Here is a 72,089-nt window from a genome sequence, read left to right on the forward strand (position 1 = left end):
GGGTATTATCGGGATGATGCCCCAACCGAGTTACCCAGCCAGGGCCTGTACCTTGTTAATGTTATAATAACTTGAGAATGTTCACACTCTAGTGACTTCAATGACAATCTCCTGTAAAGGTGACCAGGAGACCCATCTCTGAGACAAGCACAGGAGCCAGGCAGGACCAAAGAGAATGGGAGGGGAAGCTACCCCGGGCCATCACCAGCAGATTATCCCTGGGAACTCTCCTCCTGCTTCTGTTCCCCAAGACACGCCTCTCCAGAAATGCTGGAGGCTTGGACACCAGAGGAGGGGAGACAGGTACAGAACAAGCCAGCACAGCCTTGAAATGTGTAGCTTATGAGAAAAGCCTTGGCCAGATCCTTGTCCCAGGATTCTGCCACCATTTCTTGGCTGGCTGACCTTAGACATGACTTTTAATCTTGGTAGGTTTCCTCATCTGCAAAATGAAGACCCAGCAGGTTCAAGGATCCCAAATGGAAACAGAGACAATGGCATCCTACAGTCAAATTCCACAAGCATGGTGAACAGGGGCTGGAGACGTCTGAAGGGCCACTTCTTCCCCTAAATGAGCAGACGCTTCTAAAGGAACAGAGCCCCAGGGAAGCCGAGGCACGGGATCTATGGACCTTCCACAGCTTCCAGCAGGCGGTGGCTTTTGGGGGGTAAACAATGTCAGTCCATTGTCATATTCGTCCCAGGGGTCCAGAGCACTCTCTCCAGCTGGAAGCCTGCAATGGCTAGACAAACCCATTCTTAAGGGCCCCTGGCCTCCCGAGGAGGGAGGGGGCCGAGGGGACTACGAAGAGGGGGAGGCCCCCACAGATGACACCAAACATGACACAGCAACTGCTGCCCATTAGAACATTTATTTCTCAGAGAGAAAATAATTTCAGACAGTCATATTATAGTAGGTAAAATTAACTTTTGTATTCTTTACAAGCATAGATTTTTCTCTGTTTATTACCTCTCTTATACCATCTGTTATAAACAATTCTAGAAAGCAAATAAAGTCACTTTCTACAATAAATAGAGCATCATGTGCTTCACAGCAGACGCGACTGAGGCACGTAGGCCCCACGCCACAGCAGGATCTGAGCCATTTCCTGTTCTAAAAGAGCAGTTTTAAAAATGAGACTCAGAGAGAGACAGAGAGACAGAGATTCAGAGAGAGAGAGAGAGAAAAACTGAGAGAGAAAGTGTCAGTGAAGAGACAGACACAGAAAGAAGGGAAACAGAGAGCGCCCCGAGATCGTACAACACAGGTTGAGACAAAGGTCACAGAGTCCACAGCCCACTGACTACCTGGGGAGAGGGGTGCGTTGGCTCCTTTAAACAAACCACACTGTGTGCACTTAAAATACTCAGCCACACAATGGAGGACTCCTGTAATGGAAACTATAGGCCTGAATAATTTAGAACAATATTTTACAATTATATACACCATGTCCTTCCCTAGCCATATGCTGTATTGTTTTCAGTACTGTACAAAATCCAAAACCCCATCCTTTGTGTGACAGAGAGTTTCGCTGGTTCCCTGTAAAACTCTGGCTCGTGTCCCAAACATGTAAGAAGTTGTGGTGGTTGGTTGGTTGTATCTTTAAAAACTTGTGTGTGTAAAAATGGCAGTGATCTCCCCAGTGACTTCATTTTGTCCAAAACTCCTCTATGAAAAATTTAAAACAATTAAGAAGAACGTCTGGCTAAAAATCAACATGGCAATCAGTGGCCTGCAACCTGGCCCTGCGACTTTGGTGCTTAAGAGGTGAAAAGAAACATCCAGAGAACAGACACCGAAGCCTCTGAAAGTCGTGGTTTGTCGGTCAGCAGTCCCCGTTTCACAGTTTTTTTCCTTCCATTTTTGAGAAGGTGATGGTGTGGAGGGGGTTGAGGAAAGAGAGGGCAGGGGACAGAGGGTCAGAAGTAAAAGTGTGGGCTTCCCTGGAGTTGGGAAGCAGAGCAGCAGAGGCTGCGTGGGACAGAGCGCGGGGCAGGGAGAGGCTGGACTGCCGTCCACGGTGGTGGGCAGGAGACCACAGGCCGCAGCTGCAGGGAAGGAAGAGCCCACGAGGGGCGGAGAAGAAGAATGAAGGGGCAGACCCAGCTCCACCCCAACAACCCTCAACATCCAAGTGGGCAGACACACTCATCCAGCCTGGTCTGCCTCTTGGCAAGACAGGGAGAGGACAGGAGGGCAGCTGCCTCAATCCAAGGGGGCAAGCTCTCCCAGGCTGGCTTCCGCTGGGCATCTGTGGTTGTGAAGGTCAGAAAGAGAAGGAACAGCAAGGGGACAGGGGTGTGCTGGTGGCAGGGTCACCCAAGTGGTAGGCTGGCCTCTGTTCTGGGCCCTGAGGAGCCAGGGGGAGGCACCCACCTAGCATAGCAGCTGGCCTCGAGGGGAATGAAACATAAAAACAAAAAGACTGATTTGGTGATGGTTTCTGTCAGTTTGGCACAAGAAAAAGCAGGGAAAGGAACATGGGAAAGACTGGGCAGGGCTGCAGAAGACGGGACGGGGAGGAGGTGTGAGAACGGGTGACGGAGGGAGAGAACAGGTAAACCCAGTGAGATTCCCCGTGGGACCCTAGTGTATCCACAGCACCTCTGGGGTCAACGTCAGCGCCTCGCTCACCCTGAGGTGTAGTTAACCAGGAGGAGGTGGAGGGGGCCAGGCACACCCTTGAGAAAGAGCCAGGACCATCTCCTTGCTGGGCCTCACAGCTACTTCTACTTCTCATTGGTTCTTCAGTGGACCGGCCCCTGAGGGAGCTCAGATGGGAGTTTTTGGCACACAGCAGCCCGCCAGGGGAGCCATCCAGTTCATCCAAACTGGGGCCTTGCCCTCATAAAGGACTCAGCCCAGTCAGTCCCTGGCCCGCTATAAAAGGAAGGGAAAGCTGCTGCACAGAGAAGCTCTCTGTGCCCTGGGGATGGAGGCAGGACGGGCAGACACAGGCCAGCCCCACCTTACAGGTAGCTGGAGGTGACAAAGGAATGGGGCCCCTGGACACGGCTCAGGTGGATCATTGCTCGGTCATAGGCCACCTGCACTGACTTGCGGATGCTAGTCTTGCGACCTTCCAGCATCTTGAGCTTGTCCACGGTGTCTTCCACGCCCAGGGGCAGGACTTTGTCTCTTGGAAGCCACTGCCTAAAACACAAGCGCAGTTAAAGGCCTGGGCAGCGGTGCGCTGGTCCCAGGAGGGTGTTCCTCGGGGCCTGCTTGCTGAGGACATACAGTGGGAGGCAGACTGGGACACACCAGGTAGAGGGGCACCAAGGGACCTGTTTCTGTGGTCGGGCCCTTCTCTAGGCCTCAGGGTGTTCACTCTGCTTAGGAGGTTGTCAAGGCCCAGGAGTCAAGACAGGTCCCTGTGCGGCCCTCTGGGGGAGCTGAGGTCATCGCTATGCAGCCAGAACCTCTGCATAGCCACGGTATCCGGGAAGGCCCCGGAGAATTTAAAGTGAATTATTGAGACAGGCTGAGATCATCGGGGGGCTCTGAGCCTGCCCCTGCTTTACAGAATGAAGCAGCTATGGCTAGAAGTGGGGCTGATGCCGGGCATCAGTGAACTGGTCCCTGGGGGGGCCTGAGCCTGGTGCTTTCCTTTTTTTTTTTCTTTCTTTTCTTTAAAAAGATTTTATTTATTTATCTTTAGAGAGGAAGGGAAGGAGAGAAGGAGAGAAATATCAATGTATGGTTGCCTCTTGTGAGTCCCCTGCTAGGAACTGGCCTGCAACCCAGGCATGTGCCCTGACTGGGAATCAAACAGCGATCGTGTGGTTCGCAGGCCCGCGTTCAATCCACTGAGCTACACCAGCCAGGGCTGGTGTTTTTCTTAAAATAGACTCAGGCAAATCTACATGTCAGTCTAAGTCAGGTCTTAGTTCGTATGCCAGTTCTGACTATGGGGTCTTGGCTTGCTGAGTCTCAGCTTCCTCATCTGAATAATGAATTAGGGTAGGGGAGATCAATGAATATTTAAATGAGACAATATAATGTAAAGTAATTTACATTAAAGGCAGAGTGAACACTTAAAAATGGTAGCTATTATCATTATTATCATCATTTTTACTGGCTAGTCCTACCTCCTTATTCTATAGAAACAAAGGTACAAGAATTCTCCTGCTGGTGCTGAGAGAAGCCTCACGGTGCTCACAATGAGCCAGCAAGCCCCTTGCAGTGACCCCTGCCCTGCCCATAACCTGGCCCCAGAACTGAGACATGCATCCCTACAGCCACTGGATATACTGGCAGCTGACAGGCTCTCGGCCGAGTTCTCTCCAAGAATCACCCTCCGCCATGGGAGCTGCTTAGCTCAAGGTCAGCCCGCATCCCAGGGGCAGGCAGCACTCAGTGACTAATTGACATGGGGGTACAAAGGCAGAGCCCCAACTTCTGACAAGGCTAACAAGCCACCCAGCTCCAGAGCGCCCGACAAGATCAGCTGAGGCCTCTGTCGCTAGAGCAATGCAGTTCAACATTTTCTTCTCCCAGTGCTGCCTCCCTCGCCTCCACAGCTCTCCCTAGTAAGCCTCCTGAATCAAAGTTCCATGTCAGGGTGTTTCCCAGGGAATCTGATCTCAGTTACCATTAATGTGGCAACGCAGGCCAGCTGCTGTGCAGTAACACCTCACTTTCACTGGGTGGGGGCAGGGTGACTGAGTCTACAGTCCCTCTGTGCATCTCCCCAGCGTGTCAGAGTTTGCATGGCTTCCTGGTCAGGGCCCTCAGCCTGCAACCTGGCACACCCTCCCCAGCAGCAGCGCCCACTCACCAGGTGCGTTTGTTGTCAAAAAAGAGGACAAGGAAGAGCTTCTCTCCAGCCTCGGCCTGTTTCTGCTCTCCCAGCTTCAGCACATCCAGTGGGGGGACAGGGATGGGGACGCCATTGTGCAGGAGGCCCTCCCGGGGCATCTTGGGATCGATGATCTGGAGGTAGGAAAGGAGATAACACTCTGCTGGGGGCGAATGGAACGATCAGGGCAGTGCGCCCCAGGATCAACCACTAAACCACCACACACCAAAGCCACGCAGGGTCTTGGCTGGGCCCACAACTAAGTGATGGAGAGGTGAACTTCTTCCACGACCCTTGGTAGCCTAAAGTGGGAATTTTAGCCATTTCCCCAGCTCATTGTTCTAATCCTCTGGCTCTGCCCAACCAGTCCTTCAGATGAGAGAAAAGCTTGCTTCGCCAACTGTCAGGGCCCAGAGCTGGAAGAGAAGCAATGGGAAACCAGCATGGGGGAGCCAGCTGAGTGGGGTGCCTCTGATGCCCAGGTCAGACAGGCAAACTCCCTTCTCCCAATGTCCCTTAGGGGAGAGCAGTGGAGGCCATGTTTTTTCCTTCAGAACTCTTGCAATTCACTTCAAATGCCCAGGGGCCTCCCCGGACACCATGGCTATGCAGAGGTTCTGCATCAGCAAGAGGGCCCATCCCTTCGGTTCTAACCTAACAGAGCCTCTGGTTACCCACCACCTTCTTGTCTGACTATAACTCTCCTGGTGCATGGGCCAGATACATTTGTGACACCTCCATGGTAAGATAAGAGAGAAGGTAGAAGACTGAGCTTGGAGGGCTGCAGGAGAGGGAGAAAGATGTGGCTGAAACAGGGGCCACTGGAGGAATGAACCCTCAAGGTTGCATGTTCCACTAGGGCAAGGGCTCAGCAAAATGCCCAACGGCATAAGCTGCAATTCCCCAGCTCTGTGGAGTACTGACAAAGCTACCGAGCCTCCTAATTATTCACACGTCATCTTATTTCATGCTCTTGCTGATGTTGAGAAGTCTCTGACAGGTTATTAGCTGACAGAGGAAAACACCAAACACAGAAAGAGGCTGCAGCTGCCTGAGGCCACGGCTGGGACTAAAACCAAGCACCTGAACCCGTATGGGACTCTGCTGCCCACTGCCTTCTCCACAGCCCCTCTTCCAGAGCAGCTGGCTGATAATCGCCACGTGCTAAGGCCAGAGAGCTGAGGAAACCTCCTGAGGAAGCAGCTTCTCTAGAGATGGAGCAATTTTAATTTCCAGACCCTGTCCCAGGGGGCCTCTTCTTACAATAAACCACTCTTAGTTACCTTTGGGTGTCTGCCAGCCTCTCTACATCCCTCTCAAGACAAGCAGTTGAAAGCAAGTGCTCTGGTTAAGAGTTTACTCCCAGGAAGAACCACATCTACTCTGCCCCCAGCTGTGTGATTCATCGAAACTCTACCTCCTAGCCTGTCTGTCCCTCCTGGGTCTGAAGCGAAAGGTCCTAATGAAAACCAAAATACAAGCCCTGCTGAGCTTCCTTCATTTCCAAGCCAGACTTTGGACTACTCTGATATGTTTCCTCTTGACTAAGCCATGATGGCTTATGGAAGGTGGTTGGATAGTGAAAACTGTCCCTCAGGGCAGAAGCAAGGTCCTGCCACTTAAGGAGAGCTCTCCTCCCTTAGTAAGGAAGACAGAGACCTGGCTGGTGTGGCTCAGTGGACTGAGCGCTGACTGAGAACCAAAGGACCATATGTGTGATTCCCAATCAGGGCATGTGCCTGGGTTGCAGGCAGGTCCCCAGTGAGGGGTGTGTGAGAGGTAACCACACATTGATGCTTCTCTCTTTCTCCCTTCCTTCCTTCCTCTCTCTAAAAATAAATAAAATCTAAAAAAAAAGAAGACAGAGACAAATGTGTCCCAAAATAGTAATGGTCCATTCACTCAAATGTTACGTAGATGTAAAACAACATGGAAATAAAGGTTGTGATAAACTTTAACATCTACTGTGTATATACACTATTACAGCTGTAATGTGTAGACAAAAAACAGAGGAAACAATACAAAATGCTTACGGTTAGCATGTTAGAATATGGGGATTTATGTTGCTTTTCTCTATTTTTCCAAAACTACTACAGCTACATTACTTTTATAGAAAAACAAAAACCATTAAAAAAAAAAGACAAACCAAGAACCACCCCCCTCAAATTTAAAAACTGTATATTCACTGTGGATGTGAGTACAGTTGACCCTTGACCATGGCGGTTGGGGAGCTGACCTTGCGTGCAGTTGAAAAATTCGTAAAAAAGTTTGACTCTCCAAAAACTTAACTAGAGTCATCCCTTGGTATCCACGGCGGGGTTGGTTCCAGAACTCCTGTAGTTACCAGGATCTGTGGATACTCAAATTCCTAATGCAATTGACCCTCCCCATCTGCAGACAGAAATCCTGGGGGACATGGAAGGCCAACTGCGGATTACTGAACAAATCTGAGAGCAAGTGGACCCATGCAGCTCCAACCCATGTTATTCAAGGGTCTACTATACATATTTAAGTAAGCACAGGAAGAACATAAACCAAAATAAAAACACAGGTTGTATTCAAGTAATTGGGTTTTCAGGTGGTGGTTGAATTTCTTTAATCATGAAGGAAAATGTATCATTAAGAAGATGATCAGAAAGAAAAAAAGACAACACTAGTTTTAGAGGTTTTTCTTGCAATGAGTTAAAAAAACAACAAGGACCAAAACCTGCAGAGCCTTAGTCATTTCTTCGAGACTCAGTGGGGAGTCTCAGGGACAGCAGGGCTCAGAACACTGGGAAGACAGCCGGGGCCCAGCCTCCTCAGCAACTGGATGACAGTGTGGATTCTGCCACCTGCCACCACTAAGGAAGAAGTGAGGCAGGCAACCTGGGTTCCAAAATGGCTCCAGCACCTTGTATACCCTTTGGAGCTGTGGTTTCCTCACCTGTCCAAAAAGGATCAGAGTTCTTGCCCTCCTTTACCTTAGAGGCTGCTTGAAAGGGCCACAGACACAAATGAGCTGGGAGCAGCCCAGAGCTCTGTGTGCGTGCACAAAGTTGGTGGGGCGTTCTCAAACCTGGCCACAGATCAGCTTTTAATAAAGTATCCACATGTTAGTCTGGCCTCAGAGAGTCCAATATGTTAGTTCTAAGATGGAGCCTCGGTATCTGCATTGTTTAAAAAATTCCCCTGGGTGATTCGGACATGCCCCAAAGGTTAGAATCAGCACCTACCAGGGTCGGATGGACATTACCTCCCCAATACAGAAAGTGCTCTAAGAGATAACAATCAACATGGTAAAAATGGAACTTTTAGCTACTGCTAGTGGGATGATAAACCAGAACTTTCTAAAAGGCAACCTGGCAATTTGTATCAGAATTTTGTATAGACTTTGCCTCAAAAACACACTCCTCAGAATTCTCTGTAAAGCTAAAATCAGGGGTATGCACAAAGGCAAAGCTACAATGATGTTTATTGCTGGCTATTTATCATAGAGAAAAGTTCAGAACAATTTAAGTGAGCAAGTAGGGAATGATTAAAATAAGATAGGTACAACCAAAGATAATACAGTCACTAAAGTTATGTTGATGAAGAATGTTTAATGGCGTAAGACATGCATGTATATGGTATGCTGTTAAGTGAAAGGGAAGTTAAACAGAGTATGGTCTCATGCATAAGCATACCTACGCATTAAACAAAGAAGAGGCTGAGTGAATATATACTGAGGTCATTTCTGAATAGATGGGATGTGGATGATTTTGAACTCAGTGGTGCAGAAGACAGGCATCACATATTTTAAGCCCTGGCTGAAATTTTAACCCTGCTACTTAACAGCTAGATGACACAGGTAACAAATGGATCATCAGTTTTTTCCCCTACAAAATGAAAATAATTACACCTTCTTGAGTATTTCAAAACCTTAGCATGACAAATGTTTAATAAAATATCTAAGCATGATTAGCAGCTTTTAAAGTTCTATAATGAGCACGTATCACTTTTCTGCATTGGTAAAGAAACCCCTAAAAGCCCTAGTCTCTGCCTCCCCAAGCTGGGGGCCTTGCAGGGTGGACCCACCCAAGGTCGGGCTAAAACCTCCCTCCCTTCTGCAGCTGAAGGCACCCTGACGTCCATCACACTCTGATGGCTGGATTCAATCCAATAAGCCCCTGGGGCAAGGCAAGGGCCAGAACCGCCCAGGGGAGGGAGGAGGGTGGCATCCGAGGCAGACTCACCAAGGCAGGGTAGGAGGGATAGCCTCGGCACTTGGCCCACACCAGCTCCAGGGGCTCCAGGTCTCCACGATCTTCAAAGGGCATCAGGAGGCTTCTGCCTGGGGGTGGGGGAGGGGAGCAGACAGTGCCCAAAGGGGGCTTGGAATGGTGCCCAGGAGTCCTCTGCCTGTGGCCTCCATCTCACTGGGACAGCCTAAGAACAAGTCAGGAACATGCCCTCCACCCTTCCTCCTCCCTGCGCCTTCCTTAGAAGTTCTCAGACTAGACTAGAGGTTGGCAAACTTGCTCTGCAGAGGGCCAGAGAGTAAACAGTTCAGGTCTGTGGACCACATGGGCACTGTTGCAGCCACTCAGCTCCCCTTCACAGCCACAGGTGATCTTTAAATGAATGAGTATGGCTGTGTCCCAGTAAAACTTTATTTTTGAACAATGAAATTTGAATTTCTTGTGGTTTTCACAAAATATGATTCTTTTTAAACATTTTTTTCAATCACCTGAAAATGTAAAAACTGTTCTTAGCTCATGGGCCCTGCATAAACAGGCAGGCAACAGCCTATACTTTGCTGACCTCTGGGTAGCGTTCCTTGAAACTGTCACTGCTTCCTTACCAGGGCCCTTGGTAGAAGCAGCGTTGTCCAGCTTTGGCAGAGCCACAGACTGCCCTCCTCTACTGGGAGTCCTCATGATGGAGGCATCATGGGACAAGGTGCCTGGACAGACATCCCAGTAAAACCACTTGCTAAATGAGTTCTTTTCTGACATCCATACCTGGCCACCCAGGTCACCTGGATGCACAGCACTCAGCAGAACCAGGCAGGTGTGCAGGACCTTCCCCTGCCAACCTGAGTCAAGCCTCACACCCGGTATCTTGCCTGGGGCAGGCATGTCTCTTCAGTTTCCTTCGTTCCGCACCCAGTGCACTAGCACACATGGACAGGTGCTTCACAAAAGCTCCTGACCACACAGCGGAACCTCTGTTCCCCTCCCCGCATCCATAAACTGGGTACTGGGAGGTGACCACACTCAACCAAGGAAAAAGGCCCAAATCTCACAGGACGGAAATTATGTTTCTAAGGAAACATTACCACCCCCGTTTATAATTTTTTCTAAAATGTACTATTAATTGTGAGGTATTGTTTCTACCTGCTGAGTCAACAGCAGTCACAACAAAACATTACCACCCCCGTTTATAATTTTTTCTAAAATGTACTATTAATTGTGAGGTATTGTTTCTACCTGCTGAGTCAACAGCAGTCACAACAAGAAGGTAAACTCCGAAGCCAGAGAGGCAGGCCGCAGGGAGCCTGCGGTCGTGCACGGCTGAGGCAACGGCAGATCAGGCCAACCCTCCCAGAATGTAATTTGGTGTAAATCTCAAGAGCCATAAAAAAATGTATGAACCATCTGCTCCAGTAAATTCCTTCCCTGGGAACTTAGCTGAAGAAAATAACTTTAAAAACAAATAAAAAGATTTTGGTCAAAAATATGGATTCACTACAGATAATGTTAAAGTCAGAAATAAGTGTCTAATGATAGAAAGGTTAATTGCACTGTTCTAATGATAGAGATATACAAAGATTATATCAATAAGTATGAGATAATATTGAAAAAAATACAAAAGAACATGTGCTTTAGATTAGCATTTTCTTAAAAGCGTGTCTGAAATCAACAGAAGGCAACACAGAAATGAAGACAACTGTGTTAAGTCGATGGAACAGTGGGAGGTCAATGTCCTTCAGCATCATTTTAATAAGCATGTAGTTTTAAAAATAAGAATAAAATGTCAAAATGTCACCAACTGAAGCACAAAACACATGCCAATCCACTCCCAATTTTGTATGTAGACATGAGCCTTGCCTCCTGGACGCTGACAGACAATAGTGAAACACGCAGGCTTGCATTCAACACACATACAAGAAAAAAAGTGGCTCTAAGGGAAGATAACACAGTTGGTAAAGGAAAGAGAAGAAAAGCCCCGAAGCCTGTGTGTCAGACGAAAATGTCAAAGATGGGCACCCAGCGCACACCTGCCACAGTGGGCTGCACAGCTGCTCAGAGAATAGCCCGCTCTGCACCTGCTGGTCCTGAGCACCACCCAGGCCTCTCCTTCAGTCCTGCCCTGCCCTTTCCCCGCCTGGTCCAAGGAGAAAAGACCCATGTATTTCACTGCTTAGACCAGTTGGAGTATGTGTCACGGTGAGAGGGCTGAAAGCCCCAGATCACATGAAATGGCAGGGTCATGGGTAAGATTCAGTGATATGGGCTATCGCTAATGACCCCAGTGAGGCAAAACCAGCCATATCTACAGAGATTACAAATGCACACTTCCTTCGGTCCTGCAAATCCACTTCTGTAGATACAACCCCCGCGGATACAAAATGGTCTATGTACAAGGTTGCTTACTGCAACACTGATTATAACCAACCGGTGAAAACAACTGAAATGTCTATCTGTAGAGGGCTGGCTGAGTAAATGATGGCACTCCTACATTAGGCAGATGATAAAAAGCACAGAAGAATCTCTAAGATATATTATTAATGGGAAAGAAACAGAGATTGGAGGAACATGTGTATATTAGGCTTCCCTAGTCACTCTCCTCCATGTACACATGAGGCTTGTCTATGTAAGGGTTACATCTGGAAAGACACAAAAAAACTGCCAACAGTGGCTGTCCTAGGGAGAGGAGGACTGGCTTTGCATCATGCAACTTTTTTGTACCCTTCTAATTTTTGTTACCATGTGTGTATATTACCAATTTAAATTTAAGACAAATTAGTGATTAAAAAAAAAGTATGAATGACCTGGGAAGGAAGACCATCTCCCTTCCCAGTGCCCAAGCATTTGGAGGAGGTCCAGGTCTAGCCAGACCACAGAACTGGTTCTGTAGAGGGCCCGCCGCCCTGCCCTCCCTCCCCGCAAATCCACCTGTATATCACTCCTCACCTGAGCCACTGTAGTCAGAGTCTCCGTTCACCCCTTCCAGGAAGGGCACTCGAGACAGGGCTGGCTTCCCACGGCTGCGTTTGGGGGGCATCAGACCACTACATATAGAGTAAGGAGTGAGAGGGGGGCAAAATGAGCAATTTCAGTGACTAATGACCCTCCTCCTGCTCCCCCATGACTGATAGGAGTAGAGCTGCATAAACCCTTCAAGGCGAATCGTTTCTCACCTTCCCCTGAAAACTAACACTAAGCTATGATATACTTCAGAAAGCTCCCAGGAGGCTATGAGGAACCATTTCACCCATGTGGAAGGACTGAAAACTGGGAAGAGATGCCAGTTGGGATTGACTTCATTTGTCAATCCTTTCAGAGTTTAAACAGGGGGGCCATGAGGAGGACCCATCTCACACCTGCTCAGAATGCTTTGCTCTGTGGCTCACACTGCTTGTTCTTTGGAAACCAATTTGTTTTTTAGAAGTACAGAAATCTGACCCTTTCCAAATTTTGTATAAAAGACATGTCTTTAAAAAAATCCACTTCTCACTTGCACTTTCTATGTGTGAGTTTTTCTTAGAGATGGGTTTCTTTTTAACACAGCTACTGTGAGGAAGTAAAACAATATATTAGACAAGACTAAAAGGGAATAAGGAAAAATAAGAACAGTAATACCAGAGTAGTGGTATCATCTGAACCCACCCAGGCATCAGTATATTTAAATAGCTCCCAAAGCAATTCTAATGCACAAACATAGTTGGGAGTCTCTGGGCAACAGTGACGTGGCTAAGGCTTTCTTTTCATTCAAACTTTCCACTATATAATTTTTCAACTAGAAAATGATTAAATCACAGGCAATAATTTTCAGAACAGAAATGCTTAAGAAACCTCTGGTGGTATAACAGGAGGCCTAGGGTTAGGACTGGTTGGAGAGCAGGGTGCTCCAGTTTCACGAATCATAACTGACTTCATCATGGTCTTACACAGAAAACCGGCACAACCAGAACTCAATGGATCACAATCCTTTAATAACTAGTAGGTTGAGAGTTTTTTTCCTGCTAGTCAAAATTAGGGCCTGCTTAGAAAAACGCAAAGAACACTCAGATCACATTTAGGTTCGGTTCCCACCGACCCTACAAAAATCTGTCACTTAGAGGACACTCTGGGCCTCATCAAAATATAAGGTGCTAACAGTTTTGTTAGGAAAGCCTCTATGAGCTCACGTCACGGATATGGGAAGACATCTTCAACTACAACAAAAGAGGGTCCAGTGAAGAGGTTGAGAGATTAAAATGTGGAGCCACACCACCTGGGTTCAGAGCCTGGCTCTTTATTCAGTAGTTCTGTGACTGTGAGTAAGTTAGATCAGTCTCTTTGAGGCTGTGTCCCCCAGGTGTTGCTGTGAGGATCTGATGGATTAGTACACAGGAAGCACTCAGTATTATTGCACATACCAAACACTCAATAAATGTCAGTTCTATAATAAATATTATATGAAGGGCAGTAAATTTTAATGTCTCACTGTAAATTAATAAACTACTAATGTTGTACTATCAATGACGAGCTCTGAGAAGGACAAGCTCAATAAAACGGGATGCAACACCGAAACCAGGTCTGTGTTTTCCAGTTTCACAGAAAAAAGAGACTTGGTCACAGCCTGCATCTCAGCCTCTCTCCAAGCTGTCCAGGCCTATGCAGACGAGCCGACCTGTCATTATTCTCTCTACTGGTCTAACATTCAGCGCCCTCTAGAAGATAAACTCCATGAGAAGAGACACCTTCTCAGTGCTTAGAACAGTGCCTGACTAACAGATGCTCAGTTAATAATTGAAGGAATGACCCAAAGAAAGACGGTGTAACCCAACCTGCTCAGAAAATCATCAGAACAGATAAACCAAGGGGCATGTATGTGGAGAAGGGGGTGGGATTAGTGACCAGAAGTTCCTTCAAGGTTCTTTCTAATTCTGGGATTATATGATTCCAATCCAATTAATAAGATGGTCCTTTATGTATTTATCACTGCAGAATAGAAATCAGAAAAGAAAGAGAAAGAAAAAAAATCCTGGCATTCGGAGCCCCTGAATCTCCTGTTTTAAACCTTGAAATTCCACTGAGAACCACTGAGTTAAAGAGGAAATGCCTTCCAAGGGCCCTGTTTCCGTACTGAGTGAGGGCCCCCAAATCAGCGGCACTGGACTGGAGTGCTGCATAAAGACAAAAACACAGTCTGAAAGGGCAGGCTAACTAGAGCTGGCCTCGCTTGTTGCTTGCGGCTCAGAGCTGGGAAGAACACCCTTCACAGAGGGGGGAGCCCAACACACCTCTGACCTTTAGTCAAGGTGCAGGAGGGGACAGTTTGGTACTTACTCCTACCCTACCCTCAATGAACTGGGTTTCTAGGCACCATTATCTTTGAAGGGAGTCAGGAACTCCAACCCAGGAGCAGGCTAGAAGCATCGTGTAAGGTTCTGAAAGCTTTGCCTCTTCTCTATGCCTGGTAACTGTTTTATCACCTAATTCCTCTATATCCTCAGAGGGTACCACATAGGAGAGAGTAAGAAAGATGGGGCAATTCTGAGGCCTACTCGGGAGGGAAATCTCAAAGGAACCACTGAGAGCCAGGACCTGCCACAGCAGGGACCAGTCTAGACCCAAGGGGTAGCTGGTCGCCTCCCAGGACCCTACCGGGAGCCCAGCAGCCAGGATAGAAGAAGCACTTAACAGAATACACACCCACTCTGCTCTGGAGATGGTTCAAACACAGACAACAGAGCCTTTGGCTGTTCATTGCCCTGGGACTATTTCCCCTACTCTAACCCAAAATCCACTCGGCAGTCACGTGGAGGGACCATGAGGTCGGTCTTCAGGAAAACTCTTTTTCTTCTTTGTGGCACCAAATGTCTCTCATTTCTAAGAGTGCCATACTCTCTGGTTCTTGCAGAGCTCACAAACCAGAAATTCAATAAACCCCTGGACTTGGAAGACAATTTAAGGTTCTGGTATCAGAAATCCTCCCTTCAGGTAAAAGAATGGGGAAAGAAACCCATCCCTTCCGAGCTCAGTGACTGTAGAAGAGCTGGGGCCCTTGTCTAATACAAAGGAATCCCAGATTTCCTGTCAGCTTATTTCTTATTCTCACGCCTCTGAAGGAGCCACAGCTATGATGCCTCCAAAGGCAAAGGGTGAAATGATGTCTGCACCAAGCTGAGTTACCTGAGTGGGTCTAGGGGTGGGTAGGGCATTGGTTCAACTGTTAACCTCTCTGGGCAATAGAGCCCTCTAGAGCCAAGTTCAGCTTCACAAACCCTGTAAAGTATCAGCATCACTCCTCCCCTCCTGGTCAGAACAGGCCTGAGTCAAGGGTCATGCTTTTTCCTAAGAGCTACTGGAGTCACAGACCAGAGGCCTCAGGAAATAGCAGGGCTGGGGGAAGAAAAAAAATCTGAGATAAGCTGAAGGAGGTTCAATCTGTAGTTGAGTGGAGAATAAAGGGAGAGGTGGTAAAGCTGCCAACAAAGCCGTGGGGACAAGTGTTCTTACCTGCAAGCTTCGAATGCCAGTCCGCCACTGAGACCCAAACTACATTCTGAGTCAGACCCGCTTTCGGTGTGTTTTCCAAAGCCGTTGGTTACGCCTGCCAAGGACACACAGAGTGAGCCTGAGTACAGGAACCCCCCTTCCCCTGACCCACACTGCGGTGTGTGAGCCGCCTTGGGAGGGCACAGCGAGGACGGGCGGAGAGAATGGCTGTGCCTTCCCCACAGAAAATGGATCTTGGGTGGTAGAATCTGATAAAGGTTTGGGGGAAATGTTGGCTGAGGCACTGAACAGACACTGCATTTTCCTTCCCTTCCTCTGGGTTTACCGTAAGAAAAACACAGCACACAGATCACTTCAGTTATTGTCATCTGGCTACAAAGGGAAATACCAAGACTTCCCCACTCTGGCTGGCTCACAAGTCCCTGGATCTGCTTCTCATTTCAAGCCTCAATTATCAGGGAGTCTCCTCTGCCTCTTGGGGAGCCCACCCGCCAGGCCTCTTCAGATAAACACTCACACACCCTCTCCACCACACAGCTGGCAACAGCAAGCTTCATTCTTTTGGGATGGTGTCAGGGGAGGTTGAAGCAGGATAAGGGCTATGCCAACCACACCCTGAGATATGGAGCAGGGCTCATCAGACTTGAGAAGGGGGCACTTTTCAGTAGAAAAGCAGACAAGACCTTCCTGGGACAGGGAGTGAGAATTCCCTGGGTTCTAGACTGAAATCTAAAATACAGGTCCCTTCTCCTCTTTAAGTTTTGACCTCTCCTTTTCTGAAATGAAGATAACACGTTCTTACTCATAGAGGATGCTATTACAGTAAGTGTGAAGGAGAGGAGGTCTGTTTACAGAAGGGAGCCCTTTGGAGGGAAATGAAGACTCTGCTCATCTCAGGGATGTGATGTTCATGGGCTATGAAGGCTTCAACTCTTCTGTCTACCCAGTTCTTAACCACAACCCACAGTCCTGCAAGTCTGAGGGCTGAGTCAAGAGCTCTAACTCACCTTGGCCAGAAAACTGTGAGGCAAGTCACACCTGCAAGAGCAGGTGTCTGAGCCAGGATATCCAGACTTTGACCTGGCTCTGCCTCTAACATTGTGATCTCAGTTTAAATCACCAAGCCAGCTGTGCCTTAGGTGCCTCACCTGTAGAGAACCAATACCTGTTTATGTGAGATTTAACAAAGGCTGTGCTGAAGTATTCCTGAGCGCCAGGTAGCTAGACTAGAGGACTAGATTCTAGCTGCATCCCCAAGCAGTGGGCCCTCTCAGGCTAGATGAGCCTGATGTCCAGTTTCCCAGTAGTAGGGCCTTTTACTTTCAGTGCAGTCTTCTCAGTGTTGTTTGGCTGTGCCTGATATGGCTGAGAGAATGGCAATAACTCTTACCATCTACTGCTACATGCCAAATACCTTATACAGATTATTTTCAATCCTTAGAGCCCTGCAAAATAGGTATCACTAGCCCCATATTAGAAATCAGGAAACAGGGTTCAAGAGTCTGTTTAATTTGCACCAGCTAATTAATTTGCTACATAGCTGGTAAGAAGATGGAATCTGAACTGAGGTCTGCCTAACTGCAGGCCTCAAGCTCTTGACTGTATAGCAACATAATGCCCTAATACAGGGGAGCTGGGCCAGACAGGAAGGGAAGATATCGCTGGACAAATGTTAAGAAAGAAAAGCAGAAAAAGCATGTGCTGACCACATGGCCCACAGCCACCACATAAAAGGACATGATAGGTACGTAAGGAGCAACAGCCCAGAGTAGGCCCTCTCCACTAAGTAAGCTAGCCTTCCGTATCCCACCAACACTCAAACTACTTTGTCTGGCAGTGAAGGCCCTGCCTATTCAGGCCCATCTCACCACCCAGACTTGGCTTCTGATGCTCCAAAAACTCTTTTCCAAAGTGTCCCTTACAGGGACTCTGTCCTTGTGTCCATGCACCTGGCACTGATCCTGTTATACTGTCCACTCCTTTTTATTCTGCCTTCACTCCTTGGGACCAGCTTAGGTATCACCTCTTCATGAAGCCTTCCCAACTCCTCCAGCCCACATCCCCTGACCATCTCCAGCAGTGCTACCTGGCATACAGCCACATACTGTCCAGCACTGCGACACCTCTGCGCCTCAGGAGACCACCAGCCTGTGAACCCTTCTGGAGCTGGAACTGATCCTGACTTATTAACACCCCTCACCAGTGATTGGCTGGTGCTAAACACGTAGTAAGAATTCTTTAGTGATCGAGACCCTATTACCTACTCTGAGACCTCATCTCCTATGACCCCCTGGCTCATACTCCTGAAGCCACCATGGTTCCCTTGCTGCTCCTCAGATAGGCAGACATGTGCCCACCGCAAGGGCCTGTGCATCTGCTAGTCTGTCTCCGTCCATCTCTTTGGAACATTCCTCTCCCAGACACCCAGATAGCTCACACCTCCAACCCCTTCAGATCTTTAGTCAAATGTCACCTCCTCAGAAGGCCTCCCCTGGCCACCCTCTCTAATCCACCCCAGCATCCCCTATCCTTCCCTACTAGACTTTTCTCCATAACTTCTAATATAAGATACAATTCACTCACTTGCTTTTAGTCTATCTCCCCTCCAAGGGAGGAGATTTTTGCCTAGTACCTACGATAATGTCAGATATACATATCTGATGAATAAATGAACCAAAATGAATATAGGACCCATTATACAGTATACAGCTTTGCATCCTCCTCAGGGAAAGAGAGCTGCAGACACAAATTAGCATTCTCAAAATACTTGCTCACAGCCTATCTTCCCAGGCCACTACTCATCATGTGCCAGACCCAACTGCGAGCTACGGAGCACTCAATGCTACTCTCGGCATCCACAGAGACCATTAGGGAGGTGGCCAGTGGGGGAAGGTTCTGGCTGGTAAGGCAAAGCAGAGAAGCAGATGAGATGTAGCGAGAGAAGTCACAGGCGGGGTCACCTGTTTCTTCCTCCTGCTGGGGGGACCTCTCCCCTTCACTCTCACTACAGCTCCTGCTCCTTGGCCGCTTCCGGGAGTGCTGCTCATCCTCGATGCTGGCAGGAGAGGCGGGAGAGCCCACTGCACCATGGTCCTCACCATTCTCCAGAGCCCCATCTGGGCTCCTCTGCAGCTTAACCCCATTCTTGGCCTTCTTGAAGAGGACTGAGGTGCGGCGGCCCACACTACTGAGTGGGGCGCCGGCTGGGGTATCGGAGGCCATGAGGGACAATCTGCTGATGTCACTGTCACTGAACAGGTGTTGCAAGGGCTCGTTCCCTAGCTGCAGAGGTGATTTTTCCAAAAGCTCATCTTCTTCCACCTTTCTGGGTTTTAGGAATCGGCTTGGAGTTTTGCTATCATTGATTGGTTTTAGAGTGGGGGGATCTGGAGGGGATTCTTGCTCAGACAAGGAAGGTGCAGGCCCAGTGGGCTCCAGGGTTGGTGGGGGAGGCAGTTTGGAGTCATCTGTTAGAGAAAAAGAGAACCTGCTTGAACATTTTAGAAAAAGTCTGTCCCTTCATGCCAGATACTGACACTTACAGAAAAGAACCAAAAAGACTGGCTATTACAAGGTTTGAGAAGCATCCCAGGTTGGTCTGAGGTAAAGAGAATGTAGGTCTCAGTTTTACTGACTCTAGTAGTCCTCAATCCTGAATGTGAATTAAGATCACCTAGTAAGTTTCTTAAAAATTTCAATGCCAAGGTCCCATTCCAGACCAAGTGAAACCAAACCTCTAAAGATGGGGTATTTTCTTTAAATTGACTAGGTGGGCATGATGAAGCAAGGGCTACAGACCATTACTCCCCACCTGAGAGTTGAAAGCCCCCTGTTTAATCAATAATTAGGTAAGTCTCAGCTACACAGAGGGGTCTACAATCCTCATTAGGCTCCAGTGTTTTTCCATCTTTCAATGTATTTTGTTTTATGTCACCCAAGTGAAGCAAATGGGACAAGCAGAAAGAATGAGTTTACAGATATGGAAAAATGAGGCCAAGTTAAATTGGTGGTTCCCAAACATGTCTATTTATTTACCTACCACCTTGAAACTTTTAAAACTGAGACTTCTAAACCACAGCCGAGACGCCCCTAATCTCGATCCTGAGAACTTCGTATGAAACCCTCCAGAAGCTCTGCAGCTGGGCCACTGGGCATGACTGTGCTGCCACATCCTGGGAGAGGGGATACGGGGGGCACGCTGACTCCCACATGGGGAGTCAGGGAGAATCACAATGAACACAAAGCCCTCTAGAGCCAAATATGACCTCTCACCCATGTCCCCATTCTCTTCCAACCTAAAATAAAATGGGCCATTTGCTGCACTTTGGCCCCCTTCCCTCTGGTCCCAACCTTTTGAATGTATGGATGACAGGCCTTCCCCAGCCATAGGCTAAGATCCAAGGACAGGTAGAAGGGTCAATTCTGTCCCCAGTGAAGTGGAAAGAATGGGAAACAGCTCAGATTTCAAGCCCGAGTCTCTGAGAATTACTTCACCAGGTGTCTTTTTTTAATTTGGACTTTCTGCTTGGGATGAGCCTATAGACTTGGCCAGCTAAGGTCAAAGCCATGAAGTAGTTTGAGAGCCCAGACTATCTCCGGAGTCTCTCTTTTCTGTCCCTCCGCACCACAACCAGAGCTGCTCTAAAAGCCTCTCTACATAATGGTACAAGGTGAGTTGATTTTTAACTGGTACGTGCAATATGACCATATCAGGTGCGAAACACAGAAATACTTCTTTACTGTTTAAAAACAGCTGCTGGGCCCCAGCATCTGAAACTCCCTGACCTGCCTGCCCACAACCCAGCAACTAAATATCCACATCAGTGGCCACCAGGAGTACACTCCAATACAACAGTCAACATCTACTCTGACTGATAAACTGGTCTCTACTGATTGCTAAATATTTTGAATTTCATCCCTGGGTATATATGGAAGTGTGTGTGACCCCTCTGAGGGCTTCTGCTTGCCCACAAAGGTCAGACCTAAACTCAAAGAAAGATGCTTCTATTACGGGATTTCAGCTTAATTCTTGCTCCCTTACCCCGCCCTCTAGCACCCTGCCTGTCCATGCCTGTCTCTCACCTCTGTCCCCATCATCTTCTGGCTCCTCCTGCAGGGCCTGCTCCAGCACAGCCGCATCTCCCTGAAGCCCTGCTGGCAGCTCTCCATTGGACACAGTCTTGTTCACTGAGGGTGGCTGTGGTAGCAGCGGCTGTGCCAGCTTCTGCCGAAGAGCATTGATCTCCCGGCGCAGCATGCGGACGCGGCGGGTCCGGGCCCCACTGGACCTCATGGCGCTCACCAGGTCCAGTTTCTCCAGCAGCTCCTTCAGCTGCACCTCTGGAGACAAATGGGCCCGGTTCTCTGGGATGAGGATGTTGTCCACTGCCAGGAAGAAGGAAGGACAGAAGGGACTGAAGGACCTGCTCAGCCCAGGACAAGGGAGGAGGCTGAACCCTTGAGATGCAAAATATTCTGGAATGCCTGAGCCAGTGGCTTCCACCAACACCACTCTGGGGCCTTGGCCCTGGCACCACCGCTGCCCGTAGGGCAGCCACAGGGACAAAATCAGAGTCTGGAAAACACCTGCAGGAAGTACTCCATCGTCACAATTATGGGCTCCATGGAAAATGCACGAGGCAGTTTGGCAATCCCCTGGCCTCGGTGACTATTTGGCTGCTACCAAGGAGAGCGCAAGGGCAGGCAGAGAGTGGGGCTCAGAGGCAATTCCATTTTCTAGTCCTCTACCTGCACTCTTCCAGATGACTAAGACACACAGCAGCATTGCACTTCCCTCCCCCATGGCTCCAATGCCATACAGAAGGGTCCAGGGGAGGAAGACCCCAGTTGAGGCTTCAGCTTTTCAAGCAGACAGCTAGCACCTGATCTCCCCTTTCTACCATTCAAGAGTGCTCACTGAATTAGTTAAACTTTAATCCCCGGAACTGTCCCAGCCACAAGCAGGTGTATTCCAGTCTGTGCCTACCCCAAGTTTTGCTCCTAGAGTCTACCCTATGGCCCCAAGACCCACCCTGATTCCTGGCTCTCTGGGCTCTGTCCTTGTGCCTCTTCTTAGCCCCGCTCCTCTCCACCCATCCAGGCTTCTCACCATCTTCCCAGGAGAAGCGGTAAAAGTCCTCCAATTTGGGTGACTCGGGCAGGTGGGTGCCCCTCTCGGGGTCATAGCCGATGTTCTCTGCCTGCCGCCGGGCGTGCCGCAGGATGGCCCCTCCCAGGTCCCGCAGGCGGACAGCTGCTCGGTGGAAAATTGTGTCTTTAGCATTATACTTCATGCAGTTGGTAACTATAAGGTTAAAGTCCTCCTCAAACTCCTCCAAGGTGCAGTACAGATGGGACTCCAGCTTCCGCCTCATAGTAGAAAAATCCATTGGCTTGGATATGAATTCCAGGTAATCTGGAACCTAAACATATAAAACCTGTACATTTACAACAACCATTTACTAGCCAAACAGATGCACCCTTCACAGGCACTTTTGTCTCCCCATTTTGTGGTTTGGCCATTGTGGGCTAACTCAGTGCCCCAGAGCCCTGATCCACCCTGGCCTTCTGACCCCTGCCATGGGCAAGTATACTAGCCTTACCAGACACCCCCAGGTTCTGTATACTCTGTCCCCCAACGCCCCCCTGGCCTCCTCAGACCCTGTTGCCAGTTCACGAGTGGCTCACCACTCAGGAAGCAGGGTAGGGGGAACTTGCCTCACTCAGGTTGACAGGTTCAGCAAAGATGTGTGCAGGGTCCTTCTCCTGTAGCAAGTCCAGTGTTGTCCTCAGCAGAACATTGAATGGCATCAGCTCCAGCTCCATGGCAGCCTGCTGGACCTTGATCTGTGGGGAGGCGGGGAGAAATGAGACACAACCCCCTCCCCGCATCCTGCCACAAAGACGCACTGAACTTTTTCTTGACAACTTGACTTTCTGTGTAACCAATTTTATTAAAAATTTTTATAATAAACTTTCACATGCTATTTTTAAGCTGGCCAGTATATAAGGAGCTAGCACTTAACTTACAGCCTAGAAATAAAGAAACTAACAGCTACCACTATGTGGATGCTTCCTATTTATCAAGCACCACACCAAAACTTGGAGTAACAATAACTATACAGTTGACAGTTGAATAGCACAGGTTTGAACTGAGCAAGTCCATCCATACATTGATTTTGTTCAATAAATACTGTAAATGTCTTTTATCTTCCTTATGATTTTAACATTTCCTTTTCTCCAACTTACTTTATCATAAGAATACAGCACATAATACATATAATATACAAAATATGTCAATCAGCTATTTATATTAGCAGTAAGCTTCTGGTCAACAGTAAGAAATTAGTAGTTAAATCTTTCAGGAATCAAAAGTTATATGTGGATTTTAAATTAAGTAGGGGCCAGAGCCACTAATGCCCACAATTTTCAAGAGTCAACTATAAGAATAATTAATACTTTTATAGTCCTTTCTAAGTGCCAAGTTTTACATAACATAAGTGAGTATATGAGTTAGGTACAGATGAGATATTTTACAAAAAGGAAACTGAGGCACAGAGAAACTGACTGGCCCAAGGTCACAAAGCTAATAAGGAACAGAGCTGGGACTCGTCCCAGGCAGCCTGGTTCCACAGCGTGTGCTTTTGATGGTTATGCCACACTGCCCCTCTATTTATGTTCGTTATCACAATAACCCTGAAGGAGAAACTTATTATCCCCATTTTATAAATCTGAAACCGGACGTTTGGGATGAATATGATGAGTCCTCACTAATCCAAGGTCACCTGGCTAGAAAAGAACAGAGACAAGATTTGAATCCACATCTGCAGGAGTTTGAACTCACCCAAGGAGCACAGTGATGACATAATGTGCCTCGGGCCCACACTCCCACCTGCCACACTGAGATGTTGATCCCACTGGCCTTCGTCGGAAGGTCTGGGTTGGCCTAGAGTGACCGGGGCCTCCAAGCTTACCCCTCAAGCAGCAAGCAGCCTCACGTATTTATAGTAGTATGCTGGGAAATGTTATTTTCTATGTGTGCCTATCGTGCAAAGGTTGGGAAGCCATAGATCAGACTATGAAAAGTCCTGCCTCCTGGCTATATCAAAACAGCCTGCTTGCTTCCTTTTCCCTTTCATTTCTGTGAACCAGAGGCAGGAGGAAAAGCCCAGCTGCAGAACCCGGCCTGGAATGGCAGACAGTTTGAATGCCTGCCTCAGGAGAAGGTCTTGAGATGTCCTCTGTGGCCATCCACCCTGGGTATGGGAAGAGCTGCCCAGTCTCAGAGGTGGAAACTCAGGCCTTGTGCTGGGGCTGAACAGTGAAGTGGGAGTTTGGAGAAAGAGAGAAAGAACATCGTTAACCCAGGCCTATGAAGCATGCAAGTAATAGCTACTAGTCCTGGACCAGAGAAAAGAGCTTGGGCTTATCAATTCATTCAGTAGTATTCACTCTGCCATACGCAGAGCACTGCAGGAGACACTTCTGGGAGGCAAAGAGTATCAATAATGATGATGGTGGCAGCTGACACTACGGCCCCTATATGCTAGGCACTTTTCTATGCTCTTTAAATATGTAAGTCATCTAATCCTCACAACAACCTTATGAGGTAGGTTCTATCATTACTTTCATTTCACAATTGAGGAAACTGAGGTGTAAGGAGATTTAGTAACTTACTCAATGTCACCCACATAGTAAGTGGCAGAGTCAGGATTTAAACCCAGGCAGTCTGGTGCCATAGATCATATTCTTAACTACCTACCTCAACATTTCCCACACATAGAGGCTTAGAATATCCTTGAATAGAGGTTGGAAAATTTAAATGATCAAGACCATAAGTGTTTAAGGGTTTAGTGAGCACCCTCAGAAGCTCCCAGGTCAGAGATGATGTCTGCCAGAATGGACTCAGAAGCTTTTCAAAATACTTAAGGCCAGGCTCCCCTTGAGAGCCCAGGTAAGAAACTCTAGGGATTGGCCCAGGTATATATTAAGCTTGTGCTTAAGGTCATCAGAAGCTGAACCCCCAATGAGAAGCTATCAGCAGCACAACAGAGCAGGCAGGCCTCGGAGCAAGAAGAACAGAAAGTTTACACCAGGCAGGGGCCCCAGGTGTCCTGGTAACACATTGCCAGCAGGAGAAAAAGTTACTGAACAAGAGTCATGGGGCTCAGAGCTCTTCCTCACCTGCTCCCGCTTGAGCTTCTCTCTCTTCCGAATCAGCTCAATCAGCAGCCGGGCCCGCTCCAAGTCATGCCGGAGCTTCTGCCAGTATTTCAGCTCTTCCTTCACTGCACTCGTTTTCTCATCCTGCTCTCGCTGCAGGAGGGAAGAGAAAGGAAGGAGGAGCTAGAGGCCTTCTTCCTACTCAAAGTCCTCTCCCAATTCAAACCTCATGGGGCCTTTGCAAGTAAGAGCCCTAACCCCTTCCTTGAACCATGGTCCCCAAAGCCCCCCCACCCCGTCTCCACCCCATGCCTTCCTCCTGTGTCCTTCCCTGACCTTATAACAATGTTTCTTCACTGAAGCACAATAATTATTGGGGTGAGATCTGGGACTGTTTCACCTACTTTTGGGGACACCAGAGAGCAGCTGTGCCCCTCAGGCTAGAAAGAATCTCAGGGTGGAAAGAATTTCACCCTAGACTCTAGGGCCTAGAGCGTTGACTTTGGGCTAGAAAACAAAGTGTTCTCACTATAAACTTGTACTAACTGACTTCAGAACCCTACCACCACTACCAAGTACATGATTCCAGACCTAGAAGAAGTTATAGTGTAACAGGGGAAAGGAAGAGGCTCCGGATTTATACACAGAGGCACAGTAACAAAAAGACAAAAACCGATCAGATGGACTAAATATAAAATGCTGAGAGAATATAAAATAGAGAGGGTCTGAGTGGGTTGAGGCTAGGTCAGGGAAGGCTTCCCAGGGGAGGCGATCTTTCTAGGTTTTCACGTAGTGATGGACATAGATGAGCAAAGCAGTAAGGAAGACCTCTTTTGGAACTGAAGGAAACACAGGGCAAAAGTATGGAGGCAGAATCAGTGATTCTCTGCTTGGTGAGAAAAATGGGCTGGCCAGGGCAGAAGAACTGGCAAAAGGACAAAAGCCAAGGAAGACCCAGGATTCAGCTGACAAGAAGCCTCAAATGCCAGGAAAGATAGCCTGAAGCCTGGACATGGCCTGCCTGGAGAGAGAAAATACATTCTGGAAAAGGAAGTGACAGGATGGAAAATGATGTGTAAGTCACCACCAGTTGTAGAGCAAAGAAAGAATTAGAGACTGGTGACCACCTAGAAAGCTATTGCTGAAACTGATACACAAGGTACATGGATGAGCAGTGTAGCAGGAGAATGGAAACAAAGGGCCATATACTGATAAATCTCCCAAAGAGTTGAGGGGATGATTACATGTGGCTCGTTTTAGAGGGAAAGGTCAGGAGTAACTATAAGGTAGGGAACTCTGAGGTCAGGAGGATGGTTTCATGACAACAATGAGGAAATACATTTACTAAGAGGAAGATAATGAAATCAGTTTCCAATACCTGAGTTACAGGAATAACATCTACATGGACATCTATAGTTCCTGTGCCCTAGAGGGACTGAGGGCAGAAAACAAGGGTGAGGACAAGATGAGAAACCTGGAGCGACTGCCACAGTTATTTACAACGATGTGCACAGACAAGTTCTCCAAGCAGACAGACAGGCAGCTGAGAACCTGGAAATGTTACCATTAAGGAGTAAGAAGTGGGATGGGCACAGAGGTGGGAAATGGTGTCAGAGAGAACAACTAAGGCAAGTGTCAAACGTGGCCTAACAGTCACTAAAGTGAGAATCTGAGAAAAGACTAGCAGGGCTAGGAGAAGGTCACTGATGTTCCAGGGGAGTATGTGGATCATTTTGAGGAGGGATTAGATATAAACGTGCACCTCAGGACTCTAGTTACAAAAGGCAAAAGTGAAATCAGACAGAATGCAGAGGGCACCACAGTCATGTGAAGGAGTGCTTCATCTCTTGAGTAGCAGTATGGGAATATATAAAGGCAGAAGTAATGGAGCAAGTGAAGAGGGAGAGAGAATAAGGGTTAAAAAAGTTTCTCAGGAGGCCTCTATACTTGCAGAAAACACTAAATATATAATAAGTCCAGTTGCTAGTGGCTAAAAGGCCATGACAATTGGGCAGGCTATGCACTACAGTTTAGATGGTAAATTTGTGTATTTTCTATGAAACATTTTTTGGCAGATGGCAGTATAGTGTCTTGAGGAAAGTGCACCTTTTCCTAATTCATGCCATGTGACTGCCTGGCTCTCGTTTATCCTAATTCTTCCTTTCTGCCACATCTAAAGGGTTTTCTCCACATATGCAGAAAGTTAGGCTTGCTCTCCACTATCCCCTAGAATCTGCTCCAAAGTCAAACCTCTCCCATCCAGAAGGAGGTGCTGTCTGGTCTGAAGAGCTCTATAGTGCTGGAGTTTGTTTCTGGGAGAGACCACCTAGAGGGGTGATCACATAAAGGCAAAGGATACACAGAGGGCTGGGGGTATGGGGAGCCCCAGCCATCATTACTTCTCCTCCACTCTCCACCTCCTTTACCCCTCTACCTCCAAATCACCATGCCACCTACCTGTTCAGCGTTTCTTTGGGACTGCAGGTGGGAGTGCAAGCGCCGGATGAGGGGGACACCATTCCGTGCCTGCCGCTTCAACAGCCAATAGTTGTGAAGCCGCTGCATAAACTGGGTTTTCCTCTGAAAGGAGAGACCACTACAGATCTTGTTCAACCTTGAGTAGAGGCACAGGGAAGTGAAATTCAGGATCAGTGGGTAGCGCAGATTATAGCCTCCTCTCCAGACCCTACTTCAGTTCTGAAGCTTATAAAGAAAGACAGAATAAAGTGGCCAAATGCCTCACCTCAGAGACAGGCTTGAAAAGGACAGCCAAGTTAAGCAGCTCAGATTCACTTGACTTTCCACCTCCTGCACTGCAGTCCTAAACCTCCAAAAGCACCCTTTCCCAGAAACCCTGTTTCCTGCAGTCCTGAACTCCTGAGAAACAGGCCTGTAGCCCAATAACCCTAGCCCTCTCTTGATAAAGGTAGCAAAAGAGAACAGGATTTGAGTAAGCTATGGGCAATGTGGTCACTACTTCCTGTGGCTGTGGGTCCCGCCAGATGAGGGAATTTGTCCATGACCAAGCTAGAAGGAAAACTAGTAGGAGTTTTCCTAGGAGAAGGAGAAGGAAAACTAGAAGGAGAAGCAGGCTACTCCTTCCTGAGCCCAAATGCAACCCCTTGGAGTTGTCTGACCTGTTTTTTGATTAAAAACCTCAGCAGCCTAAAAATGTCTAATTTTTAACCAAATTGTATATTTATAGGGAGCTAAAGGTATAAGAGGATGGAAAATCTGAAAACTTAAACTACCCTAAAAGAGAAGTCTTAAGTTCAGAGTTTAAGCCAGTAACAAGTGGAGGGAAGGGAAAGGAGCAGAAAGAGAATTCACGAAAGCCTACAATCTCTATTCTAATGCCCATACCGAAAGATGGGTAACATTATTCCCATGTTACAAAAGATGGAAAGGCAGCTTAGGAACAGAGGCTGAATAAATGTCAAAGTTTCTAATGCAGTTAATAAGATGGTGGAGCTAGGGTGGGATCTGAATCCACAATCTCTTTGCTATACCATGCTGTGTTCCATAATTGGTTATCCACCAGGTAAGCAAGGTCTCAGAGCTCCTGTGGTGTTTCCACTGCTTTGTCTTCATCCCACTCCACTGAAAGGAAGATAAGCATGGCTGAACAAGAAGGTAAGACCTAAGAAGGATGGGCATATCGGACTTGATATGATTCACCTAGGCCTCACACCTTTCCAGGGTCAGACATTCCTGCCCCAAAGCCAAGCTTACGAATTCAGGGCCTAGGTTTTTCCCCAAAGAACAGATCCCCCACCAACACCCATGCCAAGCACACCTGCCCAGATTCAGGCAGCCCCCTCCCTCTACAACCTCTTGGCTCTGGAGGGTCCCAACAGCATTTATGCAGATAGGAGAAAGAATAACGATAATAAAATAGCAGCAGGAGCAGCCACCATTTATTGAGTGCTTACTATTTGCCAGGTACTATGCTAAGTGCTTTACTTGTATTATTTATTTCTCACAACAACTCTGTGAAGTAGGTTCATTTACAAATAAATATCCTAGGGCTTAAAGAAGTAACTTGCCAAAGGTCACACAGGTAGGTAGTAATAGAAACAGCATTCAAATGTAGGTCTGTCTGGTTCTTAGCCAGCCTGCAAGAAATATCTATGAGAGCAGACACAACAAAGTCTAGTCCCAGGACATAACCACCCTATGGAAGGGGACTAAGCATTCACCCACTCATGTGAAGGAAGAGGGTAGCCTGGAACAGTTCTGTGACTAGATGTATTTCTAGTCGATGGAATTATAACTCAAGCCATAGCTTGCAACAAGAGCCTCTTTCCCCTAACCTTCCGCACTCTTGTGTCTTCTTCCAAACTGACAAGTTTGGTTGCCTATTTTCCTCACAGAACTCATTCTCACTACCCTCTAGTACTCCTTTCTCCCAATTCTTCTCATCAAGACAGACAGCAGGTACAGAACCTATGGCATCACAAGCTCCATTCCAACTTATGGTCTAGAGTCTGCCACTGTCCACCTAGTTCCAGCCCTTAGAACAGGACTTGGCATATAGTAAGTGCTCAATAAATATCTCATTGAATAAATAAAGGAGTGAACAACTTTACCTCCTGTGGCCCACGGTTTCTTCATCTGGGGGTGTGGGAGAAGGTGCAAGGACCACATTAGATAAATTATCTCCAAGGTTCCTTCCTGCTCTAACACTATACTTTTTCATGAATATCACCCTTGAGATGAGCCTCTGCTAGAAAATCTCCCACCCCTCCAACAGCTCCTGCTACCTCTGTTAGTTTAACAAGGACATTGGTCTCTCCACACTCAGTGGGCTTAGTTACACAGCTGAACTGAGTGATCCTAAATCCAAAAGCTTCTCAAGAGGAGCTCCCCATAGTACCCCCGCCCCTCCCAGAAAATCCCCATCATTCCCAGGACCAAGCTTTCTGGAGAGCAGAAATCCATACTGACCCAGTCAACTGGAAGTAGTTGTATCACTTCCAGTTGTGGAAACATGTGGGGAGGGTTTTAAGTGTCACAAAAACCAGGCAATGAAGGAGGGGATTCAACTGGCATTTACAAAGACCACAGATGCTAAGCATCTAGAAACACCTGGGACAGTCCTAATAATGAAGAATTATCCTGTCTGAAGTGCCACCTGTGCCCCTCCTTGTTGAAAAATACTGCCTTAGACATCCCGTCACTTGAGATTCTAAGCAACATGTTTGTCTCACCCTGAACCAAAAGATATACACTGTTTTGAGGACATAATTAAAACTACAAACCAGACTAGGCAATCCCAGGGTCCAAAGGAGAAATTTGAGGGCACAGAAGAGAACAGACGTTCACCAACAGTGCTTGGGAAAGGAGGCTTGGCTCAGGGCCAACACCAGCCCAAGAAGAAACCATGAGTCTCTAGGGCGCCCTCCTGGGCAGGCTCACCTGTAAGAGGGTATCTGTGGGACGGTGACCAATGGGACAGTGGAGGGCGTGTCTCGACCCACTTCTTCTGGCTCTTTCTTGATCTTTTGCTTCAAAGTCATCTTGTTCTTCTTGGGCATTCCCTTAACAGGGCCACCTATTCCCCCCTGGCCTTCATCTTCCTCCTCTTCTTCCACCTCTTCCTTCTCTTCCCCCTCCCCACAGCCTTCCTTCAGCCCTTCCTCATCCCCAGCGTCACTGAGGCTTTCAGAGGAGTCACCCTTCCTTCTAGCAGTGGCAGCACCCGGAGGTGAGTGGGCCTCACAGTAGGCAGTCTTGCGCACTGTGAAGATGGTGCCATTGAGGCTAGTCTCGCGCATGGGCTCAATCTTCATGAAAAGCCCAGCCCGCTGTGCACATGTCACATGGAAGGCTGTGTAGCAGTTCATCTTATGGCACTGGATGGCTGCACCCAGCCCCTTCTGCTTGCAGATATAACAGGTCAGTTTCCAGCGGGCAGGTGGAATGTTGTCAATACCCTCAATGGGCTCTAGGAACACGGTATTAGCAAAACAGACTTCAGGGATCCAGATGGCACACACCACATGAGCCCAGTGCCCATCGCTGGTCTGTTTGAAGGCGCCACCTTTATTGGGGCAGAGGACGCAATCCACAGGCCGGGAGGGAGACTGCAAGCAGCAACGGCATAGCCACTGACCCTCAGGGATGTAGGGGACGCCATAGCACTCCTGGTGTACAGCCAGGTTGCAGATGTCACAGAAAAGAATGACATTGCTATTGTGGCATTCATCATCCAGGCACACACAACAGAAGGCATCTTCGTCGATGAGTGACTGTTGGGCCCCACTGCTACGACTCTCTAAGTATGACTCCTTCTCAAGCCGGTCTACCAGCAGCTCAAAGGTATCTGCTGACACCAAACTGTGCCCATCTACTCGTCGCTTCTCATTCACCATGTCCAACCAGGCAAAGTCCTCCTCATCCATGTCATACTCTACCTCTGCATCCAGGTCTTCAGGTGGTTTCTCAATGTAGCGGTAGTAGGCAGCAGGCAATGGGGGTGCTTCTGGCTGACTGCCTGAGTCCACCAAGCGGAAGCTGGGCTGTGGGAGGTGGAAGGAAGTGCCAGGTGCATGCTTGGAACAGGACTCCTTCTTCTTGCCCTTGGATGAGGGTTTTTTGGACTTGCCAGGGAACTGAGGCTGCTCACTATTTTCCTTGTTACTATTACATTCAGTGATATCCTGGGCAGTCAGTTCATCCTCAGTGATGATCTTGAGTGGGTCATAGATGCTGATACGATGCAGGCGTCCATCAATGTCCACCTCAACAATCCGTTGGGCCTGGGCATATGTCAGGGTCTCCCGGGTAGGTGAGCACTTGAGACTGTAGGGGGATGGGGAACGCCGGCCCTCGGCATTCTGCCGTGACTTCTGGTGAGGCTTCCTCATGGCACCTGGGAAACAAGGGAACAGGCCTAAGGAGAGAAGGCCAGGAGACACTGAAGTGGATACACTTATTCACCCTTCCATCTGATCAAACAGCCAACCAAGAAATAGGACTGGATGTTCCCTCTCCCCGAACATTCTGCCCCCAAGATGTCCCCATGGCTTGCTCCTTTGCCTCCTTCAAGTCTTTGCACAAACACCACTTCTCAGTGAGACCTTCCCTGACCACTTTATCTAAAATTGAAAATCCCTTTTCCCTACCAGCAATCTATTATCCTGTTTTATTTTTCACTGTAACTTTTACTGTGCTATGGAATTCATTGCTTTATCATGTATATCTGCTTCCTTCTACTAGAATGTAAGTTCCATGAGGGGAGAGATTTGTACCAGTCTTGTTCCAGTCTTATATCCCCAGCACCTGGAATGGTGCCTGGCTCCCATAAGTACTATAATATTTATTGTATAAGTATTTCTCCTCTCATTCAACTAATACTTACTGGGTGTATTAGTTGAACGAAAGGAGAAATAAAACATGCATGATCCCTGCCCTCTAGTTATATCTGATTTAAGGGACAGACAAGTAAACAGATCAGAATGATGCAAATATAAAGCTATGGGACAGCTAACTATGGAAAAGGAGGGGTGTTAAGGCTTCAAAAAAGAAAACAAGAACAGTAGCCATTTTTAAGCTCTGGATATGCACAGTGGTCCCATCAAAGGATCACAAATTCACGGGTCTGGAGTCTTCTTCCAAACCATCTCACCATGATCAGAAACTCTATTCCCCTGAACATGCCCAAGGCTAAAGGGGTGAAGGCACATGAAACCCCTATCTCATGCAGTCTAAGGATTTCAAACTATAGTATTCAGGGTTTTATCTGCAAAAAGCAGCATTCAGGATGCACTGCTAGTACATCTCAAAGCAAAAGCTCTGGAAGTGGCCCCAAGCGGCACTGAAGTTGTAAGCTGACCTATCTGAAGACCTCGTGATTAAGGCCAAGGTGATTGAGGCAATACCTGTGGTAAACCCTCAATGCATTCTATTTCAAAAAGCGTCTCTTTCAAAATACTTATATCTAGTCTAGTCTTGTGCAGCAGATTAAGCCCTGAAGTTTTCTACCTCATTCTCTAGATGGATGGTACTATGACAAGCTCAAAGGACCTGTGGTAAGCAGTCACTTAGGCCATCACTACCAGTAAAGATCTTTGGGGATATGTTGCCCTGAGGTGTTGGTAGAGACTTAAAAGAGTATGAACAGGAAGAGGCTTTCAAGGAGAAAAACAATTTGACACCTTGCTTGAAAAATCTACCATCTCTATCTATAAAACGAAGATGATGGCAATGATGATTAGCACACTTTTACAATCTATAAAGCCCTTCACTTTTAATATTTCTCACAAATAGTTTGGGAGGCAGACTAGATATTATCACCTTCATTTTACAGATTAATAAAGTTCAGCTGTAAAGTTCAGAAAGGTGTCACTAAACCCAAGTGATAAAGCTTCAATTCAAACCTAGATCTTTGACCTACTCAACTCATCTTACTAGGAGGAAAGAACACCACAGAGATGCCCTGATCTAACAAAAAAAGAGACTCTGGGGCAATCTAGGTTTTATTCTTGGCCCTAAATGACTTAAAGAGTCACTTAATCTCTCTGTGCCTCTATACTCCCATTGGTAAAATGAACTTAATAAGATCTACCTCTTAAAGATTGCTATCTGTCAGTAAGGTACGATTAAGATCATTTAAAAGGTCTTCCAATCCCGAAGTGTGACTGAAACAATCAAAAAACAAAGTGGCTGAGAAACAGTGCCAGACAGGCACACATCCCATTTAGAGCCAAAGGAAACAATCATCACAGCAATTCTGTCCAGGTTCTGGATGCCCTTATAAAGGCCAACTCCTTGAGGGTAGCCTGTGCCAAATATTGCCTTGTTATCTTCTCCCCCTCAATCGTATGGAGACCCTTACACAGGTGTGAAAACCTACCTCAATACTAGCGTGAAATAGTTTAGAGACGCTGTGGCCCCTTTGTTAATGCAACTCTATCCTTCCTCCGTCCCTGCTACCCTTCCTGGCAGCTCAGGTATCTCTCCACCAAGCAGCAAGTAGCTAGGGAGACCTCTTCGGTCCCACCCAAGCCTCTAGACACTAGTGGTAAAACTCTACCGGGAAAAGGGCTGCTGCTGAGGAAGACGAAATGAGTTTACCCACAAGCAGCTTACGGTCTATTTTTTGGCGGGAGTTTCTCATCCCACACATCCCTTCCCACGTACACACCTTCCAATAACTCTAACACACCCAGCGGTGTACTCCGCATCCACTGAGACCTCGCTGACCCATACCACCCAGGACCCCAAAGAATGAAGCGTCCTCCTGCAATTAATCTGTACCCCTGCGCCCCACAAGAGATACTCATGAGACGAGGACCGCAGCCAAGCCTCTCGCCCCTTTAAAGGGGTACCATTTCCAGAAGAATCTTGAACCTTCAGAGGAGCAAGGAGGGAAATATCTCCACATCAACAGGGAAGGGGCGAGCGCGCCAGACCGACAGACTCGAAACCCGACCCTCGGACAGAAAGCTAGCACCAGCGAACAAGCGGGATATAGAAGCGCACGCCCATTGGTCGCCTCATCTGCCCGTTAAAAAAACCCGAGGGCCAAAGGACACTCAGGGGGTGGAACTCTCCTCAGGCATGACCAATTGGAGAGCGTGGCGGGGGCGGGGCTCGGCGACTGAGCTTCCAGAGCCAGGAGGGAAAAACAAGATGGCGGCTGCAGGAGGGGGTCTTCGCTTTTCTGCTTTCCCCTCACCCGCCTTCCTCTTCCCCGCCGCCACCCGCGCTCTGGGAGAGGGCTTTCGCACTGCCCTCGCCCCGCTCGGAAACACCCCTGCTTCCCTCCCCAGCCCGCGCAGTCCCTGGTCCCGTAGGCCCCGCTACCCCCGCCCCCGCTCTGTCCGGCCCCGCAGACGCCCCCGTTACCTCAGCCGCCCGCCCGGCCCCAACGTTCGGGGACCCTGGGCGCGGACAGGCCGGCCGTCAAGCAGGTCGGCGCGGCCCGGGGAGCGGAGCACGGCCTCCCGCGCTGGCCTCCGCGGCCACAGTCGTGCCCCCTCCCGGCCCGCGCTGGGCCCCAGCCCGACCGCCACCACCGCTCCCGAAGGAGGAGGGGGAATGGAGCCGCCGCCGCCGCCGCCGCCGCCGCCGCCGCTACCGCCACGGAGCTCGGCCGAAGGGAGGGAGGGATCAGCCCCCAGGCAGGATCCGCCCCTCCGGCCTCCCCCCGCCACCTCCACCCCTTCTCTCGCTCCCTCCCTGGCTCCGCGGGCTCTCCCGCTGAACGGGAGTGAGAGCGCGAAAGAGGGGGAAACGGGAAAATATCCCCCCCGCCCGTGTCGGGCGCAGCGGCGGCCGGGGCGGCGCTGAGGAGCGCGGAGCCGCCGCCGCCACGGGGCACGGTCCCTGGCTCGGCCTCACGGTGGCGATGCGGACGCGGCAGGGGCGCGGAGCAGAAACGGGGTCTACCCCCGCTGCAGCCCAGAGTCACTCAGGCCCAGCCCTGCGTCGGCGAGCCAGACCGGAGACTGGGACATTAGGGTCTCGTTGGGAAAGACGGGGATCCCTAACTAGAGTCTTCCCCTCCCCATATGCCCGCGGGGTGTTGGCTGAGGTTTGGGGCAACAACCCCCGCTCCAGCATTTGGAGGGCCCCTTCAAAGTCAAAACCGGTCGGTAGTTTCTTGAGGTGCAGGTACCTGCACTTTCCCCAGAAAGTCATCCCCACCCCCTACCCTCCCGCTCGGTCGGAGGACAAAGGTCTCAGTGACGTCCATCCCCTCCCCCAGTGAGGACAACCAGGAAAGACCTGTCTCTGTCGTCCACAGGTGAGCATCTTGTTGCTCACGAGACATCCTGAGGAAACAGACCTGACTTTTCACTGTGCCACCTCTGCCCTCTGGGTGATGTTAAAGAGTAAACATCAAAGTTTGTCAGTCTACTTAGGGACGTCTAGTCCCTACTTATCACTGTAGACACGAGAAACATTCTCTCCTGAAACCCGATTGGGCCAGGAGTCGGTTAATTTAAGGCAATCATTGGCTTTCTAAAAGATGCTTGACAAATGACAACTTAGGCTTTCGGATGTAATCAGACTGGCTTTTGTTTTGCTGAATTTAAGAAGACGGGTCCTTTGCCTCCCACTTTTTAATTAGAAAGTTTACCTCGCATGACTGAAGTCCCAAGCACCAATGTTTAATAATGTTTATAGAGGACGTATGGATAAACTGCCTTTAAGCACCTTCTGGCAAAGAGATAGCAAAAATACTTCTGTTAACCACTTTTTTTTTTTTTTTAAAGAGTGGCTTGTGGAGCTAAGCAGGGGCAGGGTAATGTTTTTAAAACTGAAGATGAAATAGTATGAATTAATGTCATGTTCTAAGACTAAGGGGAATAATCATTTGGAGGGAAGGTGGGGAAGGAAAGACGATTTATTGTGGAAGGAAAAGTCCCCAGAGGCAAAATAATATTACAATTACTTTTAGTTAAGAAAAACAAAAATTTGTAGACTAATGGAAAGAAAGATACTGAATTTTATTTCTTATTCTTTGAAAATGTAAAATAAAACCATTTATTCTTATGATTTGTAACATTTCTTGAATGTTCTTAAATTTTATTTAGTACAATTCCATTTGTGTGATTGGGAGCTATATTTTCCCACTAAGTTAATGAATAATTACCTTGAGAAAATGCATTGGTTTCTACTTGTAACAGTAAGTAAAATAATGATTTTAATGCTATTGAAACTGCATTAAGTTAACCTAATACATTTAATTTCTAGGTTTTTCTATTTAAAGGTTTCAGAGACATTCAACCTAAGTGTTTCTCTTCCATTCGCAACTTCTAGTTTCTTGATGATAATGTTATAATTGATCTCACTTATTTTCGACATTTGGGATTGTGTTCTATTTGTTCTAACAGCACAAATAACCAGTTCACTATGATGTAATTTTAAGTGTAACATGGGACAATTATGTTCTAAAGAACAAATTTGGGACATGTATCAAAAATCCCAGAAGCACTAAATTTAATTCACTTTAATCTTTAGCTTTTTGAAAGAGTTCACCAACCCCTGGCCTTTCTATCGAACCATACAATAATTAAGTTCAACAAAAAGAGGCAGTGACCTTTGATTCCAAATAGTAGTTTTAAAATCCTGCATTTCTAAGTAGAAACTAACTTAATTGGAGTAGGAGAATGTTCTTACCATTTAGATCTAAAAGTGGAAGTATGAATACAAAGCGCCTCCACCTTCCATTTTCTCCCCCAGCATCTCAGGATATCTTTGCCAACCTTTTACTGTTACTAGTTTACCAAGGCAAGAGCGTCTGAGGGGTCAGATGCGGATGTGGGGGAGTTGGCTACTGTTTGGGGCAAAAATACAAACAAACAACCCCCCCCCCCCAGATCTAGATGGCCCAGCACAAACAGAGAAAGGTGTAACACCATTTTAGATATATTCAGGAAATGGGGGGGGGGGTATAAAAAATGGGAGAGGGGCAGTAGTCCCTGATGATTTTTGGAATAGGTAAATGGCCTGCATAGTTCCTTGCTCTAGGATCTAGTCAGGCAAGAGAGTGTGAGTCAATATGGTTTAAATGATCTGTCTGGTATGACTTGCATTAACCTTTTTGGACTTGAATTGTAGTTAGAACATACCACATGCTTGAAAGCAAATACAATATTTTGCTGTGTATAATGGGCACCCACGTTTTTGGCCCAAACTTTCAAGGGAAAAACTCTTCTAATTCAATTATTTATTTATTAATATTTAGATACTCGGTTTTTTTGCATTATAAAGGGTATTATTTTGTATACAGGTATCATTATTGCTTTCTAGAGTTACACTTTTAACACAGAAGTATAAATAAAAGAATTTAAAACATTTATACAGAGACAGAATTAGTACTATCCATGCATAATGCATATCCTTATTTTACCCTCAAAAATTGGGCAAAAACTGCATTATACATGGCAAAATATGGTAGTGTGCGGCAAGTGTAAATTGTTCATACTGAGTTAATGTCTTTTTATTTCTACTTTCAATTAGCACTTCTGTTAAATTCTAAACTCAATCATGAATAAAGTTACAGCACCATAAAAAATGTTATTTCCATGTTTTAGCAAAAGAATGACTCTGTAAGTAGCCATCTATTTGATATAATTTTACTAAAGAAAGAAAAATACACAAAAATAATAGCACCTCCCAAAAAAGAACTGCATTTTTAACAATATCCCCCTAGGTGATTCATATGTATGATGGTCAATTTTATGTCTCAACATGAACAGACTAGGAGATACCCAGATAGCTGGTAAAACATTTGAATGTGTCTCTAAGGGTGTTTCAGGAAGAGACTAGCATTGGCATGGGTAGACTGAGTAAAGAAGATGTCCCTCACCAATGTGGATGGGCATCATTCAGTCCACTGAGGGCCTGAATAGGACAAAAAAGTAGAGGAAGGTCAACTTTGCTCTTTGAGCAGGGACATCCATCTTCTGCTCTTGGACATTGGTGCTTCTGGTTCCCAGGCCTTTAGATTTGGACTGAATTAGACTGCCTTCCTCGTCTTCCAGTTTGCAGACGATAGGTCATGGGACTTCTTGGCCTCCGTGATTGCTTGGATCAATTCCTAAAATAAACAATATATATATATATATATATATATATATATATATATATATAAAATGAAGTTTGGGGAATACACATCCTCAGTCCACACATGCAATTCCTAAAATAAACACTATAGTTCATGCAATTCCTAAAATAAACACTATATATATATATAAAATGAAGTTTGGGGAATACACATCCTCAGTCCACACATTTTAACTATAACAGATGTTTCTTTGGAGAACCCTGACAAATACAATATCCATATTAAAGTTAAGAAGTGGTGGATTAGAGGATAATTAGAGAATTCTTGGATTTCTTGGATTAGTAAGATCCTTGCATTGTCTGGGAAAAGGGTAAAGTTGTAGGGGATAACCTTGGGTTTTGATTAGTCAAGAAAACCTGCTGTAACATAATCTATGATTCCATTTTTATTCTCAAAAAATGCAAACTAATATGTAGTGACAGAATAGATTGGTTGCCTGGAGTTGGAGGAGAGGACTGACTTAAGGGGCATGAGGGAACTTTTTGGAATGGTGTAAAGGTTTTGTCAGTTGATTTTGGGATGGAGAAACAAAGGTGTAAAGATACTTGTCAAAAGTCATTGACCTACTGCTGGATAACTGTAATTTGTTTTGCATAAATTATACCACAATTAGGCTGATGAAAAGAGAATCTCTATTGTAATTTTTAGACTAATCATTAAGAGAATGAAAAAAAGCTATAACTCACAGACAGAAATAATAAATAATAAATCAGAAGGCAAGGAAAGATAAAGGAACATAGTAAAGCTGGAACAAATAGGCGATGAAGTGATGGCAGATTTCAAGTCAATCCACATTCTACACTGTAGTATTCTATAATGAGAGGGGCATTTTGGGGAAAGTTTGATGATAGATGGTTAAAATGTATGAATTAAGTGTGCATTTATCGCACAAACTTCACTAATATGTTAGTAAAGAATTTTTTTTTTAAAGGTAAAGTCCACAAAAACAAAGGTTGTCAGTAAAGTTTTGGAGAATGAAAGTAGAAGGATTAACAAATCAGAGAAAGCTAAAACAAGTCTGCAGAAAGATCCATAAAAACTAACTGATTCACATTAGGCAGCTAAAAAGGCTTAGAGGCAGGAGCCTGCAGGTACCCCTGAAATTTGGATTGGCTGAAAAATCTGTAAAGGAGCTGTTGGATCTTGTCAGATCTCCTCAGTACTCCTTGGAAGTTTACCATCTCAAGAAACTGAAATAAGGAGATCTTGGACTTGGGGATGTCAGGCACCCATGAGGGCAGAGACCAAGCTGAAAATAGGAATTAAAATGTAACTCTACATACTAAATGGAGACACACCATTTCCCTTCTCAGGTTGGAAGAAGAGGAAGGGGGAAGCTGGTATAAATTGCTGGAAACTGGTGGTCCAGAGGAGGATGAGAGAAAAATCCAATGAAAACATTTTTAGCCCATCCATCCTTTCAGTAGGGAGTTGAAAAAAATGTTTCCATGAGATCAAAATCTTCAGTGGCCCTGCTCCTCCCCCTCCCCTTGCCCCCACATTTCAGAATACTGAGAGCCAAGTTTATATTAAAACAACTGGATTAGATAGATTACCAGATACATTTGACTGTATGAGAGTAGGTTTTTCAGTACTGATGGAGAGTTTACAGATGAATTTAATAACATATACAAAGAAAATGAAAATATTATAACAGGCAGTTGTTAATTCCAGGAAAGGCGATTGCCCAATTCTAGCTGTCTCAGACAAAAAGAGAATTTATTGGAAGGGTTTAAGAGGGGCTCACAGATTGACAGAAGACTGTAGGAGCAAACTAAAACTCAAATATAATGTAGCCAGGTCATTGCCACTAGGTTCTATACTATAAACAGTATTTAAACAATTTTTTTCTGTTAGTTGCTAATATTGGAAATATAATTTATTATTTCATATTCATCTTGAAAAAGATGAAAAGGAAGTATAATTTTGGTTGAATCTATGTGGCTCACTTGCAAACATTTATAATATATAATCATAAAAATGAAAAACAGCCCTGGCTGGTGTAGCTCAGCAGATTGAGCGTGGGTCTGTGAACCAAAGGATCTCTGTTTGATTCCCAGTCAGGGCACATGCCTGGGTTGCAGGCAAGTTCCTAGCAGGGGATGCAAGAGAGGCAACCATACATTGATATTTCTCTCCCTCTCTCTTTCCCTTCCCCTCTAAAAATAAATAAATAAAATCTTAAAAAAATTAAAAACAATATTTAACTAGTAACTATGATAAAACAGTATTGGGAATACGAAGTAGTGAGTAATATGAATTAAATCCCCATTATAGTTGAAAGATAATAGGTAAAATTGAAAAATCAAAAACTAGCAGTAAATGCATGTTATTTAGACCTGAAAGATAAATGCTGGAAGAAACTACTGAAGAGTCGGTAATAGTTGCCTTTGGATTGGGAGAGCTGAATTAGGATGAAGCAGGGGATCTCTTGTTTTATTTCTAAGCCTCATGATTTTATCAGCTTTTTAAGACTAGGTAATTTCATAAAAGTTAATACAAAAAATTTCTAAAGTTAAATGGTATTATTCCAGAACTAAGTGAATGAAAAGTGACTATGATAAATTTGCTTTCCGTTTCAATATGGCGGAAAGAATGCACATTACGCAGAGAAGAGTTAACACAGTGGACCTGACTGCTAACCTTTGAAGTGCCTGCTTACAAGGTTGGCCTGTGGCTGGTATCTGGGAACTTGAATTTCAGGAAGCTCTCACTGCATTAACTGATTAGAGTGGCTCCTGGGCCTTGTGCAAACAACAAGGTTTGTGTCAAACACCCTGCTTTCCTTCTGGAAGGGTGGAATTTGGGTGCATGCTAGACAGAGGGAGCCAGACCCCAATAAAAACCCTAAGCATAGTTTCTAATGAGCTCCTCTGGTAGGCAACATGTGGCATGTATCGTTACATCTGATTGCTGAGGGAGTTAAGTGTGTTCTGTGACTCCACTGGGAGAGGATTCATGGAAGGTTGGGCCTGATTTCCTCCAGACTTCACTCTCTGTGACTTTTCTCTTTGCTGATTTTGCTCTGTATTCTTTCACTGTAGTAAATCATGGCCATAAAAATGGCTGCATGCTGAGTTCTTGATTTCTCCTAGAGAATCATTGAATTGGGGATGATCTTGAGGACGCTGACACATATTTTACTCCAAATATTCCGTTAAAATAGTAGTGTAATTACAGGATGTATGCTTGCAAGCAACAAAACCCTATTCTAGCTGCCTCGGGCAATAAGAAAATTTATTGGAAGAGTTTAAGTAGATTCTCACAGATTGACAGCAGAGGAGCAAGCTAAAAATCAAATATAATGTAGCCAGGTAATTGCCACTAAGTTTTATACTGTTAATAGTACTTAATTTTTTCTATTAGTTGCTAACATTAGAAATATTATTTATTGTTTCATATTCATCTTATATTTAACCAACTTGCTAAACTTTATTTCTAACAATTTTATAGGTTCTTTTTTAATAAAGATTTTACTTGTTTATTTTCATACAGAAGGGAAAGGAAGGAAAAAGAGGGAGGGAAACATCAATGTGTGGTTGCTTCTCATGTCCCCCCTACTAGGGACCTGGCCTGCAACCCTGGCATGTTCCCTGACTAGGAATTGAACCAGTGACCCTTTGGTTCACAGGGTGGTGCTCAATCCACTGAGCCACACCAGGCAAGTTAACTTTATAGGTTCTTAAGGGTTTTCTCTGTAGGTAATTATATTATATGTGAATAATAGTTTTTTTAAACACTTTATTTATTTTTAGAGAGCAAGAGGAAAGAAGAGAGAAAGAAGGAGAGAAACATTGATGTGAGAGAGAAACATTGATCTGTTTCCTCTCATAAGCATCCCAACTGGGGACCAAACCTGCCATCTAAGCATACGCCCTGACCAGGAATCAAATTGGCGATCTTTTTGCTTTGTGGGTTGATGCCCAACTAACTTAGCCATACCAGTTAGGGTGTGAATAATAGTTTTGCTCATCCCCTTTCAAACATTAGATTTCTTCTTCCCTTCCTCCCTCCCTTCCTTTCCTTCTTACCTCAGCACAATGTTGGATAGAAGTAGTTATAGCAGCCATTCTTGCCTCCTTAGTCAGTTTAAAGGGAAAGCCTCTGACATTTACCTATTAAGAACAATGTTTGCTTTAGGAGTATTTAGACACCCCTTAACAGATTAAGAAAGATTGTTTTATTCTTAAAAGTTTTATCATGATAAGTGTTGAATTGCATCAAATGCTTTTTCTGCATCTATTAAGATCATTGATTTTCTCCTTTACTGTTAGAGAATTGGTTCTCTAATATTAAACCAGTCTTGTATCCCTGGAATTAGCCTGACTTTGTCATGACTTACTGCCTCTTTTATACATCACTGATTTGCTTTGCTAAAACTGTAATATATTTGAGTCAAGGTTCATAAGTGAGACAGACTGTAATTGATTTGCTTTGGGAATTATGGTTTAGTCTCATACAATAAATTAAGAACATTTCCCTTTTTTCTGTTTTCTGGAAGAGTTTGTATAAGACTGAAATAAACTGTTTCTTGAAAAGTTGATAGCATTCACCTAATAAACTATTTAATCCTGATGGTTTCTTTGTAAAAAATTTTAACTATCTTCAGTTTCTTTAATGGGCATAGGATTATATGAGATCTTTATTTATTGATTTATATTTTTCTAGGATCTGTTCATCTAAGTTTTGTAAAATATTATCTTTAAAATCCCTGTTGTATCTGTAGTTATATCCTCCTTTGCACGACTAATATATCTTCTTCTCTTTTCTCTCCCCTATCAGTTTTACTAGTTCTTCCCCCAAGCCCAGATAACTAGCTTTTGGCTTTGTTGATCCTCTCTATTTTATTTTCTTGACTGGTGTTCTAATAGTTTTTTATCTGCTTCCTTCCACTGTTTTTCAATTTATTCTGTTATTTTTCTAACTTATGTTGGGTGTTTAGTTCTTTAATTTTCAGATTCTCTTCATTTCTAATATAAGCATTTAAGTCTATAAGTTTACATTGAATTACCACTATTGTTTGTTTCTCAAGTCTTGATACATAGTATTTTTGTTATTGCTCAGTTCTAAATACTTTGGCACTTCTATTATGATTTCATCTTGGACCCAAGTGCTGCTTTTGAAGTATGTGTTTGATTAATCTTTCTATTTTAACATAATTATAGATTCACATGCAGTTGTAAGAAATAATACAAAGATATTCCATATAGACTCTAATCAGTTCCCCCAGTAGCAACATCTTGCAAAATGACAGAAAGTATTACAACCAGGATATTGAGGTTGATGAGAATTCAACTATTGACCTGACTGAGGATACCTTATATATGATGAGTCATTTCTCTCTTGTTGCTTTCAAGATTCTCTCTTTGTACTTGGCTTTTGACAGTTTGATTATGATGTGTCTAGCTATGGATTTCTCTGAGTTTATCTTCTTTGGAGAGTGTTGAACTCCTTGAGTGTGTTGATTAATGGTTTTCACCCAGTTTGGGAAGTTTTGGGTGATTATTTCTTCAAACATTCTTTCCGTTCCTTTCTCTGCTCTCCTTCTGGAGCCTCCATTGTGTGTATGTATGTCGTTGTACGCTCTCACAGTTCTCTGAGGCTCTGTTCATTTTTCTTTACTCTTTTTCTCTCTCTCTGTTCCTCAAACTGAAGAACCTCGAGTGACCTGTCAAGTTTGGTAATTCTTCTCTCTGCCAGTTTGAATCTACAGTTGTGCCTCTCTTGTATAATTTTTTAAATTTCAGTCACTAAACCTTTGAACTACAGAGTTTCTATCGGGTTCTCTTTAATAATTTTATTTCTCAAAAAAACTAATTTTATCTCTTTACTGATATTCTCTATTTGGTGAGACATTTCCATGCTCACCATATTCTCTATTTGGTAAGACAAAAGAAATAATAATAATCTTTTAGTTATTTAGACATGATTTCTCTTTAGTTCTCTTGAATAACAATGTAATGTAGTATAGTAAAGATTAAATTGCCTTTATTCAGTGATTCATAAAGCAGGCAGTATCGCATCTAGCAAATACAAAGATGCTCCTAAGGGGTATAGCAAAGGAAAGATTTTTAAAGTCGGGGAAGAAGAACGAAAAGGAAGTTTACTAGCAGAAAGTAGATTGTTTCAGGCTTAGGTAACCTACCTCTGGGGGGCAGGTGGGGTCTTATCAGGGATTAAGACTCTAATGCTGACCAGGTAATTCCAGGTTGACTGGTTAAAAGTCACATTTCATGGAGAGGCTGAAACTACAATTAGGTTAAATATTAAGCCTTCAATGCTGGTGTGGGACATAGACTCCATTTTGGGCTAGTTGTTACTTTTTAACATTTCTTGGAACATATTTGTATTAGCTGATTTAAAGTCTTTGTCTAATAAATTCTGTTCATCTGGGCTCCTGAGAGACAGTTTCTAACTGCTTCCTTCACATTTTCTAATTTTTTCCATGTCTTGTAAGTTTTCTCAGTAACAGTTGACATTCAATGTTATTTTATATTAGTTTTAAGGGCAGAGCAAGTGGTTAGTTAGATATTTATATGACTTATGAAGTGATCCCCCCAATAAGTCTAATACCCACCTGGCTCTATACAGTACATGCTTATTACATACAATATTACTGCCTATGTTCCCTAAGCTGTGCTTTACATCTCCGTGACTGTTTTGTAACTGAAAATTTGAGCTTCGTAACCCCTTTAGCTTTCTCCCCTAGCCTTCCAGCTCCCTTCCCCTAGTTTGGTAACCATCATCTGTATCTATGAGTCTGTTTCTGTTTTGTTCATTAGATTCCATATCTAGGTGAAATCATACGGTACTTATCTTTCTCTGATTGGCTTATTTCACTTAGCATAATATTCTTAAGGTCTGTCCATCTGGTTGCAAAAGGTAAGGCATCCTACTTTTTTACAGCAGATTAATATTCCATTGTGTAAATGTACCACAGCTTTTATATCTACTCATCTACTGATGGGTGCTTGAGCTGTTTCTAAATCTTGGCTATTGTAAATAAGGCTGCAGTGAACATAGGGGTGCAGATAGTCTTTCAAATTAGTGTTTTGTGTTTCTTCAAATATATTCCCAGAAGTGGAATTGCTGGGTCATTAGGCAGTTCATTAGTTTTAGGGGCTTTTTTGGTGTTGAGTTTTATAAGTTATTTATAAATTTTGGATATTAACCCCTTGTCACATTTCATTGGTAAATATGTTCCCCCATTCAGGAGGTTGTCTTTTCATTTCATTGATGGTTTCCTTTGCTGTGCAAAAACTTTTTAGTCTGATGTAGTCCCATTTGTTTACTTTTTCTTTTAGTTCCCTCCCCTGAGGTGATGTATGAGAAAAAATATTGCTGTGAGAAATGTATGGAATTTTACTGCCTATGACATCTTCTAGGGGTTTTATGGTTTCAAATTTAACTTTTAAGTCTTTAATCTATTTTTTAATTCTTGTGTATGGTGTAAAAAGGTGGTGTGTTTTTCCTTTTTCTTTTTTGCATATAGCTGTCCAATTTTCCCAATATCATTTATTGAATAGACTATCTTTACCCCAAGGTATGTTCTTCTCTCTGTTGTCAAATATTAATTGAGCATAAGATGTGGATTTTCTGTGCTCTTTATTCTGTTCAATTGCTCTGTACGTCTGTTTTTATGTCACTACCATGGTGTTTTGATTGCTATGGCCTTGTAGTATAGGTGGATATCAGGTTCCATGTTTTCTTCAACTTTATTCTTCTTTCTTAGGATTGCTGTAGCTATTTGGGGGTCTTGTGTGGTTCCATATAAACTTTTAGAATATTAAGTCTAGCTCTGTGAAATGACCTGTTGACATCTCAGTAGGAATTGTGTTGACTCTCTAGACTACTTTGGATCATGTGGATGTTTTAATGATGGTGGTTCTTCCAGTCCATGAACACGGCGTGTGCTTCCACTTATTTGTGTCCTCTTCAAATTCTTTCTTCAGTGTCTTATACTTTTCTGAGTACAGATCTTCTACACCATTGGTTAAATTTATTCCTAGGTGTTTTTTCTTTTGATGTGATTTCTAAATGGGATTGTTTTCTTAGTTTCCCTTTCTGATAGTTCATTATTGGTGTATAAAAGTACAACTGAGTTCTGGATATTTATTTGTATTCTGCTACTTTACTGAATTCACTCATCAGTTCTAATAGTTTTTTTCGGTAGAATCTTTAGGGTTCTCTATACACAGTATCATGTCATCTATGACTTCATTCTTTTATGGCAGAGCAATATTCAGTCATATATATGTATCACATATTCTTTATCCAATCCTGTATCAATTGGCACTTGGTTGTTTCCATATCTTGGCTATTGTTAATAATGCTGCAATGAACATAGGCATGAATATATCTTTTCAAATTAGTATTTTGGGTTTCTTCGGATGAATTCCAGAGGTGGAATTGCTTAGTCATAAGGCAGTTACATTTTTAATTTTTTAAGGTAACTTCACCTGCTTTCCACAGTGGCTGCACCACTTTGCATTCCCACCAACAGTGCACGAGGTTTTCTTTTCTCCACATTCTCACCAACACTTGTTCTTTGTTGATTTATTAATGGTAGCCATCCTGACAGGTGTAAGATGTATCTCATTGAGGTTTTCATTTGCATCTCTCTGATGGTTAATGACATTGAGCATCCTTTCATATGTCAATATATTGGCTATCTGTATGCCCTGTTTGGAGACGTGTCCATTCAGGTCCTTTGGCCATTCTTTAAAATTGGGTTGTTTGCTCTTTTGGTGTTAAGTCGTATGAGTGCTTTATAAATTTTGGATATTGACTCTTTCTCTTCTCCCAATCCATAGGCTGTTTTTTCACTTTGTCAGCTTCCTTTGCTGTGTAAAACCTTTTTAGTTTGATGTTGTCTTACTTGTTTATTTTTTCCATCGTTTCTCCAGGGCTTGTTGATGTTGCTGTTTGTTGTTATTGCTGCTGCAGCTGTTTGTTAAGTGACTTTCCTGAACTCACTCTGCAGCCTGCACTGACATGTGTCACTGCCGTAGTCTCTGCTTCGTTAGCTTAATGCCCAGATAACGAATGGGCAGATATTCTCTTACATGCTTTAAATGAGCTCTCCCAGCCTTTGCCAAGGGTGTGTGTGTGTGTTAGGTATGTCTTCGGGACTGTAGCACACTATGCACAACTCTGCTTTAGTTTTTACTTCCTGCTTGTGCAGATCTTTAAGCTGTCTCTGGTGAGAGAGATCAGAGTCTTCTCAGACCTTATGTGTCCACAGCCCTGCACATGCATACGACCTTCTAGATTTTAAGGAATATGTTAGAACTTTTCAAAGAGCACTATGAATATCTTATTTCCAAGTTTTTCCTTTTCAGCTTTTGTCCCTTTTCTTTGCCCCACGCAGTTGTTATCACCTAAGGTACCTGTGATGTTAAGCATTTGCTACTGGTTGTTTTCAATATATACTCCCAGGAAAGGGCATGCACAGTGAGTGAGTTCTGAGGTAGTTCCAAAAAATGCAAGTCCTCAGAGCGGTTGTTTACCAGGGACTGCCGGACAATTCAAATAATGGCAATTCTTTAAGAACGGGGCCTTTGAGAAGCTGCATACCCACTCTGCCTGTAGTGACAGAGAGGCTGCTGGTCTCCATGGCTCCATGATTGCACCATGCTGGCTCCAGGCACCATGGAAGTGAGGAAAGAGGGGTAAGAACAGGAGAGGTTAAAATGCCACAAAGTTCGCTGTTTACTGAGATCAGCCTTTTTTCTTTATGGATAAATACTCCTCTAACTGTTTGGAGCCTTTGGTTAATTTCCAGAGTTCAGGAGATAATGATTTTGCCAATTTTTACCAGTTATCTCATTGTTTTTATGGAGGAGCAAATTCTTGAAGGTCCTTACTCCAACATTTTAGAAGCGGCCCCTATCCTGTTGACATTGATACAGTAAAGATAAAGAACAATCCTGTCACATGAGGACCCCTCCTGTGGTCCTATCGGAGCCACACCTAGTTCCTTTCCTAGGAGCCCTCTTCAGTCCTGGCAACCACTGGTCTGCAGTTTTGTCATCTCTTGGATGTTATGTAAATGGAATCATGTAGTATATAACCTTTTGGGATTAGATTTTTTCACTAAGCATGATTCTTTGGAGATTCATCCAGATTTTTGCCTCAATTGTTTGTTCCTTATTATTGCTAAGCAATAAGCCATGCTGTGGATATACCACAGTTTGTTTAACCATTCACCTACTGAAGGACATCTAGTTCCTGAATTGTTGCTAGTTTGGGGCTTTTATGGATTAAGCATTCACGTACAGGTCTTTGTAAACACAAGTCTTCATTTCTCTGGGATATATGCCCAGGAGCACAATTTCTGAGTCATATGGTAATTGCACATGGGCAGGTCCTGTTAGCTGGCAAAGGAGAGAGAATTTTGCTGATATAATTAAAATTCCTAATCTGTTGACTTTGATTTAATGAAAGGGAGATACCTTGGATGAGCCTGATCTTATCAGGCAAGCCCTTTAAAACAGGGTTTAGGACCAACCCTGAACTCAAAAGAAGTTTACCTGCTGGCTCTGAAGATGCCCACTGCCCTGAGTTTTACAACTGCAGAGAAGTGAATTCTGCCAACAACCATATGAACCTGAAAGAGGACATGAGCTTCAGCTGAGACTGTATGTAGTCTGGCTGAGACCTTGACTGTAGTCCTGTGAGACTCTGGGAAGAGGGCCCAGCTGAACTGTGCCCAAGGCCCCTGATCTATGGAAACTATGAGATAATAAATGAATATTGTTTTAAGCTGCTATGTTTATGGTAATTTTTAAAAGGATTTTATTTCTTTTCAGAGAGAAGGGAAGAGAGGGAGAAAGGGAGAGAAACATTGGTTGTCTCTTGTATGGGTCCCCAGGCCCTGTCAGGGGACAGAACCTACAACCTGTAGGTTTGCGGGACGATGACCAAGCGAGTCATGCCAGTTGGCACGGTTTACGGTAATCTATCACGTGGCAACAGACAACTAATACCATTTTTGCATCAGTTCTCAGAAATGAGACTGGTCTATAATTTTCTTTCTTCCTTGTCAGCTTTTGGTGTTAATGTTATACTTGATTTATAGAAATAACCCGGACATTTTCTTCATGTTTCAGTGCCTTGAAATAGTTCAAAGAGCTTTTGGGGAAGGAGCACCAGGCACCTGTCTGCTTTTCGAAGGTGTGGCAGGATTGCCTTGCAAAATTTGGGGCTGGCTTTTCTGGGGAGCAGTGTTCTTTAAAAACTGTCATGTTTTAATTTTATTACTATTTGAGAGTTTGTTTTAATAAATTATGTTTTCTTGAAAAATAATGTATTTTATTTAGGTTTTCAAAATTGCTTGCACAGAGTTAAAGTAATTTTTAAATTATTCTCAAGGGATTCCTCCCCCCTCCCCCCATGGTTATTTCAAATATTGTGTATTTGTTCTTTCTTCCATATTTTCTTCATTGGGTTAAGTTAGGATTGTCTTAATTTTTTCCCTACAACTTTTAAATTTATTTATTGGCTGTTTTGTTTTTGTTTTCTAACTTATTAATTCCTGTTTCTACTTTTATTTCCCCTTCTCTGTTTCTTAATTTATTACTTTGTTCATTTTCTATCTCTGAATGGGATGCATAATTTGTTTATTTTCATTCTTTTTCACTGACAGAAGTATTTAAAGCTAAATACTTTAAATGACTTTTGCATTCAGCAGTACTTAAGATATATCCCACAAGTTCTAACATAGAGGTTTATATTATTGTTTGTTAGGAATTCTACAATATCAGTTTTGAGTTCCTCTTTGAAAGGTTGTGAGAGCATTTCTAAGTTGGCAGGAAGAGATTTTGTTTCTTATTTTCTTGTTAATTCTTATATTTGAATTCAAAGAACATAGTCTATGTTCTCCTTATTTTTGAGAATTTAGTAAGGTGTCATGAGTGTGAGTGTGGGTGTGTTAAGTATCCATGGCCCCTTGAAGGGAATGTATATTCTTGATATCAGAATATAAAATATGTGTGTGTGCATTTACGGGGTGCATGTGTGTCTTAGCTTTGTTTTGATCTGGGTGATCTTACAAGTGCTGAAGAGTAAACTCAAGTATCACCCTGCTAGTACATTTCTTTCCATTTCTTCTTATATCTCCTGACATATCTTTATTAATTTCACTGTATTACATAGTATCACTTCACTGTATCACTTCATTTTCACAGATATTCAAAATTGTATCTTTATTGTGAATTATGCCTTTTAAAATTATAAGCAATCTTCTTTGCTTTACTTAATTTTTTGGTGCCTGAATTCCACCTTCTTGACATTAAGAGCAAGGCCCCTACTTTCTAAAAATGTGTATTTACCTATATTATTTTTTACATCTATCTTTTAATATTCTTTTATATCTTACCTTTCTGAATTATTGTTTGAGTAAATCATTTTCTTTTAATGGATGATTTAAGCTCATTTATATTAGCTGATCTAACAGGTGTATTTGGTTTGAGTTGTCACATATTTTATATTATATTTTTCTCTTTGTCTTTTTTTTTAAATCTTCTCCTGAAACACCGATCAGTTGCCTCTTGTGTGCATTTTTGGTGATTCAGTCCCTGGCCAGGACTAAACCCACAAACTAGGAACGTGCCCTGACTAGGAATTGAGACCTGGGAACTTGCAGTTTACGGGGACGATGCTGTAACCCACTGAGCAACGCTGTCCAGGGCTGTTTAAGTCTTTTAGTATGTTTAGTATGCTTTGCTTTCTGTTGTGTAGCTCTTCTGATATTTAGGAAGGCTTTTATTTTTGTTCCAATGCTACATTTTATGATTGTAATCTTATATAACACCCTTCATTCTCTATTTCTTTAGACAGCATGAATTTCCTACTGTGACTAATGTTAAATCAATGTGTTTTGTCTTCCTTCCCATTGCCCTCCTTTTTTCTACAATCCAATATTAGTAAATAAAATGATCTTTCTTTTTGTTCACCTTTAAAGTGTTAAATATGGTTCTATTTATATTACTTGATTTGTCAACTTTGAATAGTAATATTTGATCCCCAGGTGTTACAAATGAGGGAATTATCCAATTTAATGTATTTTCCTTTCTCCTCTCATTTTTTGTTAGTCCGATCAATTTATTCTTTCTTTAAAAAAAATTATTCTTTCTTTAGACGCTTTCTCAGGGAGAGCTCCTGGGAACCATATTCTCTGAGTTTGTGCATATCTGTAGTCTTTATACCTGGGAGCCACTTTGGCTGGAGCATAAACCCGTGACTTACACTGTCTTTTCTTAAGTGCCTTTGAGGTAGTGCCCTACATTCTCCTGGCACTGATTATTTCTGTTAATCAATCTGAAGGCAGTGTGGTTGTTTTTCTTTCATAAATAACTTTATTTTGGGGGTGAGATATCTGGTTGCCTAACCAATTCTTTATTTCTATGGTCCAGTAATTTTACTGCGATATGTTTGAATCAGTTTTCCCTGGCTCATGCTATGTCCTTTGACTTGAAAAGAAGATTCAAGTCTTCCTTTATTTCTGGAGGGATTTTAACATTTATATCTGTTCTGCATCTTGAACTAATTCATAAATACTTAAATATTCCATTGGTTTGGTTTGCTTCCTCAGTGCCCCTCGGCCCGCCCTCTGCCCCTGCCAGCTCCCTCTGATCCTGTGCTGTCTGGTGTGGTAGCCACTGGCTGTATGTGGCCATTTAATTAGTTAAAATTTAGATTAAGAATTCAGTTTTTAGTTGTGCTAGCCACATTTCATGTGCTCAACAGCTGCACATGGCTAGAGGCTACCATGTTGGAAAACGTACTCATTTACATACATAATTTCCATCACCATAAAAAGTCTATTGGACAGGGCCACTCATTTGATCATTTATTTCCATTTCAGTTTTGTCATACCTGTCCTTTATGTCTCTTACTGTGACATTCAGAGATGGTTTCTTTTTCCTCTTTTACCTATTTCTTAAGTTTGGCCAACTCGTACTCCACCTGTTTTCTTGCCATCTCTTCCTTGATTTCTTGCACTTCAGCTGTGAAGCCTTTCTTCATTGAGACAGTTGCTTGTTTTGTTTTACTTTACTTATAGTTAACTTTTGGTCAAAATTTTAATCTCCCCCTTGTCTGGTTCTTCATTTCTTAACTTTTGCTATTCCTTTCCACCTCTTTTCTTATAGTACAGGGTGGTAAAACTAGGTTTACAGTTGTGAATTTGCAAAACAGCTTATTCTTTTATTATTATTTATTAACTATTGCATTCTTTTCCATATGAACAACTGTAAACTTACTTTTGCCCCACCCTGTATCTTTGTAACACCAGTTCCTTTTTTCTTACTTTTTATGCAATGAGTTGGATTCTCCTGGCTGGACCATTGGTAGGAGGCTCTGTCAGTGAGTGTGTTATGTGGGCATTTTCTGAGATCTGTCACCTCTGGTTCATCTCTCTTCCCCCCTTCATCTTTACTGTACGTCCACTCACGCAGCCTCTGACCAGCTGCTTTCTGCCTGGTGATCTCCAGCCCTCAGCTCATGTGTTGTGTAAAGGATATAGGTTGTTCACTTCTGGGTGAGCCCTTTAACCAAAGGAAATGTAGTTTCTCTAACACGTTCTGAGACCCGCCATCCCTGTCCTCTTTCTGTGTGTGCAATCCCCTGCGGCATCTATTGCACTTGATGCCCATGCAGCTTCTGTGAGGCACTTGGAAGCACTTATGCATTTTTGAGTACACGGGTTATAGCTGTCACGCAGTCCAAAATGGGGTTCACCTGCTTCTATCCCCTGTACATCTTGCAGTTTTTATAGGATGCCTTTAAGAAGAGAAAAATGCTCGTAGTACTTCCTCTTTACAACAAACTTTGGCCTTTTATTGACCTACATCTTATACATTTCCATTATTATATTTTTATGAAATGTTTGTTCACATTTGCTTACAAGTTTGTAATTGTTTTGGCCTACTCTTCTCTCACGTATATCAGACCCCCTTACTGGGATCATTTTCCTACCCTTTAGAAATTCCTTCAGAGGAAACATATTGTTTTTTTGTTTACTCGAAAATATCTTTAGTTCATAATTTTCCTTGAAAAGTAACTTTATGACATATAATTTTAATTTTCTGCCTCTTTAGGGGAATTATTCCAATATTCTAGAATTCGTTCTTGCTGTCCCAAAGTCTGCTGCTAGCCAGCTTAGTGTTCCTTTGTGAGTGACCTATCTGCCTTTCTTCTTTTCAGCGGCTTTTAGAGCCTTCTCTTTGTCTTTCATGTTCTGACTTGTACTGTATTGTGCTTAGATGAGATATTTTAAAATTAATCGTGCTTTGTATATATTCTGCATCTTGGATCTGAGGATTCATGCCTTTTATCTGGTCTGGAAAATTCTCAGTAGCTGCTTTTCCAAACATTGCTTCTCTCCAGTCTCTTTCTTCTCTTCTTCGGTGACTGATTAGATCACATGAGATCTCTGCTTTCTATTCTGCTTAATCTCTCTTTTGGAGCTTTTCAACTTTTTTTTCTCTGTGCCCCTTTTTAGGCTTCTTGTTATTCACTCACAGTGTAATTGCATTTTTTAAAATTAATTGATTGATTAATTGATTTATCCCCACTGAGGATATGTTTATTGATTTTGGAGAGGGAGAGAGAGAAAGAAACATCAATATGAGAGAGAAAGATTGATTGGTTGTTTCTTGTACATGCCCCAACCAGGAACTGAACCTGGAAACTAAGGTATGTGCCCTGACAGGGAATCACACCATTTACCTTTTAGTTTGTGGGATGATGCCTAACCAACTGAGCCACACTGGTCAGGGCAAGCTGACCATCTTTATTCTCTAATTGTTTATGATAATGTAGTTGGTATTTATGACTTCCCCCTCTGTAATTTGTGTCGTGTTTCCTCTGCCTTCACATAGGCACTCAGTGACCTGGGGTTTCTTATTGAACTTACCTTCCCAGGGACCTGGGCCCTTGATAATTCTGTCCTTACAGGAGAATGGTAGGTAGTCTTCCACCAACTTTTCCAGTGGGTTTGGTAGTATAAGACCTGCTCCAGAACAACAGATCTATTAAGATTTCCTTAAACTCACTTTGAAGTGGCAGTATTTTTCCCTTTGATAGTCAAGATTATTAAGGATCAGTTGCCCAGTTAACACCATGACCCCCTTTTTGCCTAATCATTTGTGATAAAAAAAGCCCAACATTACTAGCATTGGAAACATTTTTTCCCCTTATGCAAGCAATTATCTCTTATTTTCCCAAATCCCAAGTCAGCAGAGCAAATAACTTATTTGCTAAGTTATTTAACTTAATCATGAAAGACACTATCCCACTTCTATCACATAATTCCCATGCCTACATATTCTAATTATGTAAGAGAAGCAATGCATACAATACATTGGTTCATGATTCCCAACATATAATCCGTCCCTTAGGCCAGCATCCCAGCCTTATGAGATGTTGTCCCAATTGGAGGATCAACCAGATCTTCAGTAGGTCACTCTGCTGTTTTGTGTGGCAAGCTGCTGGTCTAGGCATGGAGGGAGGATGAGTAACACACTCAAACTTATTGTGTTTTTAGAAATGTCTGGAGCCTAATCCTGCATGTTATATCTCTTCCAGCTAGTGATAAAAGCATTGCTTAGAATGCCCTTCACAACCAGGTGGCACAGATAACTCATAGTGGGCAGCTTCCATATGTACTTCAGCATTGGGGCTCCCTATGGACATAAGAGCAAGGCCAGAACAGTTTCTCTAAATGAAAATAATCATTTGCTTGAGAGGCCAGAGCTTTGCTCCATACTCTAGGGGCTTCTGCTCAGATTCCTACTGGGGCCTACCACAGCCTGCGTAGGGCATTCTCCTCTGCCACCCACTCATGGAACGCCACTGGACCCACCGGGGCATAAAGGCTAAGGGAGAGAACCTCCTGCCTCCCCACTAGGGATTTTCAGTTATATACATTAGGCAGGTCTTGACTATATTGCTCACCTACTTTCATCCCAGGGACTTATCAGGATGCTTTTGACTATAGGAGAAACCCTCACTAAAACTATTTTAAATAAGAAAAGCTATCATTTTGCATAAGTTGGAGTCTAGTGGTAGGTTGCAATTCAGTAGAGTTCATTATGATTAGTGCTCAGTACTGTCATTACAGAGGTTCTTTCCATTGCTCTACTTCCCATCCCTCTGGGTGGTGGGCTTGCTCAGGCTAGTGTCCCTCAAAATCTCAAAGTGGCTACAGTAATTCTGTGTCACATCTGGACACACAGTCCAAAGGACGAAGAGAGGTCCCCTCCCTTCCTCTTCTTGTGTGGGTGTGGGTATCTTGTCTCAGAATGGAGGCAACATTTTCTAGAAACCTTCAGGAGAATTCATATCTCTTTGGCCAGAATTGATGACATGTGAAGTCCTAAACCAATCACTGGCAAAGGGAATAAGAGTGCTGTGACTGACTTAGAGACTAATCAATTGAGGTGGAGAAGATGTTGGAGAATCAAACACCAGGGTGAATAGGGACTCAAACTAAACACCTCTAAGATCTCTACTACCTTTTTTGGTAATCATATCTACTGGTACTTTGTTTCTGGTGGTTAAGTGCCTTCTTATATATGACTTCTGCCACCCTGGAATCTCCCAACCCCATTAAATTGAGGCATTTCATCTCATTTTAATGTTCCAGCAACATCAGTGGTTTCCACAGGAGACACATTAAAGTGCTTTTCAAAGATGCTGGGATCCCCTAATAGCATCTTCAGCCTTTGGTGAAGGGAATGTCTTCTGGGATCACTGAGGGCCCATAATTGTATGAACACAGTGTTGCTGGCGGTGTTTACATAGGATAAATTGTTCTAGCCTTTCTAAGTCTTCCTAAGTCTTGAAGTTTCTTTTTTTTTTGTATAATTTCAAAACATTTCTGTCACTTCAACTTGTTGTGGTCCATGTTAAGTGAAGACCCAAGTGGATCTGGTTTTGGTTAACCAGCTGAGCAAAATGTTAGAACTAATTTCAGCTGCTAGCACAGTGAGCCCAAATTCTTGAGTATGCATACGCACATCAGTAAATTTAATTCTAATCTAAAATGATATGCCTCCTAACTTGGTGGATAGACACAAAATCCAGCACTGCTATAAATTAGCAAAATTCTTATAATTATTTTTTTGTGTGTGTAAGCCATCTCCTCCAAGATTTGATTTGAACTTTTCTCTCCCAGAACATGCTCAGATCTGACTCTAGTTACTGAGGATTGCCTTTCTCTTGTAAGGGAAGGGGTAGATGGGTTTTCAAGCAAGGGAGAAACAACTTCATTAGATAAGGGAGGAGGGGTTGTTTTAATGCATAATGACAGCGGAAGTGCATGATGAAGTTAAAAACAGGAGGGTAATTGACATTCCCTTCCACCCACGTCCTAGCACAGAGCACAGAATTATTCTCTAACAGGAACTGAACACAAGTCCAGCAGGATCTGGGGTGGCTGGGTTTGGGCCCCCCAAATAAAGCCATCCTCACTGTGGAATTTGAGGACTTCCCTCTAAAGCAGAAGCCCTGCATCTTACCCAAAGCAATACAGGCCCACTGTGCACACAGCTCTCATTGAGATGTCCTCTTGTCTATGTTTATAATATGAACAGAAAACCAAAGATCACCTGACACTGAGAAAGACCTCTATAGCATGAAAGTGGAAAACCAAGTTGAAAAAAATCTAACAGAGACAATTGGAGAAATAGAAACAATAACAACAATATTTTCAAATATCTAGATTTTTACAGAAAACAAATCATAATACTATGAAGAAAAGAACAAAGTACAGGAAAGAATCCTGACAGTTATAACTATGCTGATTTGTGGAAGATAATGATAGCAGCATAGTTTTTAAAACTGAAGATTGTGGTATAATTGAGATCAAATAAAGTACACATACGTAAACTGTAAATTTAAAAGTTTTGACCTCTGTACATATCCATGAAGCCATCACTACACTAAAGATAATGAACACATCCGTCACCTCAAAAAGTTAGGCCAGGCCTCTTTGTAATTCCTTTCTCTTATTCTCCTGCCTCCCTTCCAAGGCAATCTGTGGTATGTAAATGGGATAACACAGTATACACTCCTATTTGTCTGGCTTCTTTCATTTAGCATAATTATTTTAAGATTTATGCATGTTGTGGCATGTATCAATAATTCCTTTTGATTGCTAAGTAGTAATTCCAATATATGGTTATACCAGTTTATCATTCACCTGTGGATGAATATTTATATTATTTTCATTTTTGATTATTACAAATAAAGCTGCTATGAACATTCATTAACAAGTTTTTGTGGGCCTGTATTTTCTTTCTCCTGGGTAAATTCCTAGGAGTGGAATGGCTGGATTATATGGCAGGTTGATACTTAAATTTTTAAGAAGATGTCAAGTCATTTCCCAAAGTGGTTATACCACATTCTCACCTGCAGTGTATTAAGAGTTCCAGTGACTCTACACCCTCACCAATACTGCTATAGCCAGTCTTTTTAATTTTTAAAGTACCTTTATTGAGATATAACTTTTATATCATAAAATTCACCCATTTAAGGTATACAATTCAATTATTTGTAGAATATTCACAAAGTTGTGCAACCATCACCGCTATCTAAGAGTATTTTCATTAGCCCTTCCCCTAAAAAAAGCCTGGTATTCATTAGCAGTCACTTCCTGGAATTTGAGGAATTCACTATAAAGCAAGATCCCTCTTCTCTCCATTCTAGGCAACTACTGGTCTGCTTTCTGTCTCTAGGCCTGCCTATTCTGGACATTTTGTTTAAATTGAATCATAAAACATGTGATGTTTCATGGCGGGCTTCTTTTTTTTATCATGTTTTTAAGGTTTACCCATATTGTAGCATGAATCAATACTTCATTCCTCCTTTAAAATTTTTTTTTATTATGCCCTTGCTGGTGTGGCTCAGTGGATTGAGTGCTGGCCTGTGAACCAAAGAGTCACTGGTTCGATTCCCAGTCAGGGCACATGCCTGAGTTGCAGCCAAATCCTCAGTAGGAGGTGCTTGAGAGGCAACCACACATCATGTTTCCCTCTCTCCCTCTCTTCTCCTCTCTCTAAAAATAAAGAAATAAAATCTTCAAAAAATTCTTATTCTGAAATAATTATAAATTCATAGGAAGTTGCGTAGACAGTACAAAGAGAAAGATCCTGTGCATTCTTCACCCAGTTTCTTCCAATGGTAACATCTTCCTTAACTATGGTTCTATATCAAAACCAAGAATCTGACATTGGTACACAATGTGTGCATCATTTTATCACATATATAGATTCATATAACTGCCACTAAACTCAAGATACAGAACTGTTCCATCACCACAAAGATCTCTTGTCCCTCTTTCCATCATCCCTAAACAGTGGCAACCACTCCACTTCCATTTCTATAATTATGTCATTTCAAATAGGTTATATAACTGGAATCATACATTATGTGACCTTTTGAGTATCATAATGAACTTTCCCTGATGTTCAATAAAAAAGTATAACAAGATAGTTGAATGAAAAATCTCATGGATGATACTTGTAACAAAATAGGTGACAAACCCCTAAATAAGAGAAAGTAGGACTGAAAAACAGCCCCACACCTGTATAGTATCAGCATACATATAAGAGGAATCAGAGAAAAGAATGGTGTGTCTGGGAGACTTGAGGAAAGGAGAACTCCAAAATAGTTCCCCAAATTATTGCAGGAAAGTGCAGTGGGGGATTCTGAGAAGAAAGGAAACAGGAGGGACTTTGCTTACTCCAGTAGCCAGTCAGTCAAGGCCATCCCCAGGAAGGCCAGGTTCTACTCATTCCTTAGCCTGACATCCTAGGATCTCCACACTGAGGAGAAGCTGGGGAGTAGAATCTAAATTGAGCAAAATAGGGACCGTACCAGGAGCAAATAAAACATAAAGTCAACATAAAATTAGGAGGTGGGAGACAGAACCAAAAAAATCTCAAAGTATAATGCCAATTACATGGACACTACAGAAAACAGAAAGGAGAACTGTGTGACGTTGGAAAAGCTCTTCTGACCACACTTCCTTCTAACAGTTCAGAGAATATAGTTTCATGTTAAAAATTAGCAACAAGGGACTTCTCCCAAGATGGAGGCATAGGTGGAAACATGTGCCTTCTCCCACAACCAAGTTTGAATACAACAAAGGTTTAGTAAACAAAGACACAGCCAAAGAACAGAAAATTGAACTATACGGAAGTCCGACAACAATGAACCGTCAACCTGGACCGGTAAGAGGGGTGGAGCCAGCAGTGGAGCAGGGTGGGGCAGAAAAGATCCCCCGACCCAGGCACGCAGGCAGCCCGGAATCAGTTGGGGTGCGGGGCAGACTGACCACGGTCGCACATTCGCACACAGTGAGACGGACCGCGCAGGCCCCAGCAGGTGAACCCAGTGGCGGAGGACTGACCATTTGCATGGTCAGCACATTTGCGTGCAGCGGGATGGAACACGCAGGCCCTGGTGACCATGGCAGCTGCGGCAGACGAGACCGCCATTGCTCTTCTTTGACCCTGCCCCCACGTACAGCGTCACAACCCAGCGACTGAGTTGCCTTGCTCTGGTTAACACCTAGGGCTCCGATCCTGATACGTAACAGGCACAAACAGTCCAAAAGATGACTGAAGAAGAACTCAAAGCCCCAGAGTCGATAACTCTAAGCAACCAAGAAATAGCCAGCCTCTCAGACCTACAGTTCAAAACACTGGTGATCAGGATGCTCACAGAACTGGTTGATTATAGCCACAAATTAGAGGAACATATGAAGGCTAAACTAATTGAAACGAAGAGAAATGCACAGGAAACCAATAGTGATGGAAAGGAAACTGGGACTCAAATCAAGGGAGTGGACCAGAAGGAAGAATGAAACATCCAACCAGAAAAGAATGAAGAAATGAGAATTCAAAAAAATGAGGAGAGGCTTAAGAACCTCCAGGACATCTTTAAATGTTCCAACATCCGAATTATAGGGATACCAGAAGGGGAAAAGAAACAGCCACAGTGGAAAACTTATTTGAACAAATAATAAAGGAGAAGTTCCCCAATCTGGCAAAGGAAATAGACTTCCAGGAAATCCAGGCAGCTCAGAGAGTCCCAAAGAAGTTGGACCCAAGAAGGAACACACCAAGGCACATCATAATTACATTAGCCAAGATTGAAATGAAGGAGAGAATCCTAGAAGCAGCAAGAGATAAGGGGACAGTCACCTACAAAGGAGTTCCTATCAGACTGTCAGTGGATTTCTCAAAAGAGACCTTGCAGGCAAGAAGGGGCTGGAAGGAAATATTCCAAGTCATGAAATCCAAAGACCTACATCCAAGATTGCTCTATCCAGCAAAGCTTTCATTTAGAATGGAAGGGCGGATAAAGTGCTTCTCAGATAAGGTCAAGTTCAAGGAGTTCATCATCACCAAGCCCTTATTATATGAAATGCTAAAGGGACTTATATAAGAAAAAGAAGATGAAAAATATTAACAGTGAAAGGACAGCAAACTCACAGTTATTAACAACCACGCCTAAAACAAAAGCAAACTAAGAGAACAGCTAGATCAGGAGTGGAACCATAGAAATGAAGATCACATGGAGGGTTAGCAACAGGGGAGTGGGAGGAGGAGAAGTGGGGAGAAGGAACAGAAAATAGCATAGACAGTAGGTAGAAAATAGACAGGGGGAGGGCGAGAATAGTAGGGGAAATATAGAATCTAAAGAACTTGAGACACTTGGTTATAAACTAAGGGGGGGGAATGGTTGGGGAGGGAGTGTGCAGGGTGGAGGGGAATAAAGGGGGGGAATAGAACAACTGTAATGGCATAATCAATAAAATATATATATTAAAAAATTAGCAACAAGGGGACTTCCAGTCAAGATGGAGGCATAGGTAGATACACTTTACCTCCATGCACAACTGATAGAAGGACAAAAACAAATTTATAATCAGAACTGCCAGAATATTGAACTGTATGGAAGTCTGACAACCAAGGAGTTAAAGCAGAAACATTCATCCAGACTGGTAAGAGGAGTGGAGATGGGCAACCCGGGATGAAAAGATGTGCAGCAAGGCAGTGGCTGGCAGTCCCACATTTGCACGCAGATAAATTAAGAGGAATGAACATATTTGCATGCAGATAAACCAAGAAGAACAACTGGAGAATAAGACAGACCATATAACCCAGGGTTCCAGAGCAGAAAAGAAAAGCCTCAAAACCTGTGGTTGTGGAAACCTGTGGGGGTTGCAGCAGTGGTAGAAACTCAAATCTCACAGGAGAGTTCTCTGGAGGGACACACAGGGTCCTAGAACATACTCAAACCCACCCACCTGGGAATCAGCACCAGAAGGGCCCAGCTTGCTTGTGAGTAGCTGGGGAAGTGAATGAAAACTTGCCTAGAACTGAGCAAGCCACACTGTTCCCTCTCTGAGCCCTCCCCTACATAAAGTGCCACAGTGCAGCAACATGGGTTGCCCCACCCTGTTAAATACCTAAGGCTCTGCCCCTTAATGCATAACAGGTACACCAAGACAAAGCAATATGGCCCAAATGAAAGAACAAATCAAAATTCCAGTAAGAGAACTAAGGGATGAAGAGATAGCCAACCTATCAGATGCAGAGTTCAAAACATTGGTAATCAGGATGCTCACAGAAATGGCTGACTATGGTCACAAAATAAAAAAGTGAAGGCTATGCAAAGTGAAATAAAGAAAAAAATACAGGGAACCCACATGAAGGGAAGGAAACTGGGACTCAAATCAATGATTTGGACCAGAAGAAAGAAATAAACACCCAAGTGGAACAGAATGAAGAAATAAGAATTAAAAAAATGAGGAGAGGCTTAGGAACATCTGGAACAACTTCCAATGTTCCAACATCTGAATCATAGGGGTGCGAGAAGAAGAAGAGGAAGAGCAAGAAATTGAAAACTTATTTGAAAACATAATGAAGGAGAACTTCCCCAATCTGGCACAGGAAATATATTGACTTCCAGGAAGTCTAGGAAGCTCAGAGAGTCCCAAAGAAGTTGGATCCAAGGAAGCACACACCAAGGCACATCATAACTACATTACCCAGCATTAAAGAGGAGAGAATCTTACAAGCAGCAAGAGAAAAAGAGTTACCTACAGAGGAGTTCTCATAAGACTATCAGCTGATTTCTCAAAAGAAAGTTTGCAGACAAGAAGAAGCTGGAAAGAAGTATTCAAAGACATGAAAGGCAAGGACCTACATCCAAGATTACTCTATCCATTAAAGCTATCATTTAGAATGGAAGGGCATATAAAGTGCTTCTCAGATAAGGTAAAGTTAAAGGAGTTCGTCATCACCGAGCCCTTATTATAGGAATGTTAAAGGGACTTATCTAAGAAAAAGAGGAAGAACAAAACTATGAACAGTAAAATGACAACAAACTCACAACTATCAACAACTGAACCTAAAACAAAAACAAAAACAAACCAAGCAAACAACTACAACAGGAACAGAACCACAAAAATGGAAATCACATGGAGGGTTATCAGCGGGGAGGGGGAGAGGGGAGAGTGGGGGAAAAGGTACAGAGAATAAAAGCATAAACGGGAGGTACAAAATAGACATAGGGAAGTTAAGAATAGCGTAGGAAATGGAGCAGCCAAAGAATATATATGTACAACCCATGGACATGAACTAAGCAGGGGAATGCTGGTGGAGGTCATGCAGGGTGGAGGGGGATAAAAGGGAGAAAAAATGGGACAAATGTAATAGAATAATCAATAAAATATACTTTAAAATGAGCAACAGAAAGAACAAAGCAAAGATGTCCACCTCTAATACTTTTATTCAACATAGTGTTGGAAGTACTAGCCAGAGAAATTAGGCAATAAAAAGAAATAAAAGACACCCAAAATGGAAAAGAAGAAGTAAAATTATCCATTTACAGAGGATATGGCCTTATATATAGAAAACTCTGAAGATTCCACAAAAATACTGCTAGACTAATAAATTCAGCAGAGTAATGGGATACAAAGTCAACAGACGAAAATCAGTTGCTTTTCTATACCATAACAACAGACAATCTGAAAAGGAAATTATAAAAACAATTTCATGAGAGCATTTGAAAACTTGCCCCCAGTACATGTCATCAATTTGGCACAAATAAACAGTTATAAAAGTTAAAAAACAGCCCAGGCTGATGTGACTCAGTTGGGCATCATCCCGCAAAGTGAAAAGTTGCTGGTTTAATTTTCAGCCACAGCACATGCCTAGGTTGCAGGTTTTGTCCCGGGTCTGGTCACATATGAGAGACAACCAATCCATGTTTTTCTCTTGCATCCATATTTCTCTCCCTCTCATTCTCACTCCAGCCCTTCTTCAAAAAGGAAAGAAAGAGAGAGAGAGAGAGAGAGAGAGAGGCAGGGAGGCCCATTATTAATTTAAAATAACATCAAAAAGAATAAAGTGCTTAGAATTAACCAAGGAAGTAAAAGACAATAAAAACTACAATATATTGTTGAAGGAAATTAGAGAAGATGTAAATAAGTAGAAATATATTTTATGTTCAAGGATTGGAAAACTTAATATTGTTAAAATGTCAATATTACCCAAAGTGATCTAAAAATTCAGTGCAATTCCTATGAAAATCCTAATGTCTTTTTCTGCAGAAATTTAAAAATTCACTCTAAAAATCAAATGGAATATCACAGGACCACAATTACCCAAAACAATTTTAAAAAAGAACAAAACTAGAGAACTCACTTTTCAAAATTTACTACAGAGCTGCAGTAATCAAAACAGTGTTGCGCAGGCCAAAAGGCGGTCCTATAAACCAATCAAATAGAACGGAGAGCCCAGGAATAAACCCTGACAAGTATAGTCAAATGACTTTTGACAAGGATGCATTTGATGAGGGAAAGAACAACTGGTTCAACACACAATGCTTGGGGAAAATAGACATTCACATGCAAAAGAATGAAGTTGGAGCCTTACCATATGCAAAAATTAATTCAGTATAGGTCAAAGACCTAAACACAAGAACTGAAACAATAAAATTCCTAGAAGAAAATATAGGGGCAAAAACGTCTCTCAGTGTTAAATTTGGCAGTGATTTCTTAGATTTCACACCACAGGCACAGGTAACAACAAAAAAATGGACAAATTGGCCTTCACGAAAATTTAAAAATTTGTGCATTTAAAAGACACTATAGTCCTGGCTGGTGTGGCTCAATTGGTTGGAGCATAGTCCTGTAACCACAAGGTTGCAGGTTCAATTCCCAGTCAGAGCACCTACCTAGGTTGAAGGTTTGATCCCTGGTCTGGTTGCATATAAGAAGCAACCAGCCCATGTTTCTCTCTCACATCAACATTCCTCTCTCTCCCTTCTTCTCTCTCTAAAAAATGAAAAACAGTGTCCTAGAGTGATGGTAAAAAAATTTTTTAAAGATGGTATCAACAGAGTAAATGGCAATCCACAGAATGGGAGAAAGTATTTGCAGGTCATATATCTTATATGAGATTAATATCCAGGATATATATAAAACTCCTAAAACTCAATGATAACAAAAACAACCCGATTAAAAAATGGACAAAGGACTTGAATAGACATTTCTTCAAAGATATACAAATCACTAATACAAACATGAAAAGATGCTCAACATCGTTAACAGGAAAATGCAAATCAAAACTACAATACGAAACCACTTCACACTCATTAAGGTTACTACTATTTAAAAAAATAGAAAGCAACAATTGTTGGTGAAGATGTGGAGAAATTAGTATTTTTGTGCACTGTTGGTAGGAATGTAAAATGGTACAGCAATTGTAGAAAATCATATGGAGGTTCTTCAAAAAATTAAAAATAGAAGTACCATATGATTCAGCAATTTCAGTTCTGGGTATTTACCCAAATTATTTGAAAGCAGGGTCTCAAAGAATTATTTGTGCACCAATGTTCATAGCAATGCTATTTACAATAGCTAAAACAGGAAGCAATTCAAGTAACTATCAATAGATGAATAGATAAGAAAAATGTAGTATATAAATATTATTCAGTTTTAAACTGTAAAAAAATTGCAATATACTACAACACAGATGAGGACATTATGCTAAGTGAAATAAGTCATTCACAAAAAGACAAATATGATTCCAATTATATGAGATTCTTACAGTAGCCAAAATATTGATGCAGAAAGTTGCCAAAGACTGGAGCAAGGAGGAATGGGGAATTATTCTTTAATGGCTACGGAGTTTGTTTTACAAGATGAAAAGGATTCTGGGGATAGACAGCAGTTATAGTACACAACATTAGTGATGTATTTACAATAATATCACTGAACTGTTCGCCTAAAAATGATTAAGATGGTAAATTTTGGGTATTTTAACACAATTTGAAAAACTGAGAGAAGAGCCACAGAAAAACATCAAGATTAATCCCATATGAAATTATTGAAATAAAAGGAGTAATATGTAGAGTAACATCCTTATGTTAATGTACACATGCCAGGACAAGCTCAAACAGTACAACAAAGCTGTAACCTATTATTTTAAAACAAGCTAAAAGACATTAAAATAGACTTCTGGTCAAGATGGAGGTGTAGGTAGACACTTTTCTCCTTGCACAACCACGAAAAGAATCACAGCTAACCTCAAAACAAAAAACACCAAGAATTTCCAGAAAATGGAATTGTATGGATGTCCAACAACCAAGGATTTAAAGAAGCCACGTTCACCAAGATGGGTAGGAGGGTAGGAGATGGGGAGCCAGGGTGGAGAGGATGAGGTGTGGTGTGGAGAGGCAGAGGTGGCAGTGGTGTCCATGATGGTGGTGGGACAGGTGGTCCTACATTCACATGTGGTGGATAAAAATTGGGAAGGATACCTCAGGAGCAAGCGATCCCAGCCCCAGGCCAGACTGTGCAGCCCAGGGTTCCAGTGCCCGAAAGACAAAGCCTCACAACTTCTGGCTGTGAAAACTGTTGGGGGGATGGAGCAGCAGACTAAACCGCTGGTTTCTCAGGGGAGTCTGCTTAAAGGGCATAGCAAGCCCACCCACTCTGGGAATCGCCACCAAGGAAGCAGATAGAAGGGACCCAGTCACATATGCAAAGTAGGTGAAGTCACTGGAAACTGGGTGAGTGCCAGGCAAGCCTCCAGAAGCCAGGCAGTGGCACTGTCCCCTCTCTGACATTTGCCCTGCACACAGTGCCACAAAGTGGTGAAGTGGGTTGCCCAACCCTGGCAAATACCTAAGACTCCACCCTCATGTAATGCAACAGGTGCACTAAAATAGGGGGTAAAATCAGCTCTACTTAACACACAGAAACAAACACAGGAGGCTTACCAAGTTGGGGACACAAAGAAATATGGTCCAAATGAAAGAAAGAACAGAACCCCGGAAAAAGACCTAAGTGAGATGGAGATGGATAACTTACCAGATGCAGAGTTCAAAACACTGGTGATAAGGCTGCTCAGAGAACTCTGTGATCTTTAAAACTGAGATCAGCAAAAGCATAAAGGAAGAAATGAAGGCTACACTAAGCGAAATAAAGAAAATCCACAGGCAACCAACAGTGAAGGGAAGGACATTGGGATTCAAATAAACAATTTGTAACATAAAGCAGAAATAAATATTCAACCAAAACAGAATGAAGAAACAAAATTTTAACAAAATAAGGAGAATATAAGAAGACTTTGGGACATCTTCAAATGCACTAACATCCAAATCATAGGGCCAGAAGGAGAGGTGGAAGAGCAAGAAATTGAAAGCTTATTTGAAAAAATAACAAAGAAAAACTTCCCTGATTTGGCAAAGGAAATAGACATACAAATCCAGGAAGCACAGAGAATCCCAAACAAGTTGGACCCAAAGAGGACCACACCAAGACACATCATAATTAAAATGGGAAAGGTTAAAGATAAAAAGAGAATCTTAAAAGCAGCAAAAGAAAAGCAGAGAGTTCCCTACAGGAGAGTTCCCATATGACTATCAGCTGATTTCTCAAAAGAAACTTTGCAGGCAAGAAGGGACTGGCAAGAAGTATTCAAAGTGATGAAAAGCAAGGACCTACATCCAAGATTACTCTATGCAGCAAAGCTATCATTTAGAATGGAAGGGCAGATAAAGTGCTTCCCAGATAAGGCCAAGCTAAAGGAATTAATCATCATCAAGCTCTTACTATATGAAATGTTAAAGGGACTTATTTAAGAAAAAGGAGATCAAAACTATGAACATTAAAACAATAACAAACTCAAAACTATCAACAACTGAATCTAAAAAATAAAAATAAAAACAAAAACAAAGTAAGCAAAAAAACTAGAACAGAAACAGAGTCTTACACATGAAGGTCATTTGAAGGGTTATCAGCTGAAAGGTGAAAGGGAGAGAATGGGGGGAGAGGTGCAGGAACTAAGAAACATAATTGGTAGGTACAAAACAGACAGGGGAGGTTGAGAATAGTATAGGAAATGGAGAAGCCAAAGAACTTGTATGCATGAACCATGAACATGAACTAAGGGGTGATTGCTGGAGAGAAGGGGGTACTGGGCAGAGGAAGGCAATGGCAGAAAAATTGGGACAACTATAATAGCATAATCAATAAAATATACTTGAAAAGAAGAAAAGAACAAAAAATAATATATGGCATGAAAAAGCCCCTACATCAGAAATAGAAAAAAAATTGGATTGAAGTGACAAAATTCAGAAATTAGAAATAAAAGATAGTTGCACAAATGGGGACCTAATTAAAAGAAATAGTGAAAAAGACATGATAGATGTCTTAAGAGAAATATAAGGTGAAAAGAAAAAAATTTTAAGAATTTTTTTAAAGATAAAAAAGGATTTGAGAGAAAACAGCAAATATTGAGGATAGGTAAAGAAGAACCATCATACATGTAATAAGAGTCCCAGGATTATAATTATTTTTTAAATTAGGAAGTAGAGCCCTGGCTGGTGTAGCTCAGTGGATTGAACAAAGCATCACAGGTTTCATTCCCAGTCAGGGCACATGCCTGGGGTGCAGGCCATGTTTCCGGTAGCAGGGCACGAGAGGCAACCACACACTGATGTTTCATTCCCTCTCTTTCTCCTTCCCTTCTCTTCTCTCTAAAAATAAATAAATAAAATCTTTTTTGAAAATTAGGAAGTAGAACAAACACTAAAAATGATAATTCAACAAAACTTCTCTGATGTAATTTTTCAAAATGATTTAAAAGGCCCTGGCCAGGTAGTTCAGGTGGTTAGAGTGTTGTCCTGAAACACCAAGGTTGCAGATTTGCAGATTTGATGCCTGGTCAGGACACATGCAAGAATCAACTAATGAATGCCTCAATAGTTGGAAAACAAAATGATGTTTCTCTTTCTCTCTCTCTCTCTTTCTCTCTCTCTCTCTCTCTCTTTCTCTCTCTCTCTCTTTCTCTCTCTCTCTCATTGTCTTTCTCTTTCTCCCTTCTTTCGCTCCCTCTTCTTCTCCCTCTCCCCTTCCCTCTCTCTCTTTCTAAAATTAATAAATACAATAAAAAAAATTTAAACTACGTATTGAAAGAGCCAACTTCTCCATGCTCCTCTTGCTCCTCTCCCAACCCTGATGGTCCGTGCCGCAGCTTACTGAGTGTCCCCAGAACGTGCGGCATTTATCATGCCTCAGTGCCCCTGCTCAGATCAGTCCCACACCTACAATGTCTTCCCTTGTCCTTCACTGGGCACACTGCAATGCAACCTACAGGACCCGATTTCAGTATCTCTTTCTCTCAAATGTATTACCTGAATCCCCTTTTCCTATGCACCCGTTGTTCTCAGTTGTATGTCTGCTTTTGTGCTTTTATAACACCCTGTGAATATGTTTTCAGAGCCATGTCTACCGTATTTTGACACACACACACAGACCCCTGTGATCATATGTTCATTCCCTGCTCTCTGCAGGAATTCCAGAACACTAATCTGTCAATTTTTTAGATCCTTTTTATCTGGCACAATACTTTGCAGTCTGTCGCTGTTACATGAACAAAAGAGAATGAGTTTTGTATAAGTTACCGTTAGAGAGATAAAGTAGCCTGGCTCTGCCATTTGTTAGTTTAAGGAGGTTTGAGGGAAGAAAAAAGCACCATCCTACTATATTTACAGGGCTACTATCATTATATCGTAAACATTTTTGCTGTAATCGAGCNATATGTTCATTCCCTGCTCTCTGCAGGAATTCCAGAACACTAATCTGTCAATTTTTTAGATCCTTTTTATCTGGCACAATACTTTGCAGTCTGTCGCTGTTACATGAACAAAAGAGAATGAGTTTTGTATAAGTTACTGTTAGAGAGATAAAGTAGCCTGGCTTTGCCATTTGTTAGTTTAAGGAGGTTTGAGGGAAGAAAAAAGCACCATCCTACTATATTTACAGGGCTACTATCATTATATTGTAAACATTTTTGCTGTAATCGAGCAAATAGTAATATTATGACATTCTATCAGAAAAAGTCTTGAATCAGACAAAAATTGTGTAATAAATATGATATTCCCAATGATAGTGAAGGTAAAAGTATGCATACATTAAAATAATTGATATTTTAAAAAATATTTGGGCCCTGGCCAGTGTGGCTCTGTTGGTTGGGCATCATCCCGCAAACTGAGAGGTCGTTGGTTCAATTCCCAGTCAGGGCACATGCCTGGGATGCGGGCTCTGTGCTCTGCCCCAATCGAGGTGCTTACAGAAGGTAGAAGGCAACCAATTGATGTTTCTCTATTACATCAATGTTTCTCTCCCTCTCTTTCTCTAAAATAAAATAAAATTAAAATTAAAAAAGTTCTCTGAGATAAAATAAAATTTAAAAATTAAATTTATTTTAAAAAATAAAATAAAAAGTGAATATATTGATGTTTCATCAAGGACCTGCACCCTCTGTGCCGGGGCCTTTACCCTCTGACACTTCCGAAGTGGCTGGTCAGGTAAGCCAGAGGCAGCATGAAGGACCCTCTTCCTGTTAGTGACAGTCCGTATTTTAAATGGCTGAAAGACCGTCATGCCTCATGCCTTTTATTTTGAGTGCCTTTGTCATATTCTCTTTAACAAAGAGGGAGCTAGATATTGATGTTCACAGTTATTTAAGTATTAACTAGGTAATAGAGCAGGAAATCCATTATCTGTGGTTGTTCCCATAAGATAAGCCACCTGGGTATACACACCAGAGCCTGGAGAGACTTGTTTGTAATCTAGCCTGATGTACTTACATTTATTTGGCAAGAATTTGTGTTATTGCCTCTGGGGAAAAGTGAGTGATACTCAGCAAGGTTGAAACCAGTTAAAAGAATAATAACTGAGTCATATTTTATTGTACAGTTGAGTCATGACTCTAACTTGTAAACGTGCTGCAATAAGGTAATGTTCACTTTAGTCCAATATTCTTCCAGGTCATACACAAGAATTCACATCTCACTAATGTGATTTTTTAAGAGAATAATCACTTATGACTGAGAGCTGTTTTCTCATCATTAGTAATAGCTTAGAGTTCATACTCCTCACACTTTGTTTGCACTTATATTTGCTCATATTATAGTTCATTTTCTAATGTTCTGACCAATTACACAGCTTCATGATACTTTCCTGCACTTCATCCCAGCTTGCTCAGCACTTTATCTAATGTCATGTCTAAACCCAATGAACTTTGCTCTCATTTTCCAAAACTGAAAAAAATAGCAAATCTGATTATATGCATCAATTCCTTGGAAACTTCTCCATCTAAAGAAGCGTCCATTCTCCTCTGCAGCTTGCATTTGCTCTCACATAAGTTGAGTAAAAAATACCTTTAAAATGTAACTCTTACAGTTTGGCATCTCCTCATAAACATAGATTTTACTCTATGATCCAGCAATTCTCCTCTTAGCTATATACCCAAAGGAATTGAAAGCAGGGACTCAAACAAATCTTTGCACTCCAATGGTCATAGCAACTCACTATTCACAATAATCAAAAGGTAGAAATGACCCATATGTCCATCAATGGGTAAACAAAGTATGATATGTGCATATAATAAATATCATTCAGCCATAAAAAGGAGTGGGATATTGTTACATGCTACAACACGAATGAACCTTAAAATTATTGTGTGAAGAAAATGAAGCCAGACACCAAAGGTCACATATTGTATGATTCCTTTATATGAAGTATCCGGAATAGGTAAATCCACAGAAAGCCTGGGATTGTCCGGGGCCAGATGGAGGAGGGGTAACTGCTTACTGGCTGTGGGGTTTATTTTGGGGTGATGGAAGTGTTTTGGACCTAAATAGAGGTGGTAGCTACCCAACACTGAATATACTAAATGCCACTCAATTGTTCACTTTAAAATGGTTAATTTTATGTTACACGAATTTCCCCTAAAAAACTCTCTTTGCACAGCTTAACTGTGTCTCAAAGAAGTTCTTTATAACTCTAACATAGAATATTTATTTTTGAGGTACTCATGGGAGACAGTTTGAAACAGAAAGACTATTTAATAGTTTACTGAATAATGACCAAGACCTCCGTGAAATGTGGATTACATTTCTAACTGAGTAATTCTCCTACTGTACCATTAAGTAATAATGCAAGAGAAAACTAAGGAATATAAATAATTGAAAAGGTAAAGGGATAATTATCATTTGCAATATAATTGTTCAACTAGAAAACCTAAGGGAAATCATTTATTTAATGTATTTATTATTTTTAATTCAAATTATATTTTATTACTTATGTTCTTACATTTGTCCCAATTTCCCCCCCTTTGCCTCCCTTCACCTAGACCCTCCCACTCCCCCAGGTAATCCCACACCGCTGTGCATGCCCGTGGGTCCTACTATGGCTACTATATTCCCTACGCTGTACTTTACATTCCCATGACTGTTTTCTAACTACCAATTTGT

The 72,089-nt window shown here is 43.0% G+C and overlaps 1 protein-coding gene across 3 annotated transcripts; it reads right to left on the reverse strand.

Annotated features, from left to right (window-relative positions):
- Positions 1-834: 834 nt before the first annotated feature.
- On the reverse strand, positions 835-34,594 carry BRPF3 (bromodomain and PHD finger containing 3). 3 transcript variants are annotated; one of them, XM_037063310.1, is made up of 13 exons: positions 34,508-34,594; positions 30,074-31,529; positions 27,113-27,269; positions 24,677-24,808; positions 22,211-22,339; positions 21,603-21,915; positions 20,576-20,878; positions 18,454-18,960; positions 15,494-15,587; positions 11,960-12,057; positions 9,017-9,114; positions 4,782-4,936; positions 835-3,154 (listed from the first exon to the last, which is right to left on the reverse strand). In XM_037063310.1, exons 2-13 carry the CDS (start codon positions 31,522-31,524, stop codon positions 2,971-2,973), a joined length of 3,621 nt encoding a protein of 1,206 aa, XP_036919205.1. In that variant the 5' UTR covers positions 31,525-31,529; positions 34,508-34,594; the 3' UTR covers positions 835-2,970. The 3 variants fall into 3 exon arrangements, with proteins under 3 accessions (XP_036919205.1, XP_036919204.1, XP_036919206.1); XM_037063309.1 differs by having other exon boundaries at positions 30,074-31,550; XM_037063311.1 differs by lacking the exon at positions 9,017-9,114 and having other exon boundaries at positions 3,066-3,154; positions 30,074-31,550.
- Positions 34,595-72,089: the final 37,495 nt, after the last annotated feature.

This window comes from Sturnira hondurensis, unplaced genomic scaffold, assembly GCF_014824575.4.
Source record: "Sturnira hondurensis isolate 20B ecotype Veracruz unplaced genomic scaffold, ASM1482457v3 Scaffold0014430, whole genome shotgun sequence".
Classification (NCBI taxonomy): Eukaryota; Metazoa; Chordata; class Mammalia; order Chiroptera; family Phyllostomidae; genus Sturnira; species Sturnira hondurensis.

Coding starts and splice junctions, on each gene's coding strand:
- BRPF3 (XM_037063310.1), bottom strand. CDS start 31,524: ATGAGGAAGCCTCACCAGAAGTCACGGCAGAATGCCGAGGGCCGGCGT. Junction 18,961..20,575: donor AGAAGATGATGGGGACAGAG/GTGAGAGACAGG, acceptor TTTCTCTAACAG/ATGACTCCAAACTGCCTCCC. Junction 9,115..11,959: donor CTCTGACTACAGTGGCTCAG/GTGAGGAGTGAT, acceptor CCCCACCCCCAG/GCAGAAGCCTCCTGATGCCC.